Source organism: Cherax quadricarinatus, chromosome 17 (assembly GCF_038502225.1).
Source record: "Cherax quadricarinatus isolate ZL_2023a chromosome 17, ASM3850222v1, whole genome shotgun sequence".
Taxonomy (NCBI): Eukaryota; Metazoa; Arthropoda; class Malacostraca; order Decapoda; family Parastacidae; genus Cherax; species Cherax quadricarinatus.
In genome coordinates this window covers 30,209,810-30,273,866 of record NC_091308.1, presented here as the reverse complement: position 1 = coordinate 30,273,866, position 64,057 = coordinate 30,209,810, and the positions used below count along the sequence as shown (strand labels likewise).

At 39.2% G+C, this 64,057-nt stretch overlaps 1 protein-coding gene across 1 annotated transcript; it reads left to right on the top strand.

Annotated features, from left to right (window-relative positions):
* Positions 1–8,380: 8,380 nt before the first annotated feature.
* On the top strand, positions 8,381–36,951 carry LOC128686310 (pyruvate kinase; the record flags this gene model as incomplete). Its single annotated transcript, XM_053773143.2, is given in 7 exon segments — positions 8,381–8,507; positions 24,866–25,089; positions 26,676–26,862; positions 27,437–27,646; positions 29,114–29,295; positions 36,310–36,555; positions 36,696–36,951. Coding segments are annotated over 7 exon segments (1,407 nt in total), but the record flags the coding sequence as incomplete, so codon positions are not given.
* Between the last annotated feature and the right edge of the window lie 27,106 nt (positions 36,952–64,057).

Sequence of the window (64,057 nt, the reverse complement as noted above, 5' to 3'; positions counted from 1 at the left end):
CAACATCTGCCACATTGCCCCCCTATCCACCCTGTCATACGCCTTTTCCAAATCCATAAATGCCACAAAGACCTCTTTAGCCTTATCTAAATACTGTTCACTTATATGTTTCATTGTAAACACCTGGTCCACACACCCCCTACCTTTCCTAAAGCCTCCTTGTTCATCTGCTATCCTATTTTCCGTCTTACTCTTAATTCTTTCAATTATAACTCTACCATACACTTTACCAGGTATACTCAACAGACTTATCCCCCTATAATTTTTGCACTCTCTTTATCCCCTTTGCCTTTATACAAAGGAACTATGCATGCTCTCTGCCAATCCCTAGGTACCTTACCCTCTTCCATACATTTATTAAATAATTGCACCAACCACTCCAAAACTATATCCCCACCTGCTTTTAACATTTCTATCTTTATCCCATCAATCCCAGCTGCCTTACCCCCTTTCATTTTACCTACTACCTCACGAACTTCCCCCACACTCACAACTGGCTCTTCCTGACTCCTACAAGATGTTATTCCTCCTTGCCCTATACACGAAATCACAGCTTCCCTATCTTCATCAACATTTAACAATTCCTCAAAATATTCCCTCCATCTTCCCAATACCTCTAACTCTCCATTTAATAACTCTCCTCTCCTATTTTTAACTGACAAATACATTTGTTCTCTAGGCTTTCTTAACTTGTTAATCTCACTCCAAAACTTTATTTTCAACAAAATTTGTTGATAACATCTCACCCACTCTCTCATTTGCTCTCTTTTTACATTGCTTCACCACTCTCTTAACCTCTCTCTTTTTCTCCATATACTCTTCCCTCCTTGCATCACTTCTACTTTGTAAAAACTTCTCATATGCTAACTTTTTCTCCCTTACTACTCTCTTTACTTCATCATTCCACCAATCGCTCCTCTTCCCTCCTGCACCCACTTTCCTGTAACCACAAACTTCTGCTGAACACTCTAACGCTACATTTTTAAACCTACCCCATACCTCTTCGACCCCATTGCCTATGCTCTCATTAGCCCATCTATCCTCCAATAGCTGTTTATATCTTACCCTAACTGCCTCCTCTTTTAGTTTATAAACCTTCACCTCTCTCTTCCCTGATGCTTCTATTCTCCTTGTATCCCATCTACCTTTTACTCTCAGTGTAGCTACAACTAGAAAGTGATCTGATATATCTGTGGCCCCTCTATAAACATGTACATCCTGAAGTCTACTCAACAGTCTTTTATCTACCAATACATAATCCAACAAACTACTGTCATTTCGCCCTACATCATATCTTGTATACTTATTTATCCTCTTTTTCTTAAAATATGTGTTACCTATAACTAAACCCCTTTCTATACAAAGTTCAATCAAAGGGCTCCCATTATCATTTACACCTGGCACCCCAAACTTACCTACCACACCCTCTCTAAAAGTTTCTCCTACTTTAGCATTCAGGTCCCCTACCACAATTACTCTCACTTGGTTCAAAGGCTCCTATACATTCACTTAACATCTCCCAAAATCTCTCTCTCTCCTCTGCATTCCTCTCTTCTCCAGGTGCATACACGCTTATTATGACCCACTTCTCGCATCCAACCTTTACTTTAATCCACATAATTCTTGAATTTACACATTCATATTCTCTTTTCTCCTTCCATAACTGATCATTTAACATTACTGCTACCCCTTCCTTTGCTCTAACTCTCTCAGATACTCCAGATTTAATCCCATTTATTTCCCCCCACTGAAACTCTCCTACCCCCTTCAGCTTTGTTTCGCTTAGGGCCAGGACATCCAACTTCTTTTCATTCATAACATCAGCAATCATCTGTTTCTTGTCATCCGCACTACATCCACACACGTTTAAGCATCCCAGTTTTATAAAGTTTTTCTTCTTTTTTAGTAAATGTCTACAGGAGAAGGGGTTACTAGCCCATTGCTCCCGGCATTTTAGTCGCCTCATACGACACGCATGGCTTACGGAGGAAAGATTCTTTTCCACTTCCCCATGGACAATAGAAGAAATAAATTAGAACAAGAGCTATTTAGAAAAAGGAGAAAAACCTAGATGTATATATATATATATGCACGTGCGTGTCTGTGAAGTGTGACCAAAGTGTAAGTAGGAGTAGCAAGATATCCCTGTTATCTAGCGTGTTTGAGACAGAAAAAGAAACCAGCAATCCTACCATCATGCAAAACAGTTACAGGTTTTTGTTTCACAGTCATCTGGCAGGATGGTAGTACTTCCCTGGGTGGTTGCTGTCTACCAACCTACTACCTACAATACCTACTACCTAAAATAATTTGTGGTGAACAAATAAAGTGATGATCAAATAATGGAGCTTGGGAATATGATAGTAGGTAGTACTTTAAAGGTAATTCATTGAAGTTAGAATTATAATCTAAGATTATAATATAAAAGGGACTAATATAAGTTGTGGTGAACAATAAAGTGGTAATCAAATAAATGAGCTTTGGAGTATAATGGCAAAATAGTGAACTTACTAACTTTAGCACCTGAGAATAGCACGTTGATTATTTTAACAATTGTGAACATATGAGCTAAGGTAGTTATATAAAGCTAAAATAAAGGACAAAAAAATGTATAAGGGACTACAGTTAAGTAATGGTAAAGAAGTTAAATGGACAGATAGTCACTATAAAATAATATTGGTTTAGGAGTAAGATCTGATTTGTAATATTTATTAAATAAGTTGAGCAGTTTATTGCACAATAAAAAGTAAAAAAAAAAAAATGAGGTAGTTGGTACTAGCTAGCAAAAGATAGTTTTGGTACTTGCAAAAAAGTAATTGGAATATACACTAATTGCACACAATAAAAAGTGACTAAAAAAACAGGTAGTGGTAAATAAAATTAAATGGACAGGTAAGAACAATGAATAATATTAATTTGGAGTAAGATTTGACTTCTAACATAAAATTATGAGCAATTAATAGCAGTAAGAAAGAAGTAAAAAAGTATTGGAGGTAGTTAGCATTAGCTTGTGATGAAAAAAATAATAAAAATAATAATGCACAATATAATAGTTAGGTACACTATATGCACCACACTTATATATGTATTAAGGGCACTTATCTAATCTGTTACAGAAATGTACACTCCATTTTTCATTGTAATTGCTGATTTAATTAGGTCCTTTCTTTTATCGTATGAATGAAGTCTGATCATTATACTGTGTTTACTTCCTGGTTTTCCTAACGAACGTGTTTCTTTGATTTCATTGTTTTGCACGATGACTTGTACGTGGTCCTGTATTATCCTGACAGCAGTTTCTTTGCACTGTGCTTGTGTTATGTCACTTGGAATGTGTGGACTGTTTATTATAACTGCATCAGACAACTTATCTTGTTCAGTTTTGTCGTCTTGGAAATCAAGGTATTCATTTAGTCGAGTGTGCATGTTCTGATTCCAGTCCTTGATTGCTTCTTCAACCTTCATATTTATTGTAGTTATTTGTTCAGTGTGACTGGCTATAGCTGCTTTCAGAGTATTTTCTGTGTCAACACTTCCCGATGTAATCTTCTCTTCAAGGTTTTGGATCTTGTTCTCGAGGTTGGTTATCTTGGATTCTCGTCGCTCGAGTGTTGCTTTGATATCTTTGATTTCGTTTTCTAGAGCAACGATGTAGTCCTTGATATTGTCAGGAATAATCATACCTGAGTAATCATGGGTGAATCCTTTGAAGGGAGTGGAGGGGGAGTCAGCCATGTTTGTTGTTGTTGTTGTTGTTGTTGTTGTTGTTGTTATTGTTGTTGTTCCTTGGGTGGCGGCGGTGAGGGGGGTTGATGATACACCTGCGTCCTGCTGGGTAGACAAGTTGAGTTCTAGGGTCCTTGCTGTTATTCTTTTATTACTGATGTTGTTTCTTCTGCGATATCCTTTCATAGTATCACTGAAGTAGATACTGTGTAGCAATGGAGAAGGCTTGTTTTCTCGGAGCTTGGGTTAAGTGGTTGTCTGGCAGCGGAGGCAGTGTTTGGGTTAGCAGGGCTGTCTTCCTTAGATCTTCTATTTTTGTCAAGATTTGGGTTACATTCTTAGTATTCTTGGGTCATTTTGTGGTCTACATGGGTTCATGTAGTTGAACTTTCACTTAGGCCATCACAAGTTTTGATGAGCGATGTTTTTTGAGGAAGAAGAGCTGGTAGGATGCCGCTGCTGCCGCTGCCACTGAATGGGCAGTTTCTTGTACTCAGTTGACAGACTAGAAGTAAATAAGTTTATTCAGGTATACACAAATACAGTTACATAGATTATCATACATAGCAGTGTATGTATAGAGAACCTAGGATAACCCAGAAAAGTCAGACAGTGACTTATTTCCAGTACCTGGCTTGGGCTTGCCATATGATTTTTTTTTTTTTTTTTTGGTAAATATTTTTTTTTCTCGGTTGTTTGTTGGGCTCTCTCATTGAAACTTGGGCAATGTATGATGGAAAGATGCTTCTTAACGTACAACAAAAATAAAAAAGACGGACAATAAATAAGCCATTAGCCGCCTCTTCGCAGTATATTTTCGTATGGTTTTTATGGTTGTATTCTCATTTTTTGGATTCATTTGATAGAATGGAAGATATATTACAGAAATAGACACGATTTTGATTGCTTTCATGACGAAAAGTACCTTGAAATAGAGCTCAAAGCAGCGGAAATGTTTGATTTTTGCCGATGTTCAATGAACTGTGTAAGTCAAGTTGGTTAATTTTATTAAGTGTATTCTAACCTAACCACTCTGTAATTCAGCAAACTCAGTAATCCGGCACACTACAGGTCCCAATGATGCCGGATTTGTGATGGAGGACCTGTAGCTGGTATTAGCTAGTAGAAAAAAAAATAATGCACAATAATATATGCACCACACGTATGTGTGTGTGTGTGTGTGTTAAGGACACTTATCTAATCTGTTACAGAAATGTCAGCTTTCCTAAGGAAGGTAGGGAAATCATGTTCATTTCAGATGGTATATTGTTGTCCTGTTGATGTTTTCCTAACTAGTATTTTCCCATCCCGAGTGAAACACTGATGTATTTTGTTTAACTGTTTTTCTCAACCTGAACAGAAGGTTTTGACGTTTTCTCGTTAGACACTCGTTGATGAACACTCCATTTTTCATTGTAATTACTGATTTAATTAAGTCCTTTCTTTTATCATATGAATGAAGTCTGATCATAATGCTGTGTTTACTACCTTGTTTTCCTAGCAAACGTTTTTCTTTTATTTCATTGTTTTGCGAGATAACTTTTGCGTGGTCCTGTATTATCCTGATAGCAGTATCTTTGCACTGGACTTGGGTTATGTCACTAGGAATGTGAGGGCTGTTTATTATAACTGCATCTGACAGCTTATCTTCAGTTTCGTCGTCTTGTAAATCAAGGTATTCATTCAGTCAAGTGTGCAGGTTCTGATTCCAGTCCTTGATTGCTTCTTCAACCTTTATATTTAGGGTTGTTATTTGCTCAGTGTGACTGGCTATGGCTGTTTTCAGAGTATTTTCTGTATTAGCACTTCCCAATGTAATCTTCTCTTCAAGGTTTTGGATCTTGTTCTCGAGGTTGGTTATCTTGGATTCTTGTTGCGCTAGTGTTGCTTTAATAACTTTGATTTCGTTTTCTAGAGTGACGATGTAGTCCCTGATATTGTGAGGAATAATCATACCTGAGTTATGAGTGAATCCTTTGAGGGGAGTGGAGTTGGAGGGGGAGTCAGCCATGTTTGTTGTTGTTTTTCCCTGGGTGGTGGTGAGGGGGTTGATGATACACCAGCTTCCTGCTGGGTAGACAGGTTGAGTTGTAGGGTCCTTGGCGTTATTCTTTTCTTACTGCTGTTGATTCTTCTGCGATATCCTTTCATAGTATCACTAAAGTAGATACTGTGTAGCTATGGAGGAGAAGGCTTTATTTCCCTGAGCTTGGGTTAAGTGGTTGTCTGGCAGCAGAGGCAGTGTTTGGGTTAGCAGGGCTATCTTCCTTAGATCTATTTTGTCAAGATTTGGGTTACATTCTTAGTATTCTTGGGTCATTCTGTGGTCTGGGTTCATGTAGTTGTACCTTCAATTAGGCCATCACAAGCTTTGATGAGCGATGGTTTCTTGAAGAATAAAAGCTGGTAGGATGCCGCTGCTGCCATGTGTTATTACAGCGTGTAACTATTTGTGTATACCTGAATAAACTTTCTTATTTATAAATTACATATATTGTTTAAGTGTGAATAGTGTTGGTAGCTTCTGGTGCCACCTTCACCACCACTAATATGTACGGCTTCTCTCAATGGCCCTTATAACCCAGCACCACCACCAACACTGCTTTCTCCTCTCATACATTGACATATTTTATTAATTCTAGAGTATATATCATGGTTGTGTGTTATTAATATTTTTTGTCATATTAGATGAATTGTGATAGATAAATAAGTCAGAGATATTAGTGTCATATTGAAGCATCATAAACTCTCTTCCCTCTTGCCTCCTACCTTCTCCATACAGTCAATAAAGGTAAGTGTGATGTTAAATGTTCATTTATCCATTTTATTAGTGCTTTATATTTGTCATTGTTTTCTCTATGTAAATCTGTATTTAACCCCTTGACTGTCGCAACCCCCAATCCTGTGGTATCTCCTGGTATTGCAAAATTTAAAAAAAAAAAAAAATTTTTTTTTTCTTATGAAATGATAGAGAATCTTTTCCCGATTGTAATGACACCAAAAAAACGAAATTTGATAGAAAACTGACGGAATTACGGTCTCGCGAAGTTAGCGACCTCGTCGATATTTACAAATTGGCGATTTTGCCCACTTTGAGCCCTATTTTCGGCTAATTCCATTGTTCCAGTCGACCTAACTCATAGCTATTTCTTTAGAACTCCATTTTTTCTATCGATTGAGTACAAGAAACAGCCCATTTACCAATTTCAACTACCCAATAATGTGGTCAGAAATTTGCAATTTGGCCAATTTCACGAAAATTAAAAACTGACAATTTCAAAATAAGGTCCAGAATGAACAATGCAGACATTCCTGGTTCTAAAATAACATTTTCTTTGTTCATCAGTCATGTCTCCAGGCCCTTGTGATATTACTCTTGCTTTCTATTTTGAATTTTTATTCAAACAAAAAATAGAAGATTTACTATTATGCAGACTACTGCAATACTGTAATAATTGTATAAATAACATCAACCCATTCATGACTGCATATTAGAATGGCTAGTTGGACATTTATTGGACAATGACATCATTTGTTTACTTTTGAACATGGGCAAAAATCAAACATTTCCCATCCTTTGAGCTCCATTTCCAGGTTCTTTTTATAGTAAAATCAATCAAAATCACCTATTTCTATAATATGTTTTCCATTCTATCAAATGAGACCAAAAATACAACCATAAATACTATACGAAAATAGACCACGAAGTCTGCATTTTAATTAAAAAAAAAAAAAAAAAAAAAAAAAAAAAAAAACGGTCGGAGTTTTTTTCTTTTTTCTAATTATGCACTGCGTGCTCCAGGATTTTTTTTATATGGTGCACACTGACCACACAGACCCATTCTCTCACATGTGGGCCTATCAGCTTTCTACTTCTTGATTTGAAGCCGCTAGAATTTGAGTATATATATGTCAAACACGGTACCTCGTAAGCCGTATATATACGGCCGCGACAGTCAAAAGGTTAATCTTTAAAAAAATTACTTTTTGTTAATATTTTTCCATGTCTGAAACAGATGAATTGTATTTACATTATTTCTTATGGGGAAAATGTATTCACCAATCGCGAATTTTGCCATTAGGCAGACTCTCTGGAATGGATTAATCATGAAACTTGGGAGTCCACTGTATAACAAAGCCCCCCTCCCCCCAAAAAATGACAGTAGCCATATTGTTCATAATAAATCTTGGGTTGTACGTTTGCATATTGTCTAGAAAATAATGGTGATAAAAGATTGGTTAATTTTAGATGACTGCACAACAGTTAGTTCTACAGCCCTCGTGGAGATGACTGTATGGTATGCTTGCTGAACAGTGGACTTGTCAAGTACGAGCATGTTTGTTACAAACTTTCATCAAATACTGTGTTAAAATTTATAGAAATAGTTTGCTTGCTGGATAAGATAATACTACTTCCATTGTTATGTAAGTAGAAAAGAAAAACATTTCTCATTTGTAGTTAGGAATAAGAGAATCCTGAGTTTATGTAAATGGTATTTCTTTTCATTATGGGGAAGGCACAACAGGTAAACTGATAAATGAATGGAATGGATAAAGATGGTACATAGTATACTAACACTTCTAGGAAACTCCAAACTTAGCTCACTCAAAACCACAGACCTTGATATTAATGCTGTATTTTTTTTTATTGCAGATGTCAAAGGTACTACCAATGCAGCTGGATGCTGCCAATGCCCACACACAGGTGGACCACATGTGTGCCCTGGATATAGATTCTCGCCCCTTCTCAAAGCGACTTTCAGGCATCATTTGTACAATTGGTAAGTGCATTTTAGTGCTTCCAGTAAAAATTTATCAGAAGTATAGAAAATTTTAATTCTGCTTGGAGTTGCTGGAATAAATTTGTGAAATTAACCTCATTCATATATATGGTACATTGCTTTATATAAATTATGCTCTTGCTGTTTATCTGACATGCTGCTTGTTAAAAAAAAAAAAATTCCAATTGTTAATTAACTAGATTTGCAGGGATAGTATTTCATTACTAAAATGACCTTGTGCATTAGATCTCATTTAAAAAAAAAAAGGCTGGCAAGTACATTTTTCCATAAAGCATTCATTTAAAAAGTAAATTTCCGAAAAATTACCTGAAATGGAAATATGGAAATGGTAGTTTGCCATTTCTTAGTAAGGAGAAAAATGGAGTGGTAGGCATTTGTTAATATATCTATTTTAATGCACTTCATATTTCTTTGTAACTAAATTAGTAGATAATCACATTGAAAATTTTGGGTTACTTTTTTCAGGATAAAATTAGTTACAGGAGGTCATACCTTGTTTGACTTTTACTACCTGAACAGTAAGGTATCTGGGTGTTAGATTGTGGGTTGTTATGCTTTTTGGGTTATCCTTGTTAAACCAGAATTATGCTCTTTCTTACGCATGTTTCCTAGCACTCCTTTTTATTGTAAATTAATAATTGAGCAGTTAATTAGTTTTTGATGCAGTATATCCCCTTGAGGGAGGTATTTTGATGCCTGAGCTCTTCAACCAAGGAACTGAACTTATCTTATTCTTCCTTGGATTAAGCCTGAATGCTTCCCATTTCCCATGTACTATTTATTTACTTATTTAATTTGAACATGATATATAGATGTAGAAAGAAATACAGTGGTTAAGTGTAAAATGCCAAAAGCCCCTTGCATGCAGAGCATTATGGGCAGGCTTAAAATTAACTTAAGATTAACTAAGCAATGATATAATCAGTGGTAAAAATTATAGCGAACAAATAACCACAAATGAATATTTCAAAGACAGGTCATGTGGTCATTTGCTGAGTTGCTGTGCATTCAGTAGAATTGAGTATTCTATTAGGTTTGATAGAATTGAGTATTCTATTAAAGTTTGATAGGGTCACAGGTTATACATTTATGAGATACAGTTATTCAGTATTTTAGTTATGGGTGAGTAAGTGATTTTTGAGAAGACTTGAATTTATAAAGTGTTTTTTATATTCACAGGTAATGAATTCCAGATTTTTGGGCCTTTTTATGTACGAGTTTTTGCATAGTGTGAGATGGACACGAACATCCAAGAGTGATCTGTGCTTTGTGTTATGGTCATGTGTTCTGTTGAGGTTGGTAAGGAGAAGTTTGAGGGGAGGGTTAATATCTGAGTTAAGTGTTCTATGTAGATACAATAATAAGTATGGATGTTTTGTACGGTGAGTAGGTTTAGAGTTTGGAAATATTGGCGGAGTGTGCTGTCTGTAGTGGGAATTTATCATTCTGACTGCAGTCTTTTCTTGGGTAATTAGTGGTCTGAGATGGTTTATTGTTGTTGAGCCCCATGCACAAATTCCACAGGTGAGATAGGGGTAAATGAGTGAGTGATATAGGGCCAGGAGGGCTGACTGTGGAACATAGTACTGTATCTTCGATAGTATGCCTATAGTTTTGGAAATTTGTTGTACATGTGTATGAAATTTGAGTATATTATCAAGGTGGATTCCAAAGAATTTTTCCTCTGAGCTTTGTGATAGGTGATCCGTTTATCATTGTTACAAGGGACATCTGTAGCTCTGTTTCCAAACTGAATGAAGTAGGTAGATATTTTCTGTAATTCGGTATTTACAATATTGGCTAGCATGATTGGGCTTGGGTGAGAGAAGACGTATGTAGTGTCATCTGCAAATAGTGTGGATTTGAGTAGTTGCGATGCATTTGGTAGGTCATTTATGTAAACGAGAAAGAGAAGAGGGCCAAGGACACTTATCTGTGGGACACCAACTGTAATTGGCTGTGCGGAAGAGTTTGCTCCATTTGTGTACATATACTGGCTTCTGTTGCTGAGGTATGACTTTAGGTAGTTGAGGGAGTGCCCTCTTATACTGTAGAGTGACAATTTTGTGGAGCAAATCATGATCAACTGTATCAAAAGCTTTACGTAAATCAATGAAGATACCCAGTGGAATTTCTTTTTTTCTAGAGTGCAGTGTATATTTGTTCTAGCATGTGTATAATAGCATCATTCGTATTTTATTAGGCCTGAACCCAAACTGACAGGTTGAGTATGTTGTGGGAGATGAGGTAGCGAATAGATTCACTTATGAATTAATTTCTCAAAGATTTTAGAGAGGGTGTAAGTTGGATATTGGCCTATAGTTATTCAAGTCTGGTCTCCTTTATGTATCGGGGTGACCCTCGCTATTTTGAGAACTGGAGGGAAGGTAGAGGATTCAATGGATTTGTTAGTGTTGCATTGATTGGTGCCATACTTATGATGCTTTTTTGTATATATTGGGTGGTAAGATATTTAACCCTTTCAGGGTCCAAGGCCAAAATCTGAAGTGGTGCTCCAGTGTCCAAGAAATTTTGAAAAAAAAAAAAAAAAGAATTCTTACAGAATTAAGAGTATATTTTTGTGAAGGTAATGAGACAAAAAAATTCTGATCAGTACTTACCGAGATACACTGCCGAGAAGTTTACCCAAAATGACCGGGTGGTGGCAACATCGACGATTTCCATGTACACGCATTACTTTATTTAACTTTTTTTTTTTTTGTAGTTTTTTTTTCTAATTTTTTTCTTTTCCTACTTACATTTGGGGCCTGAGAGACCAATACTGTATATAATGTATATATATAAACTCGCTGTATTGAACACAATAACCTTCCCTCCTCAAACGCTTGGGTATTTTCTGAGGAATTCGAGGACCTTGTTGTATAGCAGGTATTGTTACCTGGTACTTCATTATGAGTTGTCTGACAACAGACAAACAAAATTCACCATACGGTGGTCTGTTGCCAGTCTTCATTTGGTACATATTATATGCATTGAGCATTGAAATGTCCATGAGATGGAAGAAAAGTTTCATGTACCACTTGTAACTCGTAATGCTATGCATAGTATAAGTGGCTTTGGCATGCTGCTCTTATCTGTATTTTTTTGTACCTCTGTATGTGTGCTCAAATTTTTAAATAAATAAATAAATAAATTACCATATTATTGTTTACCACTTTTGTTTATTACAATAAACATGTACAAATCTTGTATAATACAAATGTTCTATCATATATTTACATATTTACAATCACTGGACGTGGTTTTAGAACTGCTGGAGCTTGTGGAACTCCTTGAAACAAGGCACCATGCACAGAGGTACCTTACATTCGTCGCACATAAACAGTGTCTCTTTGCGTCTTTGTTGCCGTCGTTTGGTTGTGCACAGACAAAGCATCTCTTCTGAGCAAATTTCTTCTTAGTTGCAGGAAGCTGTATTATGAAATGATCACCTTCCCTCCTCAAACGCTTGGGTATTTTCTGAGGAATTCGAGGACCTTGTTGTATAGCAGGTATTGTTACCTGGTACTTCATTATGAGTTGTCTGACAACAGACAAACAAAATTCACCATACGGTGGTCTGTTGCCAGTCTTCATTTGGTACATATTATATGCATTGAGCATTGAAATGTCCATGAGATGGAAGAAAAGTTTCATGTACCACTTGTAACTCTTACGAACACAATCAACAAAGCCAATCTGCATGTCACATTTGTCAACCAAGCGCATGTTTAGTGTATAATCAATCACTGTCACTGGTTTTCAACTTTGCCACTGTCTTGCATTTCATTACGGTGAATGGTTGTCAACAATGTGACATCTCGTTTGTCATGCCACCATAATGCCATGATATAATTGGCAGTAAACACCTGCACGTCATCACCATGAGCACCTGCGTTGAACCTGGGCATATATTTACGATAAGAACGCACTGTGCCACACACACACACACACACCTGTCTTGTTCACTTGCAAGAAATCACTGAGTAAAGGGCTTGTGTACCAGTTATCGGTATATAATGTATGCCCCTTACCAAGATAAGGTGCCATCATGCTTCTCGCTACGTTGCCTGAGATACCCGATAACATCTTGGTATCTTTCAGTGTTTTACATCCAGTGTATACAACAGTATCCAATACCAGGCCACAGTCAGTCAGAGTACAAACAGTTTTATACCAAAGCGTTTTCTCTTGCTCGGTATATACTGCTTGAATGACAGCCTACCTTTGAACAAAATCAAAGACTCGTCAATTACAAGATTCTTGAATGGATAAAAGTACATGTTGAACTTTTGTTTGAGATACATAAAAGCATTTCTAATCTTGTATAGCCTGTCACTTCTGTCAGGCCTGGTTTTGTCAGAAAAGTGCAATATACGTAACAGTAAAATAAACCTGTTCACTGGGATGATTTCACTGAAGACCGGGGTATAAATTAGCAGATCTGTGGACCAGTATGCTTTTATATTATGCTTAGACATGAGGCATAAGCATTATTGTTGCAAAAAGCAAATACATTTCTGCAACAGTCGTCTCTTTCCACCGGTGTAGTCTTGACTGTGATATGATCGTATTTGCCATGGTGTACTCAAAATACAGTGGTCCCTCGCTTTTCGTAGTTCTCGGCAATCATAGATTTTGGAAATCGTAGGGGTATTTTTGTATAGACATGGGCTCGCTTTTCATAGGTTGACTCGCCAGTCGTAGTTCGTCCGGGACGCGTACCCACGGAGTGAGCCGGGGCGGCAGCCAGTCTGGCATTGTTTACCAGCGAGCGAAGGTCCCCTCACATGCTCCAGCGAAATATTTCATAATATTCCATTTATTTTAGTGCTTGCAAGTACTAAATAAGCTACCATGGTTCCAAAGAAAGCTCCTAGTGCCAAGCCTGTGGTAAAGGTGAGAAATAAGATTGAATTTAAGAAAAACATCATTGAACAATATGGAAGTGGTACAAGTGCGGCCGAACTGGCCAGGATGTATAAGAAACCCTACACAACCATATGTTCCATAGTGGCCAAGAAAAGGGAACTCAAGGACGCTGTTGTTGCAAAGGGAGTAACTATGCTGACAAAAATGAGACAACCAGTACTCGAAGAGGTTGAGAAGTTATTATTGGTGTGGATAAATGAGAAACAATTAGCAGGAGATACTCTTAAGCCTTTGATTATTTGTGAAAAGGCTAGGCAGTTGCACAACGATCTGGTAAAGAAATTGCCTGAAAATAGTGGTGATGCGAGTGAATTTAAGGCCAGCAAAGGTTGGTTTGAGAGATTTAAGAACCGTACTGGCATACACAGTGTGGTAAGGCATGGTGAGGCTGCCAGTTCGGACCACAAGGTGGCTGAAAAATATGTGCATGAATTCCAGGAGTACATAGAGGCTGAAGGACTGAAACCTGAACAAGTGTTCAATTGTGACGAAACAGGCCTCTTTTGGAAGAATATGCCAAAGAGGACCTTCATTACACAGGAGGAAAAGGCAATGCCAGGACACAAGCCTATGAAAGACAGGCTGACGCTAATGTTCTGTGCTAATGCTAGTGGGGATTTCAAAGTGAAGCCATTACTAGTGTACCATTCTGAAAATCCCAGAGTGTTTAGGAAAAACAATGTTATGAAAAGTAAATTGTGCGTGTTCTAGAAATCTAATAGTAAGGCATGGGTCACGAGGGAAATTTTTCGTAGAGTGGTTCAATGAAGTGTTTGGCCCTAGTGTGAAGAATTACCTTCTGGAAAAGAAATTGGATCTCAAGTGCCTGCTAGTAATGGACAATGCACCTGCTCATCCTCCTAACTTGGATGACCTAATTTTCGAGGAGTTTGGGTTCATCACAGTAAAGTTCTTGCCCCCGAATACCACTCCTCTCCTCCAGCCCATGGACCAGCAGGTAATTGCAAACTTTAAAAAAACTATACCAAAGCAATGTTTCACAGGTGCTTGACTGTGACCACAGACACTCACTTGACCCTAAGGGAATTTTGCAGAGAACACTTCAGCATCCTCCATTGCATAACCCTTATAGGTATGGCTTGAGAGGGAGTGACTACCAGGACTTAGTACTCTGCCTGGAGAAAATTGTGGCCAGATTCTGTCGACAAGAGGGATTTTAAAGGGTTTGGGACTGACCCTGATGAGCCTGTCTGTTGTAAAATCAATTGTGGCACTGGGGAGTTCCATGGGGTTGGATGTGAGTTTGGAGGATGTAGAAGAATTGCTGGAAGACCACAACGAAGAGCTCACCACTGAGGAGCTGCAAGAGCTTCAGCAGGAACAGCAACAGATCGCAGCTCAGAATCTTGCTGCAGAGGAGGAGGAAGAGAGATGGAAGATGGTGCCTTCTTCAGAAATTAGAGATTTTTGCTATGTGGGGTAAGATGGAAAGATTTATGGAGAAACATCACCCTGACAAGGCTGTTGCAAGCTATGTTGGCAACATGTACAGTGAGTGTCTTGGGCCATTTTAGGGAAGTGTTAAAGAGACGCCAGAAGCAGAGCTCTCTGGACAGTTATTTTGCGAGACAGGACTCCAGTGACACTCAAGGTGGTCCTAGTGGCATTAAGAAACAGAAAAGAGAAGCAACCCCAGAAAAGCAATTGGTACCTAAGGTATTGCTGGAAGGGGATTCCCCTTCCAAACTATAAACAATCCACTCTCTCCTCCAGTCTCCCATACACTAAGAAGAATCTCCAATAAAGGTAAGTGTTATGCTGTTAATGTTTCATTCATCATTTCCCATTGTATTGTTTATGTACTATATGTATATTTCATGTAAAAAATTTTTGTTTTAATACTTCTGGGTGTCAGGAACGGATTAATTGTATTTATATTATTTATAATGGGGAAAATTGATTCGCAAATCGTAGATTTCGTTAATAGTAGCAGCTCCAGGAACGAATTAACTACGAAAAACGAGGGACCACTGTACTTGTTACTTCCCCTGACAATAATTTCCATCAAGGGCTGATCAAAGAATATTTCAAAGAATTCCAGTTCATTGGCCGTGGTTCCAAGGGGACAAGTAGGTAGAATTCCACTTTGAGAGTCGTCAGAGTGGTGGGGCTTGGGAACAAAATTGGGATTTTGCTGCCAATCCCAGATATGGTTTGCTGGTGGATACTGGACATCATAGGCTGGTTGTGTGGGTAGTTGTGGTTGTGGTGGGCTGGTGGCTGACGCTCCGCTTTGTCCTTGAACTGAGGAGTCAGCAGCGTGGGTCCCAGCTTGGGCTGGTGAGTCACACATGGCTGTGGCACTACCATCACCACTACCACCATTTACTGATGCCTGTGGTCTATCCATGCCAAGTGTAGCCACATCATGCTCACTTTCACTGTCTATTCCTGGTGTAGGGCCACGGGATGTACTCAGTCCCCTGGGCACTGTATAGGGTACACTACCCGAGCGCATGCGGCGGCGTACATACCGACGCTTCACTGGTGAATGTTTCCTCACTATCACTACTCGAACGATCGTCAAGAGCAATAAAATCACAATTCACGTCACTATCATCATCATTACTGAAGTCAGAGGCCTGCCCACGCGAAAATAATAGTTTTCTCTTGCGCTGAGGTACAGCTGACTGTGACGGAGGAGTGCCCACACCAGAGGTAGAAGGTTGAAGATCGTCAGGGTTTTCTGCGCTATTGGTATAATGGTCATTCCTTTCGGTCGCTAACTGATCAAAGCCAAAGAATTCGTCTTAATTTCCACTTCCATCAGAGTCAGAACTATCAGATAGGAAGAGGAGTGTCCCAATTTTCCTTGGAGTGAGAGCTGCCTTGTGACGAGGCATGGTGAACAAAGGTAACTGAGTCGGCATTCCCACAATGCTATGCGGGCCCCTAGAATTTTTGTTTACGGCGCACACCCACCATGCAGACCCGTTCTCTCACATGTAGGCCTACGAGCATTTTTGCGCTAAATTTAACACCACTAGAATTTTGGCATAGATCTACGGTTTGGACCCTGAATGTGAAGCCATAGATCTACGGGACGGACCCTGAAAGGGTTAACCCCTTGACTGTCGCAACCCCCAATCCTGAGGTGTCTCCTGGTGTCGCAAAATTTCAAAAAAAAAAAAAAAAAATTGATGGAAAACTGATGGAATTACGCTCTCGCGAAGATTGCAATCTCGGCGATATTTACAAATCAGCGATTTTGCACACTTTGAGCCCTATTTTCGGCTAATTCCATTGTTCCAGTCAACCAAACTCATAGCTATTTCTTTAGAACTCCATTTTTTCTATTGATTGAGTACAAGAAACTGCCCATTTACTGATTTCAACTACCAAATACAGTAACGTGGTCAGAAATTTGCAATTTGGCCAGTTTCACAAAAATTAAAAAATGACAATTTGAAAATAAGGTCCAGAATGAACATTGCAGACATTCCTGGCTCTAAAATAACATTTTCTATGTTCATCAGTCACATCTCCAGGCCCCTCTGATATTATTCTTGCTTTCTATTTTGAATTTTTATTCAAACAAAAAATAGAAGATTTACTGTTATGAAGACTACTGCAATACTGTAATAATTGTACAAATAATGTCATCCCATTCACGACTGCATATTAGAATGCCTACTTGCACATTTATTGGACAATGACATCATTTGTTTACTTTTGAACATCAGCAAAAATCAAGCATTTCCCCTACTTTGAGTTCCATTTTGAGGTTCTTTTCACGGTAAAACCAATCAAAATCACCTCTATTTCTATAATATGTTTTCAATTCTATCAATGAGACCAAGAAAACGAGAATACTACCATAAATACTAAATGAAAATAGACCACAAAGTCAGCATTTTAATTAAAAAAAAACGGTAGTTTTTTTTTTTCTCTCATTATGCACTGTGTGCTCCAGGATATTTTTTTATATGGTGCACAGACCCATTCTCTCACATGTGGGCCTACCAGCTTTCTCCTGCTTGATTTGAAACCGCTAGAATTTGAGTACAGGTCCGCCATCACAAATCCGGCAATCAGTTATTTGGTTTCTTCAGTTATTCGGCACTAATTTTGGCTAGCATAATTTCAAATTTCCAGGGATGCCACACCAACCTGCTGGTACTGTTTGGAGGCACTACTTGCTGCATAAGTCATTCCAATTTCTTTTTCTCCATTTATTGTTTTAACCTGCTTGCTTTTAGCCCTAGCCATGGTTCCAATGAATAAAAGAAATGCTTCTCATTATGTAAAGCACCTACACTACATTATCCATTAAAGATAAGGTGGCTTTGAAGCCACTGTCGGTTGTCATGAACTCAGTTTCATGAAGCAGGAGAATATGCTTTATTACGCTAATATCAACACTACAGCTTATTTGCCTATCACAATTGATCTAATATGACATAATAAACAATATAAATAATATAAAACATGTTAAATACTCCAGAATGAATAATATTTGGCATAACACCGAGCAGTTTGACAGTTACAAAGAGGATATGGTAAACAAATACCATTCTCCTATCCTTGTCTTGGGGGCTAGTATTAGAGAAAACGGAGTATAGCACAGGGTTAACTATGATATACACTCGTACTGCACCATAAACCTGAAACAAAAAAGTTATTTTCTCTCTATAGATTATCACACATAGCAGCACGTGTGTAGAGAACCTAGGATAACCCCCAAAAAAGTCAACGTGGCTTATTTTTGGTACCTGGCTTGGGTTAGCCATATATGATTTTTGGTAAATATTCGATTCCTTAGACAAGGATGTGTGATGTCACCGTGGTTGTTTAATATATTTATAGATGGGGTTGTAAGAGAAGTAAATGCGAGGGTCTTGGCAAGAGGCGTGGAGTTAAAAGATAAAGAATCACACATAAAGTGGGAGTTGTCACAGTTGCTCTTCGCTGATGACACTGTGCTCTTGGGAGATTCTGAAGAGAAGTTGCAGAGATTGGTGGATGAATTTGGTAGGGTGTGCAAAAGAAGAAAATTGAAAATGAATTCAGGAAAGAGTAAGGTTATGAGGATAACAAGATTAGGTGATGAAAGATTGGATATCAGATTGGAGGGAGAGAGTATGGAGGAGGTGAACGTATTCAGATATTTGGAAGTGGACGTGTCAGCGGATGGGTCTATGAAAGATGAGGTGAATCATAGAATTGATGAGGGGAAAAGGGTAAGTGGTGCACTTAGGAGTCTGTGGAGACAAAGAACTTTGTCCTTGGAGGCAAAGAGGGGAATGTATGAGAGTATAGTTTTACCAACGCTCTTATATGGGTGTGAAGCATGGGTGATGAATGTTGCAGCGAGGAGAAGGCTGGAGGCAGTGGAGATGTCATGTCTGAGGGCAATGTGTGGTGTGAATATAATGCAGAGAATTCGTAGTTTGGAAGTTAGGAGGAGGTGGGGGATTACCAAAACTGTTGTCCAGAGGGCTGAGGAAGGGTTGTTGAGGTGGTTCGGACATGTAGAGAGAATGGAGCGAAACAGAATGACTTCAAGAGTGTATCAGTCTGTAGTGGAAGGAAGGCGGGGTAGGGGTCGGCCTAGGAAAGGTTGGAGGGAGGGGGTAAAGGAGGTTTTGTGTGCGAGGGGCTTGGACTTCCAGCAGGCATGCGTGAGCGTGTTTGATAGGAGTGAATGGAGACAAATGGTTTTTAATACTTGACATGCTGTTGGAGTGTGAGCAAAGTAACATTTATGAAGGGGTTCAGGGAAACCGGCAGGCCGGACTTGAACCCTGGAGATGGGAAGTACAGTGCCTGCACTCTGAAGGAGGGGTGTTAATGTTGCAGTTTAAAAACTGTAGTGTAAAGCACCCTTCTGGCAAGACAGTGATGGAGTGAATGATGGTGAAAGTTTTTCTTTTTCGGGCCACCCTGCCTTGGTGGGAATCGGCCAGTGTGATAATAAATAAATAAAAAAAATTCGATTCCCAGCCAGGGTAGAAACATTAGGCGTGTTTCTTTACAACTGTTGTCTGTTTACCCATCAGTAAATGGGTACCTGTGTGTTAGTCGACTAGTGTGGGTGTTATCCTGGGACACTGACCTAATTTTGTTGAAATACTCAGCATAACAAGTGCCATTCTATACAGTAGTATGTCACTGATGTCAGCTAGGCCTGTATACCTTGTACATGTATGTGTAGTAAATAAAGATATTATTATTATTATTTTCTCAGTTGTTTGTTGGGTTATCTTATTCAAACTTGGGCAATGTACGATGGAAAGATAGTTCTTCACGTACACCAAAAATGAAAGAAATCAGACCATAAATAGCATAGTTCACTTCTCAGCCATTAGTGGCTGCTTAGTGGTATATTTTTGTATGGTTATGGTTATATTCTCAGTTCGGTCTCATTTGATAGAATGAAAGATATATTACAGAAATAGATATGATTTTGATTGCTTTCATGACGAAAAGTACCTTGAAAATGCGCTCACAGTAGCGAAAATGTTCTATTCTTTAGCGAAGCTCAAGAGTAAACAAATGACGTCACCGTCCAATACCTGTCCGCCTGCCAGTCTAAATTCCAGTACGGAGTCAAGAATGGATTGACATTATTTATACAATTATTACAATAATGCAGTAGTCTGCATAACAGTAAATCATTTTTTTTTTTTTGTGAATAAAAATTCCAAATGGTAAGCAAGAGTAATATAAGAGGGGCCTGTAGCCATGACTAATGAACAGAGGAAGTTGTTTTAGTGCCAGGAATGTCTGCATTGTTTATTCTGGACCCTGTTTTGAAATTGAAATCTGTTGAAATTTGTTAAATTGGCCAAATTGCCAATTTCTGACCACTTTATTGGGTAGTTGAAATAAGTGAATGGACGGTTTCTTGTACTCAGTTGACAGACTAGAAGTAAATAAGTTCATTCAGGTATACACAAATAGTTACATAGATTATCATACATAGCAGTGTATGTATAGAGAACCTAGAATAACACAGAAAAGCCAGACAAAGTGACTTATTTCCAGTACCTGGCTTGGGCTTGCCATATATGATTTTTGGTAAATATTTTTTTTTCTCGGTTGTTTGTTGGGCTATCTCATTGAAACTTGGGCAATGTATGATGGAAAGATGCTTCTTAACGTACAACAAAAATAAAAAAGACGGACGATAAATAAGGGAGTTCACTTCTCAGCCATTAGCCGCCTCTTTGAAGTATATTTTCGTATGGTTTTCATGGTTGTATTCTCATTTTTTGGACTCGTTTGATAGAATGGAAGATGTATTACTGAAATAGACATGATTTTGATTGCTTTCATGACGAAAAGTACCTTGAAATTGAGCTCAAAGCAGCGGAAATGTTCGATTTTTGCCGATGTTCAATGAACTGTGCAAGTCAAGTTGGTTAATTTCATTAAGTGTATTCTAACCTTACCACTCTGTAATTCGGCAAACTCGGTAATCCGGCACACTACAGGTCCCAATGATGCCGGATTTGTGATGGAGGACCTGTATATATATGTCAAAGCTAGGTAGTAGGTTTGTAGACGGCAACCGCCCAGGGAGGTACTACCGTCCTGACAAGTGAATGTAAAATGAAAGTCTGTAATTGTTTTACATAATGGTAGGATTGGCTGTGTTTTTTCTTTCTCCTGAACATGCAAGGTTTCAGGTATGTCTTACTACTACTACTTACACTTAGGTCACACTACACATACATGTACAAGCATATGTATACACACCCCTCTGGGTTTTCTTCTATTTTCTTACTGGTGGCCTGGTGGCTTAACGCTCTCGCTTCACACGGCGAGGGTCTAGGTTCGATTCCCAGCCAGAGTAGAAACATTGGGCGTGTTTCTTTTCACCTGTTGCCCATGTTCCCCATCAGTAAAATGGGTACCTGGGTGTTAGTAGACTGGTGTGGGTCGCATCCTGGGACACTGGCCTAATTTGCCCAAAATGCGGAGCATAACAAGGGACTTTCTATATAGTAGTATGTCATTGTTGTCGGCTAGGACTGTATACCTTGTACATGTACTTGTAGTAAATAAAGATATTATTATATTATTATTGTTTATTTCCTCTTATCTGTTCAGTTTTTTTAGGGCCGTGCTTGTTATAGAGGTATTGAGCCTTTAGAAAATTATTAACCCTTTGACTGTCGCGGTCGTATATGTACGTCATAGGAGATACCGTGTTTGACGTATCTATACGCATAAATTCTAGCGGCTTCAAATCAAGCAGGAGAAAGCTGGTAGGCCCACATGTGAGAGAATGGGTCTCCATGGTCAGTGTGCACCATATAAAAAAAATCGGGGAGCCAGTGGTGCATTGTGGGAATACCATTTCAGTCGTCCTTTTTCAGCATGTCTAGCGGTAAGAAATATGTGACTTCCCTGCAAATCTGGGACTCTTCCCAAGTGATGCTCTAACACAGATGGAAGTGTCAATGAAGATCAATTTCATGATTTCGAGGAGTTTGAGACCAAAAGCAATGGAGGAGGAGGAGGAGGAGGAAGAAGAGGAGGAGGAGGAGGAGGAAGAAGAGGAGGAGGAGGAGGAGGAAGAAGAGGAGGAGGAGGAGGAAGAGGAGGAGGAGGAGGAAGAAGAGGAGGAGGAGGAGGAGGAGGAGGAAGAAGAGGAGGAGGAGGAGGAAGAAGAGGAGGAGGAAGAAGAGGAGGAGGAAGAAGAGGAGGAGGAAGAAGAGGAGGAGGAAGAAGAGGAGGAGGAAGAAGAGGAGGAAGAGGAGGAGGAAGAGGAGGAAGAGGAAGAGGAGGAGGAAGAGGAGGAGGAAGAGGAGGAAGAGGAGGAGGAGGAGGAGGAGGAAGAGGAGGAGGAAGAGGAGGAGGAAGAGGAGGAGGAAGAGGAGGAGGAAGAGGAAGAGGAGGAAGAGGAAGAGGAGGAAGAGGAAGAGGAGGAAGAGGAGGAGGAAGAGGAGGAGGAGGAGGAGGAAGAGGAGGAGGAAGAGGAGGAGGAGGAGGAGGAAGAGGAGGAGGAGGAGGAGGAAGAGGAGGAGGAAGGAAGGAGGGAGGAGGAAGAAGAAGAAGAATAAGAAGAATAATAATACCTAATACCTAATAATAATAATATGTAATAATATGTTCCCTTGAGGCATGAAAACAGTTCACCCCATGACAGTGACAAGATAAGGGGAGATAACATCTGATAAGAGCTGACCTTTGATGAGCGTAAAGGAGGGTGGAGGGAAGGGGGCAGCTGTCCATCTGTCAGGAGGAGGAGGAGGAGGAGGAGGAGATGGAGGAGATGGAGGAGGAGGAGATGGAGGAGGAGGAGATGGAGGAGGAGGAGATGGAGGAGGAGGAGATGGAGGAGGAGGAGATGGAGGAGGAGGAGATGGAGGAGGAGGAGGAGATGGAGGAGGAGGAGGAGATGGAGGAGGAGGAGGAGATGGAGGAGGAGGAGGAGATGGAGGAGGAGGAGGAGATGGAGGAGGAGGAGGAGATGGAGGAGGAGGAGGAGATGGAGGAGGAGGAGGAGATGGAGGAGGAGGAGGAGATGGAGATGGAGGAGATGGAGGAGATGGAGATGGAGGAGATGGAGATGGAGGAGATGGAGGAGATGGAGATGGAGGAGATGGAGGAGATGGAGGAGATGGAGATGGAGATGGAGGAGATGGAGGAGATGGAGGAGATGGAGGAGATGGAGGAGATGGAGGAGATGGAGGAGATGGAGATGGAGGAGATGGAGATGACAAGCTTCCTGAAGGGTGATAATAGGAGTTTTATGAAAGTATCTAGTGACTATATATGTGTATATATATTATAGAAACTAGAAGCAAGAAGGGAAGGCAGGAATGAAGGAAGGACTAGATAAAAGGAAGGAAAAAAGTAATGAAGGACAGATGAAGGAATGTAGGAAGAGAGGTGGAATGCCCTCCAGGTAGCCTCCAGGTAGGAAAGGAATGAAGGAAAGTAGGAAGGAATGATGACACACGACCATTTACCTAGGATAACTACATAACACAACTGCCTGCTAATACTTTGAAGAAAACTGCTCAGACGAGGTGTTTTGTCTTTGCACATAAAAAAATTCAACAAAAATGCACACACACTGATTTTATGTGTGAGAGTGTAAAACACCATTGTGTATGACACCATGTTTTATGTGTGAGTGTAAAACACCATTGTGTATGACACCATGTTTTATGTGTGAGTGTAAAACACCATTGTGTATGACACCATGTTTTATGTGTGAGTGTAAAACACCACTGTGTATGACACCATGTTTTATGTGTGAGTGTAAAACACCACTGTGTATGACACCATGTTTTGTGTGTGAGTGTAAAACACCACTGTGTATGACACCATGTTTTATGTGTGAGTGTAAAACACCACTGTGTATGACACCATGTTTTATGTGTGAGGAGTGTAAAACACCACTGTGTATGACACCATGTTTTATGTGTGAGTGTAAAACACCACTGTGTATGACACCATGTTTTATGTGTGAGTGTAAAACACCATTGTGTATGACACCATGTTTCAGAGAGTTCCACAAGCTGCAGAACTTCTAGGAATATGTTCAGTGACTGTATATTGGTATATATATTATAGAACAATAGTAATAAACAATTTTTTGTATTGTTTGTTTTTGTAAACAAGTTTTGTAAACAATATATTGATAATTATGTTTGTGTGCTTATTGTGTTGTATACAACGAGTGTATATATGTACATTGCACCTTACTTTGGTCTCACAGGCCACATCAGTTATGTGAAAAAATAAAATAGTGAAAAAAACAACAAACCTTCAAATACAAGTAAACTAAAGTTTACCGGGTGAGCGGCAGTCGCCGCTGTTGCCATACGGGGCTCATTTTCTGCAAACTTCATGCCTCTATATCTCGGTAAGTACTGATGGGAAATTTTTTTTTGGGGACTAAAACAATCAGAAAAATAATCTTAACATTTTCATAAGAAAAAATAATTTTTTTTTTTTTCGAATATTTTGCGACACCAGGAGACACTTCAGGATTGGGCCTTTCGACAGTCAAAGGGTTAATACATTCGTCAATATCTGTATAGATTTCTAGCTCAGTGTGTCAGTCAATGTTTGTCATTGCTGTTGTGAAGTTATTAATAGCTGCCTCATTATGAAGTCTGAAAGTGACTTTAGTAGTGTCTTGGGGTAGTTTGCCTAGATTAGTTATGAGGAAGGTAGGGTAGTGGTCTGTGGTATTATCTGTGATTATGCCTGATATTAAAGGGGATATGGCCCCTTTGGATTTAGTGCTTCCCCTTGATTAAAATAATTTTTTTGCATACAAGTAGGAAAATAGGGTTGCATACCTAGACTAGTAGGTGAACAATTGCCATACTGTCTGGTCAACTATTTGCAGTTTTTTACACGAGAACCAAATTTAGAGATCATATTAGAAGATGTATAAGTAAATAGGTGAATTTCAGGTCCTGTGTCCCGGTCAGTGGAAATGTTGGAGCAGATGATGGAAGCAGGCATGAACATTGCACGTATGAACTTCTCTCATGGGACACATGAGTACCACTCTGAGACAATGAATAATGTCCGTCAAGCTGCTGAAAATTACTCCAAGAAAATTGGACATTCCTATCCTGTAGCTATTGCTCTTGATACAAAGGGGCCTGAAATCCGTACTGGTCTCTTGGAAGGAGTAAGTAACAATTTGAACTGTTTTGTATGTATGTAGGTATATATGTATGTATAGAGGTATTTACCCCAACATGTTTGCACAAGCCTGTTGAATGCTGTCTTTTAACACTAAAAACCTCACTTGCCTCTTCCCTCTTACCATTCCTGGGATGACCCCTATCCTTCTTGCCTTCCATTCCAGCTTTATGCACCCTTTTCATCATCCTATCTCGTTTATCGTTTCTGCCCAAACCACCTTCTCAACCCCTCCTTAGCTTTCTGAATTATATCATTGGTGACTCTGGTCTTCAGTTTTCCTCCAGTTTTTTTTTTTAACACATCAGGGTGACAAAAAAAAAAACTTTCACCACCATTCACTTTATCACTGTCTTGCCATAGATATGCTAATGGTACAGCTCAGATGCCCCTTCAGACTGCAAATATCTCCACCCTTCCTTCAGAGTGTAGGTACTGTACTTCCCACCTCCAGGACTCGAGCCCAGCTAACTGGTTTTCCTGAATCCCTTTATAAAATGTTACCTTACTTGCAGGCAAAACCCACAGACAAAAAGACACCAAAAGAATAATTCTGTAGATCAAAAGGCTTTTCTTTGTCGAATATAAGCACAACGTGCTGTGTATGAATGATGATGAAAGTTTCTTTTTTGGGTCACCCTGCCTCGGTAGGAGATGGCCAACATGTTAAAAAAAAAAAAAAAAAAAAAAAAAAAAAAAGTGCTATTTATACTTAATGTATACATACAGTAGTCCCCCCAAATTCTCGGGGTTACGTTCCAAGACCAACCACAAATTCTGGATGTGGTTAAAAAAATACCTAAACCCTAAGCATGTCCCCAAAACACTAATTTAATTTCAAGCCAGGTTTCTTTGGAATGCTGTAATTCATGCAACCCCGTTTTCTTTGGTATACGTATGGTAAATATACGGTGCAGGTTGGCCATCACTAATCCGGCATCATTGGCAACTGTAGTGTGGTGGATTAGTGATTTCACTGGATTACAGAGTGGTTAGGTTAGCATGCACTTAATTAATCTGTCAATAGAGAGACTGCTACATTTTCCTCATTTTCATCACTGCTTTCTCCTCCACTGGCTTGCTGCTGTGGATGTACAACCATCTGCACTAATTCCGAGTCAGTATAATGATGAAATTTGAAATAATGCTAGCTGAAATTAGTGCCGGATTACTGATGGAACTGGATAACTGATTGCCGGATTAGTGATGGTCGACATGTAGTAATTTAATTTAGTAAGAGTATTGTAATTTATATGGAATTTTTGGTGAATTTAATTGTTAAAAAATTAAATTATATTTTTCTTAATATTAAGCGTTAAAATGCATAAATCTTGTATTGCCATGAAAAAAGCAATTTGTGGGGATTTCCACAAACAATTATTAGTTAGGTTCTAAGGAAAAATCAGTGAATTACTGAAGCCGCGAATTTGGAACCGCTAATTCGCAGGGGTTCACTGTATACGGAATTTTAATGTGTCCATTGAAGGTACATTGTGCATTAAGTGGTGTTCTTGGTAAATTTAAAATTGCATTCAAGATATTTTGTTTCTAAAGCATTAAATATTTTCCCAGGGTGCTAGTGCAGAAATAGAGCTGAAAACTGGAGAGAAAGTAAAGTTAACTACTGACAAGTCATGGTACGAGAAGTGCTCTGCAGAAGTAGTCTACCTTGACTATGTCAACATTACAAAGGTTGTCAAGACAAACAACCGCATTTTTGTTGATGATGGCTTAATTTCTCTCATTGCCAAAGAAATAGGTTTGTATTCCATTACAACTTTTTAAAATACAGTAAATGTGATTGAAAAATTATGACCAAAATTGAATAGAATGTGCTTTTTCAGTCAAATTTACAAAAATCCCACTATTTAGAGGAACTTTACAGGTCTACTGTACTGTAATTAAAAGTGAGGTTAATCACTCTCGAGTTGTCAGTCTTGCTTTACAGCTGCAGGCTGTAAATTTGTCACCCTATGTTAGTGGAGAAAATTTCCAGTGTTCAAAAAAAAAAAAAAAAAAAAAATGGGGGTTGTGTATTTGTATACTGGTCTTTTGTGCTCCCTTTTTATTAACTGAATTCATGTATAAATTGCAAAATAATTATCATTGGAAAGGGTTGAAGATACAAGGTCACACCACATAGGAAATGGGAGGTAATCACATTTGAGTTGAGAAGGGGAAGAGTAGTTCCAATTTCTTGGCTCAAGAGCTCTTTGCCACCATAAAAACACCCCTGAAGGAATATATTTCTGGATGTGAAGTAGTGTAAATAACAGTAATGCTTTATAGCATAGAAAGTCTGCTTTCTATTATTTCTAAATTTGTATTTACAGGAGATGACTACATAGTGTGTGAAGTTGAGAATGGGGGAATGTTGGGAAGCAAGAAAGGTGTTAACCTGCCAGGTGTTCCAGTTGATCTTCCTGCTGTGTCGGAGAAGGACAGGGGTGACCTCTTGCTAGGTGTTGAGATGGAGGTAGACATGGTGTTTGCTTCATTTATCCGTGATGCTGCTGGTGTGCGGGAGATCAGGAGTGTTCTTGGTATGTTGTGTTTTTACAATTTTTATTTGAGATTTAACCCTTTCAGGGTTTCCGACATATTAGTACGGCTTGTGCACCAGGGTTATTGATGTACATACTAGAATGCCTAAATTCTAGTGCCTTCAAATCTAGCGAGAGAAAGCTGGTATATGAAAGAATGGGTCTGTGGTCAATGTTCACAGTGTAAAAAAAAATCCTGCAGCACAGTGCGTAACGAAAAAAAAAAAACTGACTGTTTTTGGATTAAAACAGTGAATTTACACTATTTTTGTATGGTATTTATGGTTGTATTCTAGTTTTCCTGGTCTCATTTTATAGAATGGAAGACATATTACAGAAATTGAGATAATTTTGATTGGTTTCACAATGAGAAGTACCTTGAAATTGAGCTCAAAATAGCAGAAATCTTGGATTTTTACCAAAGTTCAAAAGTAAACAAATCATGCCATGCGTCCAATACACGTCAACTGGTGAGTCTAATATTCTTTGACAAGTGCGCCGATATTATTTATAGCATTTCTACACTAATGCAGTAGTCTGCATAACAGGAAATCTTTTATTTTTTGTGAGAATAAAAATTCAAAGTGGAAAGCAAAAGAAATATAAGAGGGGCCTGGGGACGTGACTAACAAACTGAGAACTTATTTTAGTGCCAGGAATATCTCTTGTTTATTCTGGATCCTGTTTGGAAATTGGCATCTTTTGAAATTTGTGTGAAATTGGCAAAATTGCCAATTTCTAACCACTTTATTGGATAGTTGAAATTGGTAAATGGGTGGTTTCTTGTACTCATTCGATAGAAAAAATGGAGTTCTAGCGAAATAAATATGATTTTTGTCAACTAGTACACAGGAACTGGCCGAAAATAGGGATAAGTGGGCGAAATCACCAATGCGTAAACATCGAGACTGCTAACTTCGTGAGAGCATAATTCCGTAAGTTTTCCATCAATTTTCATACTTTAGGTGTCATTATGATAGGGAAAAGATTCTCTATCATTTCATAAGATTTTTTTTTTTTTTCCGAAAAATTTTCGACCCTGAGGACGAGTTTAGGAGAGGGCCTGTCGTCCCTGAAAGGGTTAATGCAGAAGGAAAGGTGTTCACATATAATCTGCATCTGTATATCTTTATTACCATCTTAGAAGTTTAAAAAGACAATTACTTGTAGGGAGTGCTGTATTATATGAAGTTAAACTATGAAGGTTGAAAGCTTAGATCAACTTGTTTAAATCTCAATATTAGTCTAGTATTAAGGTACTGCAATACCAGTGATTAAGTAATGGAAATTAGAAAGTGAAATTTGAGATATTAAAATCTAATGATTTATAAATTCTGCTATAAAAAGGAAAGTTAGTGGATAAATTTTTTTATAGTAAAAGTAGTTGTGGTTTTAAAAATGTATTAGCTTCATTATATAATTCTTTCATTTGAAGTGTGTTTTTAATATGACTGCTTCCTGTTCCAGGCGACAAGGGAAAAGACATAAAAATTATTAGCAAGATTGAAAATCACCAAGGTTGTAAGAACATTGATTCCATTATTGAAGAAGGTGATGGCATAATGATTGCCCGTGGAGACTTGGGCATTGAAATACCTGCAGAAAAAGTTTTCATTGCACAAAAACAAATGCTTGCAAAGTGTAATAAGGTAATTATATTTCCAGAAGCACTATTAAGATTAAAAGTGGGAAGTAATTATATTTCATTTTGTGCTTTGGAAGACTGTCATTAGGTTGAGAACAAAGGTGTATGCAAATTGGAGCTTAATTTGCATGCAATAATGCTGAATTTAACAACTGCTTCACAAAATGTAAACAACATTAATTACATTACTTGCTGTATGTACAGTTTCAATGAAAGACATTGGTATCAGTAGTACTATTATGATTAATGCAGCAAACCCTCATACCATGTGGAAAATGTTCCTGAAAATTGATGCTTTCTGGGAATTAGCAATATTGGAAGTAACTGAGAAAGTATGGGAAAAATGGATTACATTCTTAAGATTTCCAAATTTGCCAAGTAACTTAATTTTAAATATCCTACTAACCACAAATTGCTATAATTTATCTTGCCTGCACTCTACATGTCATTTCTTATTGCTATTGAAGTGTGTGTGTGAAGGGTAATGTGGCCGTACTGGGTACAGGGTAGATGACTGTAGCTCTTGTGATGTGGAGTTGTCAGTAGTTGGTTCTGCTGTAGTACTAAAGTATTCTATGCCAATCTGGTTTGTTTTACTCTGTAGTACTGTCTAGATCAGACAATAAAGTATTATTTCTTAATCAAAATTCCACCTTAAATCAATGCTTCTAGACATGTCATGGTACTTGACAGTGAAATAGTCTGCAATTTTGCTAATATGAAAGTGCTTTCATAACTGTTATGATATTAACTTTTTACCTCTGTTCTTCTTTATTCTCTTTTTAATTAGCCTCTTTCCCAGGCACTATATAACCCTTTCTGCTTTACTGCTCTTTCACTATAATCTCCCTCCCCCCCGTCGGCTGTCTCCCACCGAGGCAGGGTGACCCAAGAAGAAAGAAAATCCCCAAAAAAAGAAGATACTTTTATCATTCAACACATTCACCTCACCCATAATCACTGTCTGCAGAAGTACCCAGATGCAACAGTTTAGAAGCATATATAAATATATATAACATACCCCTCCAAACTGCCAATATCCCAAACCCCTCCTTTAAAGTGCAGGCATCGTACTTCCCATTTCCAGTACTCAAGTCCGGCTATATAAAAATCACCGGTTTCCCTGAATCCCTTCACTAAATATTACCCTGCTCTCACTCCAACAGCTTGTCAGGTCCCAAAAACCGTTCACTTCCATTCACTCCTAACACTCGCACATGCTTGCTGGAAGTTCAAGCCCCTCTCCCACCAAACCTCCTTTACCCCCTCCCTCCAACCTTTTTTACGATGACCCCTACCCTGCCTTACCCTACAGATTTATACGCTCTCAGTCATTCTACTTTGATCCATTCTCTCTAAATGGCCAAACCACCCCAACAACCCCTCTTCAGACCTCTTGACTAATACTTGTAGTAACTCCACACCTAATTTCCACACTCCGAATTCTCTGCATAATATTTACACCACACATTGCCCTTAGACAGGACATCTCCACTGCCTCCAGCCGCCTCCTCGCTGCAGCATTTGCAACCCAAGCTTCACACCCATATAAGAGTGTTGGTACCACTATGCTTTCATACGTTCTCTTTGCCTCCATGGTTAATGTTTTTTGTCTCCGCATATACCTATAGGTTGGTAAACAGCAACCGCCCAGGGAGGAACTACCGTCCTGCCAAGTGAGTGTACAACGAAAACCTGTAATTGTTTTACATGATGGTAGGATTGCTGGTGTCTTTTGTCTCTCATAAACATGCAAGATTTCAGGCATGTCTTGCTACTTCTACCTGCACTTAGATCACACTACACATACATGTACAAGCATATATATACACACTCCTCTGGGTATTCTTCTATTTTCTTTCTAGCTCTTGTTTATTTCCTCTTGCCTCCATGGGGAAGTGGAACAGAATTCTTCCTCCGTAAGCTATGCGTGTTGTAAGAGGCGACTAAAATGCCGGGAGCAAGGGGCTAGTAACCCCTTCTCCCGTATAAATTACTAAATTTAAAAGAGAAATTTTCGTTTTTCTTTTTGGGCCACCCTGCCTTGGTAGGATATGGCCGGTGTGTTGAAAGAAAGAAATATACCTTAATGCACCACTCGCCTTTTTTCCTTCATCAGTTCTATGGTTAACCTCATCCTTCATAAACCCATCCGCTGACAAGTCAGCTCCCATATACAGTGGAACCTCAAATTTCGAACTTAATCCATTCCAGGAGCTAGTTCTAAATTCAAAAAATTTGAAATTCGAAGCAATATTTCCCATAAGAAATAATGGAAATACAATTAATCCATTCCAGAAACCCAAAAATATTCACAAAAAAAAAATACATTTTATAGAGATTAATTACAGTTTCATATACACACAACAAATGCTAGTCTTTAATTATGTATAGTAATATAAAATAACATTTTTACTTTCCTTTATTGAAGATTGGTGATGGCATCAGGAAGATAGGGAGGAGGAGAGAGGGAGTTGGGGTTACTGTTTGGAAGGAGAATCCCCCTTCATGAGGACTTCTGGTATCAAAGCCCTCTCTGGGGTTGCTTCCCTTCTCTGTATTTTAATGCCACTAGGAGGGGCAACTGAAATATCGGATCATTATTTAGTTGTAGCTACAGTTAGAGTAAGAGGTAGATGGGAAAAGAGGAAAATGGCAACAACAAGCAAGAGGGAGGTGAAAGTGTATAAACTAAGGGAAGAGGAAGTTTGGGTGAGATATAAGCAACTATTGGCAGAAAGGTGGGCTGGTGCAAGTATGAGTAGTGGGGGGGGTTGAAGAGGGTTGGAATAGTTTTAAAAATGCAGTATTAGAATTTGGGGCAAAAGTTCGTGGTTATAGGAGGGTGGGTGCAGGAGGAAAGAGGAGTGATTGGTGGAATCATGAAGGGTGTGATAAGAGAAAAAGTTAGCTTATGAGAGGTTTTTACAAAGCAGAAGTGTTATAAGAAGAGTAGAGTATATGGAGAGTAAAAGAAAGATGAAGAGTGGTGAGAGTGTGCAAAAGGAGAGCAGATGATAGTGGGAGAGGCACTGTCAAGAAATTTTAATGAAAATAAGACAAATTTTTAGTGAGTTAAACAAGAAAGCCTAGAGAACGAATGTAATCGTCAGTTAAAAACAGTAGGGGAGTTAGTAGATGGAGGTTTTGGGTAGATGGCAAGAATATTTTTAGGAACCTTTAAATGTCAACGAAGAAAGGGAAGCGGTAATTTCATGCACTGGCCAGGGAGGTATACCATCTTCTAGGAGTGAAGAACAGGATGCGAGTGTGGGGGAGGTGCGTGAGGCATTATGTAGAACGAAAGGGGGTAAAGCAGCTGGAACTGATGGGATCATAACAGAAATGTTAAAAGCATGGGGGGATAGTGTTGGAGTGGTTGGTATTTTTGTTTAATAAATGCATGATATTGGCAGTTTGGAGGGATATGTTGTGTATCTTTATATGTGTATGCTTCTAGACTGTTGTATTCTGAGCACCTCTGCAAAAACAGTGATAATGTGCGAGTGTGGTGAAAGTGTTGAATAATGATGAAAGTATTTTCTTTTTGGGGATTTTCTTTCTTTTTTGGGTCACCCTGCCTCGGTGGGAGACGGCCGACTTGTTGGAAAAAAAAAAAAAAAAAAAAACATGAAAGAGGGGAAGGTACCTAGGGATTGGCAAGTATGTACAGTCCCTTTATATAAAGGGAAGGTAAAAAGAGATGGTAAAAATTATAGAGGAATAAGTTTTCTGAGTATACCAGGACAAGTGTACGGTAGGGTTATAATTGAAAGAATTAGAGGTAAGACAGAATGTAGGATTGCGGATGAGCAAGGAGGTTTCAGAGTGGGTAGGGGGTTGTAGATCAAGCGTTCACATTGAAGCATATATCTGTGAACAGTATTTAGATAAAGGTAGGGAAGTTTTCACTGCATTTATGGATTTAGAAAAGGCATACGAGAGTGGATAGGGGAGCAATGTGGCAGATGTTGCAAGTATATGGAATAGGTAGTAAGTTACTAAATGCTGTAAAGAGTTTTTATGAGGAAAGTCAGGCTCAGGTTAGTGTGTGTAGAAAAGAGGGAGACTACTTCCCAGTAAAAGTAGGTCTTAGACAGGGATGTGTAATGTCGCCATGGTTGTTTAATATATTTATAGATGGGGTTGTAAAAGAAGTAAATGCTAGGGTGTTCGGGAGATGGGTGGGATTAAATTATGGGGAATCAAATACAAAATGGGAATTGACGCAGTTGCTTTTTGCTGATGATTGTGCTTATGGGAGATTCTAAAGAAAAATTGCAAAGGTTAGTGGATGAGTTTGGGAGTGTGTTAAGGTAGAAAGTTGAATGTGAACATAGAAAAGAGTAGGATGAGGGTATCAAATGATTTAGATAAAGAAAAATTGGACATCAAATTGGGGAGGAGGAGTATGGAAGAAGTGAATGTTTTCGGATGCTTGGGAGTTGACGTGTTGATGGATGGATTTATGAAGGATGAGGTTAATCATAGAATTGACGAGGGGAAAAAAGGTGAGTGGTGCGTTGAGGTTTGTGGAGACAAAAAACGTTATTTATGGAAGCAAAGAAGGGAATGTATGAAAGTATAGTAGTGCCAACACTCTTACATGGGTGTGAAGCTTGGGTTGTGAATGCAGCAGCGAAGAGGTGGTTGGAGGCAGTGATGTCCTGTCTAAGGGCAATGTGTGGTGTACATATTATGCAGAAAATTCGGAGTGTGGAAATTAGAAGGTGTGGAGTTAATGAAAGTATTAGTCAGAGGGCAGAAGAGGGGTTGTTGAGGTGGTTTGGTCATTTAGAGAGAATGGATCAAAGTAGAATGACTTGGAGAGCATTTAAATCTGTAGGGGAAGGAAGGGGGGGGTAGGGGTTGTCCTCGAAAAGGTTGGAAGGAAGGGGTAAGGTAGGTTTTGTGGGCGAGGGGCTTGGACTTCCAGCAGGCGTGCATGAGCGTTTTCGATAGGAGTGAATGGAGACGAATGGTATTTGGGACCTGATGACCTGTTTGAGGGTGAGCAGGGTAATATTTAGTGAAGGGATTCAGGGAAACGTTACTTTTATATAGCCGGACTTGAGTCCTGGAAATGGGAAGCACAATGCCTGCACTCTAAAGGAGGGGTTTCGGGATATTAGCAGTTTGGAGGGATATGTTGTGTATCTTTATACATATATGCTTCTAAACTGTTGTTTTCTGAGCACCTCTGCAAAAACAGTGATTGTGCGAGTGAGGTGAAAGTGTTGAATGATGATGAAAGCATTTTCTTTTTGGGGATTTTCTTTCTTTTTGGGTCACCCTGCCTCGGTGGGAGATGGCTGACTTGTTAAAAAAAAAAAAATAAATAAAAAATAAAATAAAAAAAAAACATATCCCTCCAAACTGCCAATATCCCAAACCCCTCCTTCAAAGTGTAGGCATTGTACTTCCCATTTCCAGTACTAGAGTCTGGCTATATAAAAATAACTTATTTCCCTATAATTTTTACAATCTCTCTTGTCTCCCTTCCCTGTGTATACAGGAACTATTCATGCTCTCTGCCAATCCCTAGGTACCTTCCCCTCTTTCATACATTTATTAAACAAAAATGACAACCACTTCAACACACTATCCTTCCCTGCTTTTAACATTTCTTGTCATGATCCCGTCAGTTTCAGCTGCTTTACCCCCTTTCATTCTTTGTAATGCCTCATGTGCCTGAGCCACACTCAAATCCTGCTCTTCTTCACTCCTAAAGATGTTACACCTCCCTGACCAGTGCATGAAATTACCGCCTCCCTTTCATCATCGACATTTAAAAGTTCCTAAAAATATTCCCGCCATCTACCCACTACCTCCAAATCCCCATCTACTAACTCCCCTACTGTTTTTAACTGACAAATCCATTCATTCCCTAGGCTTTCTTAACTTGTTTATCTCTCCAAATTTTTTCTTTTTTTCAGCAAAATTTCTTGCCAGTGCCTCTCCCACTTTCATCTGCTCTCCTTTTGCACTCTTCACCTTTCTTTTACTCTCCATATAATGTGCTCTTCTTACAACACTTCTGCTTCATAAAAACCTCTCATAAGCTACCTTTTTTTCTTTTATCACACCTTTACTTCATCATTCCACCAATTACTCCTCTTTCCTCCTGCACTCACCCTCCTGTGGCTGCAAACTTCTGCAAAAACATTCTAATACTGTATTTTTAAAACTATCCCAATTCTCTTAACCCCCTACTACTCATACTTCCATTAGCCCACCTTTGTCTTTAGTTGCTTATATCTCACCCTAAGTTCCTCCTCCCTTAGTTTATACACTTTCACCTCTCGTATTTGCTGTTACCATTTTCCTTTTGGCCCATCTACCTCTTACTCAAACTGTAGCTACAACTACATAATGATCTGATATATCCATTGTCTGTCTATAAACATGTACATCCTGAAGCCTACCCATCAACCTTTTATCCACCAATACATAATCTAACAAACTATTTTCATTGTGCTATATCATACCTTGTATACCTATTTATCCTCTTTCCTAAAATATGTATTACTTATTACCAAACCTCTTTCTACACATAGCTCAATTAAAGGCTCCCCATTTTCATATACCCCTGCCACCCCAAATTTACTTACTATTCCCTCCACAACATTTTTACCCACTTTAGCATTGAGATCCCCAACCACATGTACTCTCTCACTTGGTTCAAAACTCCCCACGCACTTCCTCAACATTTCCCATAATATCTCTCTCCTCTACACTTCTCTTCTCCAGGTGCATAAACACTTACTATAACCCACTTAATTACTGTTATAATAATCTCTCCCTCGTAATTTAATTGAGGTCCTCCAGTAATTTTGCAGTTGGCTCAGTCACTTTTAAATCTTTTGAATAAGCAATTTTGTGGGTGGTTTACATCTGTTCTAAACTTTCAAGTATTGTACCAGAAACAAAACCAGTACTGTAATAGATTTTATGATTGATAAAAGTAACATAATGGGAATGATTGCATAGCTTAGTTTTACTAAAAATCTCATTCTAGGTTGGAAAACCAGTGATATGTGCCACTCAGATGTTAGAGTCCATGGTTAAAAAGCCAAGGCCAACTCGGGCTGAAGTATCAGATGTGGGCAATGCTATTATGGATGGAGCAGACTGTGTCATGCTGTCAGGAGAGACTGCCAAAGGAGACTACCCTTTGGTGTGTGTGCGTACGATGGCTAACATTGCAAGAGAAGCTGAAGCCGCCTTGTGGCACAAGCAGTTATTCATTGAGCTTTCTCAGCAGGTAAATAGCAGTTCTTTTGTGAAAATGGTTGGAATAAGACATGTAACATGATTCATCCTAATGCTAGTACACTGTTAAAAAAGTGTCGTCTTTATTACTCTTGGGATTTTTATTAGTTTGGCAATTTTTTTTTCTTGTAGGTTAAACTTCCTACAGACTCAACACACACCACAGCTATTGCAGCTGTAGAGGCATCATTCAAAGCAATGGCATCTGCTATTATTGTTATCACCACTACTGGTCGCTCAGCCCATTTAGTTTCCAAGTATCGACCACGCTGCCCGATCATGGCTGTAACGCGCTTCCCACAAGTTGCTAGACAGTGCCATCTTTATCGTGGCATTATTCCTGTTCACTACACACGTAAGTAGAAGTGTGCAAATGTTTATAGACCTTAATAGCATTGTCCTTGAATGTTAATTTATTCAGAGGAATTGGGTATTAAGGTGTTAGTAACAGTGGAATTAATTTTCTATTACTGTGCTTAAATTTAAAATATGTAATTTCTTAACATTAATTCTTATTTTTTTTTTCCCTCCTTCACCTGTAATCCAGTGCCTCAGAAGGGTACGTTGGTTTGAGAGAATTTTGAGTGAACTGTGAGCATAGTTTATACTAATTTGTTTTACCTAATCATGGCATCATTACTTTAATGATTTTTTTTTTTGTTTTGCAAGTTTGTCATGTTAAGTTTTTGGCACTGTTTTAACAAAAACCATTGCTAGTCTGAACACCTATAAATTAATTCTATGATACCTGACAGGTTAAAAAAATTAAAGGAAGTAGATAAAGAAGAAAATATTCAGTAGATTCTCAAGATGCATAGTGCATTTTTGTTGTATCACTCAAAAGTGTAACTGTACATTTAAGACATGCTCAAAATTTGTTAAAATGCATGGCGAAGAGCAGTGGAGAATTCAAATTTTTTGATTGCCCACCATGGAGCAAGCAGGTGTACAGATTGCCTTCCACTTAGCTTTTACATCCACATGGCACCTTGGTTCCCATCCTCTCCCCAATCTTCCAGTCTCCACCACCCTCACAACCTATGGTAATCCATTGAATTCTGGGACCATCTTTTGCCAATGAGACAGTTACTGTATGTTGGAAGTGGATGTCCTATAAAACCTACATTGGTAAGCAGGAATGATTTGCACCTAGTTTAAAGGCATTCAGGGGGCCAGTTTAGGTTGCATCTAAGCTCCAGTACATCAAGAGATTTTATAGTGTAGGTCCTCTTTAAAAACTAGAACCAGTTACTTGGTGGTCTGACAAGGTGGCATGGATGATTTTAAGCCCATACTGCAGTGGCTGACAGGCAAGTTAAGCACTTGTACGTACTTTGATATACTACTGTGATGCCAATATTGTATATACAGTGGAACCTCAGTTTTCGTATGCCCCAGTTTTTATAGGATTCAATTTTCGACGACTTTTTTCGTTGAAATTTTATCAGTTTTTGTACATCCGCTTGGTTTTTGTAGAGTTGAAAATGGTCCATACCAAAAGCGTCAGCGTGACTCGCCCACACAAAACATCCCATGCATTTGTGACTGTCTGCATTTTTCTCGTTGAGCGAGCATCACCTCTCACGTTCATCCAAAACGTATCGCCAGGATGTACGGGAAGTCTGCATCAACAATCAGTTCCATCCTGGTGAAGAAAAAAGAAATTGAGGAAGCTGATATTGCGAGGGTGGGGGGGGGGGTAAATGTGCTAATGAAACAGATAGCAAACGGTTGAAAGTGTTGAGAAGTTGTTGTTGGTGTGGATCAACAAAAAAGTTAGTGGGAGATAGTGTTTTAGAGGCGATAATTTGCGAACAGGCAAGGCAGTTGCATGCGAATCTCGCAAAGAAAATGCCTGGAACAAATTATGCTGTTAGTGAATTTATGGCCAGCAGAGACTGGTTTGACAAATTAAAGAAGCAAACTGGCATACACGGTGTGATAAAGCATGGCGAGGCCGCAAGTTCAGACAAACATGGGACCGAAGAATTTGTTGACGAGTTCAAGGAGTACGTAGAGGCTGAAGGATTCCTTCAGCCTCTATGTACCTGACGAAACAGGCCTCTTTTGGAAGAAAATGCCAAAAGAGGACCTACATCATGCAGGAGGAAAAGACATTGCCAGGACACAAGCCTATGAAGGATAGGCTAACACTTTTCTGTGGTAATGCTAGTGGGGATTTCAAAATGAAGCGTTTACCTGTGTATCACTCTGAAAATCCCTGAGTGTTCAAGAAAAACAATAAGGCATGGGACACGAGGCAAATTTTCATTGAGTGGGTCAGTGAAGCGTTTTGCCCAAGTGTGAAGAAATGCCTCCTGGAAGATCATTTGCCACTCAAGTACCTCCTGGTAATAGACATTGCACCTGCTCATCTTCCAGACTTGGAAGACCAATTGTTGGTGGAGTTTAGTTTCATCAGAGTGAAGTTCTTGCCCCCTAATACCACTCCTCTCATCCAGCCCTTGGACCAGCAGGTTATTTCAGACTTCAAAAAACTGTACACCAAAGCATTGTTTCAAAAGTGATTTGTAGTGACCTCAGACACTGAATTAACCCTAAAAGTTCTGGAGGAATCACTTCATTATCCTCAATTACATAAGTCCTATAGGTAAGGGTTGACAAGGAGTGACTTCCAGGATGATCATCTCTGCTTGGAGAAAATTGTGGCCAGAATGTGTCCTTGAGAAGGATTTTGAAGGGTTTGAGGCTGACCCTCCTGACAACCCTGTGCCTATTGTGGAATCTATTGTCTTCAGGAAAATCCATGGGGTTGGATGTGAGTGGCCAGGATGTGGAAGAGTTGGTGGATGACCACAGGGAAGAGCTAACCACTGAAGAGCTGCAAGACCTTCAACTGGAATAGCAACAGACCACAGCTGAGGAAATTGCTTTAGAGGAGGAGGAAGAGAGAGGGGAGAATGTGCCTCGTCCAGTGGTTAAGGACGTGTGCAAAGTGGTGAGAGTTGCAGAGTTTTGTGGAGAAATATCACCCTAACAAATCTGTTGCAAGTCATGTCTACAACATGTTCAATGACAATGCCTTGTCCCATTTTAGGTAAATCTTAGAGATGCCAGAAACAGACCTCTGGACAGATTTTTTGTGCAACAGGGGTACAGTGACTCAAGCTGGTCCTAGTGCCAGTAAAAGACAAATAAGGGAAGTAACTCCGGATAGGGCCTTTATACCTGAAATCCTTATGGAAGGGGATTCCCCTTCCAAACAATAACCTCCCCTCCTCCCTCTCCCCTCCTTGCTGTCTTCCATACACCAAGTCTTTAATGAAGGTAAAAGTGATGTTAAATGTTCATTTATCCATTTCATTAGTCATTTATATTTTTCTCATTGTTTTCTGTATGTAAAACTATAGTTATTCTCTATAAAATATTGTTTGTTAATATTTTTGGATGTCTAGAACAGATTAATTGGATTTACATTATTTCTTATGGGAAATGTTTCTGCATTTTTCGTACGATTCAGTTTTTGTCAGGCTTTTTAGAACTAATTAATCACAAAAACCAAGGTTCCACTGTATTTAACCCGTAAACGGTCCAAACGTATATGTATATACGTTTTTACCGCTACTGCCCCAAACGTATATTTAAGTTTTATTTTTCATTCCTTCAAAATTGGTGCGATAGGCCTGAGTCGCCTAGACATGAGAGAATGGATGTGCGCACTCGGTGTGCGCAGTATCAAAAAAATCTGGGACGCCTGGGTACCGCATGGTAAGACCAGTTACATTCAGCTCCATCTTGGGTCAACATCATGGCACATCCTCGTGATTCACTCATGCCTCGTCATATTAACTCTATTATTTGAGGAAGGTGATATGGAAGGTCAGTTTAGTGGATTTGACACACATGTGGCTACTAATTATCAAGGAAATAGTGAAAATATAGACGATAACCCAGATGACCCTCAGCCCATCACCTCTGGGGTGGCCAGTGTGGCCATGCCAGACCCTGGGCCAAGCACTTCTGGGGTGGCCAGTGTGGCCACACAAGACCCTGGGCCCAGCACCTCTGGAGTGGCGAGTGTTACCCATAGGCAACTACGCAAGAAGAAACTATCATTTTCCCGGTGTTTTAGTAGTGATAGTGAAAGTGATATAAGTGATGATGAGATTGATTTTATGCCATTAGAGGATTCGTCTAGTGACAGTGACCATTATTTACCAGCGAAGCGTACTTTTAGGCGTCATTACCTACGTTCAGGCAGTGTGCCATGTGCAATCAGAGGCAAGGGTCGTGGCAGGTCATGATCCGAAACCCCTGCCACTGATAGTGAAAGTGATGATGAAGGTGAATATGCGGGGATGGAGGAAATAGTGGTGGGTAGCATGGTGCCTGGACCACATGGCGCAGTGGGTGGACAGACAAAGGACTGTCCGGCACCCCCTCAACCATGTGCTGCCTCCACTCTTGTCCCCCCCCCTCCTGCTCCCCCCTCCTGCTCCCCCCCTCCTGCTCCCCCCCTCCTGCTCCCCCCCTCCTGTTCCCCCCCTCCTGCTCCCCCCCCCTCCTGGTCCCCCCCTCCTGCTCCCCCCCCCTCCTGTTCCCCCCCTCCTGCTCCCCCCCTCCTGTTCCCCCCTCCTGCTCCCCCCCTCCTGCCCCCCCCCTCCTGCCCCCCCCCCCCCTCCTGCCCCCCCCCCTCCTGCTCCCCCTCGCCCCATGCCAGAGGTCCACCGTGCACCATGTGACCGAGAGTGGAACTGGACACAAAGTATATTCGTGCCAGAGCCTTTTGATTTTGATGCGAGTGGAAGTGGCATCCTGCCAGAATGTCCCATAACGAAGGAGTCTACAGAGTTAGACTTTTTCCAGTTATACTTTGACGAGCCTATAATGAACTTGATAGTGACCCAGACGAACAATTATTACCGTTATATCATGGACAATACATACACCAGATGTTGGGGAATCGTCACAGCTGTGCAGATGGAAAGATACAACAACGGATGAAATGTATTTATTCCTTGGCACTGTCATGCTTATGCCACATACCCATAAGAACAATATATGTAACTACTGGACCACAGACCACTTTATCAGTACTCCTGTCTTCTGTGACCTCCTTCCCTGCAACAGATTCATTCTGTTGCTACGAATGTTGCACTTCTCAGATAGGAATAGGCCCAACAGGAATGACCACCTATACAAAATCCGGGAAGTGGTTATCTATACGAAGCAGAAATTCAGTGCCTACTTTTATCCCTTCAAGAATATTGTTGTTGACGAGTCTTTGATTTTGTTCAAGGGACACTTGTCATTCAAACAATATATACCAAGCAGACGTCATTGCTTTGGTATAAAACTGTTTGTGTGACTGTGAGAGTGGTCTTGTATTAGATGTGATTGTATACACCGGGATTATTATTATTACATCAAAGGGGAAGCGCTAAACCCGGAGGATTATACAGCGCCTGGGGGGGGGGATGTGGAAGGCATTCAGGCTTAATTCGGGGAACTGGGGCACAGATCCAATTCCCTAAATGAAGAGCCCCTCACCAACATCAAGGAACCTTCCTTGATGTTGATACCAGACGCATGTTGGGCATTTCTGGTGATGTTCGAAAAATGATGGAAATATACCTTGGCATGGGCCATACATTGTACACAGACAACTGGTATACAAGCCCTATGCTCGCTGATTTCCTACGTGTGAACAATACTGATATATGTGGAACAGTGAGAAGGAATAGAAAACATGTGCCAAGGTTCAGTGGAGGCAGTATTGAAGGTGCAGTGCAAGCATTTCATGCCAATGACATCATGGCACTGACGTGGCATGACAAACGGGACGTGACATTGCTGTCAACCATCCACAGAAACGAGATGGTACAAACAAAGTGAACAGGGAGACTAATGAACGTATTGTCAAGCCAGCTGCTGTTGTCGACTATACAAGCAATATGCAACTCGTTGACAAGTGTGACATGATGATAGGGTTCGTTGACTGTGTGCGTAGGAGTCGCAAGTGGTATATAAAACTGTTTTTTCCACCTTGTAGACATTGCAGTGCTCAATGCATTCAATATGTACGAAATAGGCTGGAAAACGACAACGTTTTGCAGAATTCTCCTTGAATGTCGTAAAACAGATTGCAAAAAAGTATGGTACCACACCTGTACCTGCCCCTCAACAACGACCTGTCACACCACAACCTGTCCCCCAACCACAGCCAGTGGGGGAAGTGCCAGACCAAATCATCCCTAACTGTCACTACTTGGTACCAATACCACCTACCCCAAAGAAGAAGCATTCCCAGAAAGTGTTGTGTGCGCTACCACCACAAAACGACCCAACAGCGAAAGGACACACGATACATTTGTCACCAGTGTGGGTGGCACTCTGTATGAATCCATGCTTCATGGAGTATCATACAGTCGTGGAGTTCTAGAAACATAAGTGGGACATGTAAACACTTGTATATAGTTGTAGATAATAATGTGTGATTCAGCCAGGTGTGCAAAATCACCTGTCAGTGTGTACATATGTCTGTGACAATATGATGATAATTTTGTATATATTATTGGTGTATAAGCAACAATTGACATTGAAATCAGAAGAATTACTGTAAAACATAAGTATCATATCAAGAAAACCAAGAAAAGTAAAAAAAAAAAAAAAAAAAAAATGGGGAAAAAAAAAAAACTGTAAATATGTAGTTTCTGCAAGCGGCTGTGCTCCATGTTGCCGTCAGGTGATTGCCAAGTTCCAACTTCACAGCCTCATATCTCGGTAAGTACTGACCCTACAATTTTTTTTTTTATGCTATAACACTTAGAAAAATGTGCCCCTTTTTTCAATAAAAAAAAAACTTTATTTTTCAAAATATTCGGGGCACTGGGGTAGTGAACGTATATATACGTTTGGACCGTTTACGGGTTAAAAGCTTTTTCTGTGCTCTTGTCATTCCTCTAATGTAGTAGGCCCCACTTTATGGCATTTTGCCTTGCAGCATTCCGCTAATTTCGAATTATGACCAAAGCTTGCTATGTGGCTCCTGCCACCTGACTTTCTAATAGTCACCAAGTGCCACCCAGTTTTATATTCTGTGAGCACATTTCTCCATTATGTCTGCATATTTTATATATATATTTTTTTTTTTTTTCAACAAGTCGGCCGTCTCCCACCGAGGCAGGGTGACCCAAAAAAGAAAAAATCCCCAAAAAGAAAATGCTTTCATCATCATTCAACACTTTCACCACACTCACACATTATCACTGCTTTTGCAGAGGTGCTCAGAATACAACAGTTTAGAAGCATATACGTATAAAGATACACAACATATCCCTCCAAACTGCCAATATCCCAAACCCCTCCTTTAAAGTGCAGGCATTGTACTTCCCATTTCCAGGACTCAAGTCCGACTATATGAAAATAACCGGTTTCCCTGAATCCCTTCATTAAATATTACCCTGCTCACACTCCAACAGATCGTCAGGTCCCAAGTATCATTCGTCTCCATTCACTCCTATCTAACGCGCTCGTGCACGCTTGCTGGAAGTCCAAGCCCCTCGCCCACAAAACCTCCTTTACCCCCTCTTTCCAACCCTTTCGAGGACAACCCCTACCCCTCTTTCTTTCCTTCCCCTATAGATTTATATGCTTTCCATGTCATTTCTACTTTGATCCATTCTGTCTAAATGACCAAACCACCTCAACAACCCCTCTTCTGCCCTCTGACTAATGCTTTTATTAACTCCACACCTCCTAATTTCCACACTCCGAATTTTCTGCATAATATTTACACCACACATTGCCCTTAGACAGGACATCTCCACTGCCTCCAACCGTCTCCTCGCTGCTGCATTTACCACCCAAGCTTCACATCCATATAAGAGTGTTGGTACTACTATACTTTCATACATTCCCTTCTTTGCCTCCATAGATAACATTTTTTGACTCCACATATACCTCAATGCACCACTCACCTTTTTTCCCTCATCAATTCTATGGTTAACCTCATCCTTCATAAATCCATCCGCCGACACGTCAACTCCCAAGTATCTGAAAACATTCACTTCTTCCATACTCCTCCTCCCCAATTTGATATCCAATTTTTCTTTATCTAAATCATTTGATACCCTCATCACCTTACTCTTTTCTATGTTCACTTTCAACTTTCTACCTTTACACACATTCTCAAACTCATCCACTAACCTTGGCAATTTTTCTTTAGAATCTCCCATAAGCACAGTATCATCAGCAAAAAGTAACTGTGTCAATTCCCATTTTGAATTTGATTCCCCATAATTTAATCCCACCCCTCTCCCGAACACCCTAGCATTTACTTCTTTTACAACCCCATCTATAAATATATTAAACAACCATCGTGACATTACACATCCCTGTCTAAGACCTACTTTTACCGGGAAGTATTCTCCCTCTCTTCTACTCACCCTAACCTGAGCCTCACTATCCTCATAAAAGCTCTTTACAGCATTTAGTAACTTACCACCTATTCCATGTACTTGCAACATCTGCCACATTGCTCCTCGATCCACTCTATCATATGCCTTTTCTAAATCCATAAATGCAATAAAAACTTCCCTACCTTTATCTAAATACTGTTCACATACATGCTTCAATGTAAACACTTGATCTACACATCCCCTACCCACTCTGAAGCCTCCTTGCTCGTCCGCAATTCTACATTCTGTCTTACCTCTAATTCTTTCAATTATAACCCTACCGTATACTTTTCCTGGTATACTCAGTAAACTTATTCCTCTATAATTTCTACAATCTCTTTTGTTCCCTTTCCCTTTATATAAAGGGACTATACATGCTCTCCGCCAATCCCTAGGTACCTTCCCCTCTTTCATACATTTATTAAACAAAAGTACCAACCACTCCAACACTATATCCCCCCCCTGCTTTTAACATTTCTGTCATGATCCCATCAGTTCCAGCTGCTTTACCCCCTTTCATTCTACGTAATGCCTCACGTACCTCCACCACACTTACATTCTGCTCTTCTTCACTCCTAAAAGATGGTATACCTCCCTGGCCAGTGCATGAAATTACCGCCTCCCTTTCTTCCTCAACATTTAAAAGTTCCTCAAAATATTCTCGCCATCTACCTAATACCTCCCTCTCCCCATCTACTAACTCCCCTACTCTGTTTTTAACTGACAAATCCATACTTTCCCTAGGCTTTCTTAACTTGTTTAACCCTTTGACTGTCGCGGCCGTATATATACGTTTTACGAGGTACCGTGTTTGACGTATATATACTCATAAATTCTAGCGGCTTCAAATCAAGCAGGAGAAAGCTGGTAGGCCTACATGTGAGAGAATGGGTCTGTGTGGTCAGTGTGCACCATATAAAAAAAATCCTGGAGTACGCAGTGCATAATAAGAAAAAAAAAATCCGACCGTTTTTTTTAATTAAAATGCCGACTTTGTGGTCTATTTTCGTATAGTATTTATGGTTGTATTCTCGTTTTGTTGGTCTCATTTGATAGAATGGAAGACATATTATAGAAATAGAGATGATTTTGATTGATTTTACTATAAAAAGAACCTAGAAATGGAGCTCAAAGTAGGGGAAATGTTTGATTTTTGCCAATGTTCAAAAGTAAGCAAATGATGCCATTTTCCAGCAAATGTCCAACTAGCCATTCTAATATGCAGTCATAAATGGGTTGATGTTATTTATACAATTATTACAGTATTGCAGTAGTCTGCATAATAAGTCTTCAATTTTTTGTTTGAATAGAAATTCAAAATAGAAAGCAAGAGTAATATCAGAGGGGCCTGGAAACACGACTGATGAGCAAAGAAAATGTTATTTTAGAGCCAGGAATGTCTGCATTGTTCATTCTGGACCTTATTTTGAAATTGTCATATTTTTTAGTTTTCGTGAAATTGGCCAAATTGCAAATTTCTGACCACATTATTAGGTAGTTGAAATCGGTAAATGGGCAGTTTCTTGTACTCAATCGATAGAAAAAATGGAGTTCTAAAGAAATAGCTATGAGTTTGGGCGACTGGAACAATGGAATTAGCCAAAAATAGGGCTCAAAGTGGGCGAAATCGCCGATTTGTAAACGGCGCCGAGGTCGCTAACTTCGCGAGAGCATAATTCCGTCAGTTTTCCATCAAATTTCGTTTTTTTGGTGTCATTACAATCGGGAAAAGATTCTCTATCATTTCATAAGAAAAAATATATTTTTTTTTTTTTTTTTAAATTTTGCAACACCAGGACGTAAGACGTATATATACGGCCGCGACAGTCAAAGGGTTAACTCACTCCAAATTTTTTTCTTATTTTCATTAAAATTTCTTGACAGTGCCTCTCCCACTCTTTCATCTGCTCTCCTTTTGCACTCTCTCACCACTCTCTTCACCTTTCTTTTACTCTCCATATACTCTGCTCTTCTTATAACACTTCTGCTTTGTAAAAACCTCTCATAAGCTACCTTTTTCTCTTTTATCACACCCTTTACTTCATCATTCCACCAATCACTCCTCTTTCCTCCTGCCCCCACCCTCCTATAACCACAAACTTCTGCCCCACATTCTAATACAGCATTTTTAAAACTATTCCAACCCTCTTCACCCCCCCCCCCCCCCCACTACTCATATTTGCACTAGCCCACCTTTCTGCCAATAGTCGCTTATATCTCGCCCGAACTTCCTCCTCCCTTAGTTTATACACTTTCACCTCCCTCTTACTTGTTGTTGCCACCTTCCTCTTTTCCCATCTACCTCTTACTCTAACTGTAGCTACAACTAAATAATGATCCGATATATCAGTTGCCCCTCTATAAACATGTACATCCTGGAGCCTACCCATCAACCTTTTATCCACCAATACATAATCTAACAAACTACTTTCATTACGTGCTACATCATACCTTGTATATTTATTTATCCTCTTTTTCATAAAATGTATTACTTATTACCAAATTTCTTTCTACACATAGCTCAATTAAAGGCTCCCCATTTACATTTACCCCTGGCACCCCAAATTTACCTACTACTCCCTCCATAACATTTTTACCCACTTTAGCATTGAAATCCCCAACCACCATTATTCTCACACTTGATTCAATAATAATAATAATAATACAGCATTTACCTTGGAGAAGAGGTGCTGATGAAGGTTGATGAGGGAAAAGAGATGCTGGGCACAGCAGCGTATGCTGTCAGGAGTTCATTTCGTTTCATTCTTTTTCTATCACTTAACCCTTTGAGGGTCGACAGGCCCTCTCCGAAACTCGTTCTCAGGGTCGGCCAAATTTAAAAAAAAAAAAAATTATTTTCTCTTATGAAAAGATAGAGAATCTTTTCCCGATCATAACGACACCAAAAGTTTGAAATTTGATAGAAAACGTACGGAATTATGCTCTCGCAAAGTTAGCGGTCTCGGCGATGTTTACGCATCAGCGATTTTGCCCACTTTGAGCCCCATTTTCGGCCAATTTCACTGTACTAGTCGACAAAAAACATGAATAATTCGCTAGAACTCCATTTTTTCTATCGAATGGGTGCAAGAAACCACCCATTTATAAATTCAACTATCCAGTACAGTGGTCAGAATTTAGCAATTTTGCCAATTTCACACAAATTTCAAAAGATGCCAATTTCGGAATAGGGTCCAGAATAAACAAGAAAGACATTCCTGGCACTAAAATGACATTTCCTCTAGTCATTAGTCACGTCTCAAGGCCCCTCTTATATTCTTTTGCTTTCCACTTTGAATTTTTATTCTCACAAAAAATATAAGATTTACTGTTATGCAGACTACTGCATTAGTGTAAAAAATGGTATAAATATTATTGGTGCACTTGTGAAAGAATATTAGACTCACCAGTTGACGTGTATTGCACGCTTGGCACGATTTGTTTACTTTTGAAATTTGGTAAAAATCGAGCATTTCTGCTACTTTGAGCTCAATTTCAAGGCACCTTTCTTTGTAAAACCAGTCAAAATCATCTCAATTTCAGTAATATGTCTTCCATTCTATAAAATGAGACCAAGAAAACTAGAATACAACAATAAATACCATACGAAAATACACTGCAAAGTCGCTGATTCATTAAAAAAAAATGGTCAAAGTTTTTTTTTTCTCATTATGCACTGTGTGCTGCAGGATTTTTTTTAGACTGTGCACACTGACCACATAGACCCATTCTTTCATATAAAGGCCTACCAGCTTTCTCCCACTAGATTTGAGGCCGCTAGAATTTATGAGTACTAGTACGTCAAAAACCCCTACGCATAAGACGTACTAGTACGATGAAAACCCTCAAAGGGTTAATTACTACTCTTAATGGTACGCTCTTAATGGTTCATTCTTAATGGTTCACTCTTAATGGTACACTTAGTTTGTGTTTATCAATGATTTCCTGTTTTAATTCCATGGAAATCATCCTCTTTTTCTTATAACTGTCCTTTGCACTTGCTTTCTTAAGACCCATGGTTAGAAACAAGAAATTCTGCAAAATAACTGCACGAAACGTAAGGAAATTAAAAGAATTATTTCCACCGCCAGTTGAAGCACACGCGGGAGTGTTTTCATACACATAATGCCATCTTGTGGTGGTGTTCTCAAACTCGCTTATACATAGTATTATTATAGTAGTATTTATTATTAGTAGTACGTACGAATTATAATTTATATTAGAATAATTTATGAAGCGTGTTATTGTATAATTATTATATATGTATTATTATTATTATTATACTATTGCTTACCACTTGGAATTCTTATTCACACAATAGAAAATTTACTGTTATGCACACTACTGCATTATTGTAATAATTGTATAATGTCGACCCATTCATGACTGCGTATTTGGAATGGCCACTCGGACAAGTATTTTTACTCTTGAGCATCGGCAAAAATCAAACATTCCTGCTAATTTGAGCTCAATTTCTAGGTACTTTTTGTCATGAAATCAACCGAAATCATATCTATTTCTGTAATATATCTTCCATTCTATCAAATGAGACCACAAAAATGAGAATACAACCATAAAAACCATACAAAAATATACCGCTAAGGGGCGGCTAATGGCTAAGAAGTGAACTCCGTTATTTATGGTTCGATTTCTTTAAATTTTGGTGTACGTTAAGAAGCATCTTTCCATCTTACATTACCCAAGTTTCAATAAGATAATTCAACAAACAAATGAGATCCAGTTCCCTAGATCAAGAGCAAGAAACTGCTCGTGTCTGGAAAAACTCGAACTTGGGTGCACTCGTAAACAGAGGTTCCACTGTACAGTACTTGGTTCCATTCTCTCTATATGACCAAACCACCTCAACAACCCCTCTTCAGCCCTCTGGCTAATACTTTTAGTAACTCCACACCACCACCTAATTTCCACACTACGAATTCTCTGCATAATATTTACATCACACATTGCCTTAAGATACATCTCCACTGCCTCCAGCCACCTCCTCACTGCAGCATTTACAACCGATGCTTCATACCCATATAAGTGTTGCTACCACTATACTCTTGTACATTCCCTGCTTTTCCTCCATGGATAATGTTCTTTGTCTTCAGATACCTCAACGCACCACCCACCTTTTTTCCTTCATCAGTTCTATGATTTACCTCATCCTTCATAAACCCATCCGCTGACAAGTCAACTCCCAAATGTCCAAAAACATTCACTTCTTCCATGTGCCCTCCCTCCAATGTAATATCCAATTTTTCTTTATCTAGCAAATGAGAGAGTGGGCAAGATGTTATCAACAAATTTTGTTGAAAATAAGAAAGTTTTGGAGTGAGATTAATGAGTTGAGGAAGCCTAGGGAACAAGTGGATTTGACAGTTAAAAATAGGAGAGGAAAGTTATTAAATGGAGAGTTAGAGGTATCGGGAAGATGGAGAGAATATTTTGAGGAATTGTTAAATGTTGTTGAAGATAGGGAAGCTGTGATTTCATGTATAGGGCAAGGAGGAATAACATCTAGGAGAGAGGAAGAGCCAGTTGTGAGTGTGGGGGAAGTTCGTGAGGCAGTGGGTAGAATGAAAGGGAGTAAGGCAGCTGGTATTGATATGATAAATATAGAAATGTTAAAAGCAGGAGGGGATATAGTTTTGGAGTGGCTGGTGCTCTTATTTAATAAATGTATGGAAGAGGCTAAGGTACCTAGTGATTGGCAGAGAGCATGCATAGTTCCTTTGTATAAAGGCAAAGGGGATAAGAGTGCAAAAATTATAGGGGAATAAGTCTGTTGAGTATATCTGGTAAAGTGTATGGTAGAATTATTATTGAAAGAATTAAGAGTAAGACAGAGGAGCATAGCAGATGAACAAGGAGGCTTTAGGAAAGGTAGGGGGTGTGTAAACCAAGTGTTTACAGTGAAACATATAGGTGAACAGTATTTAGATAAGGGTAGAGATTTTTGTGGCATTTATGGATTTAGAAAAGGCATATGACAGGGTGGATAGGGGACGCAATGTGGCAGATGTTGCAGGTGTATGGTATAGGAGGTAGGTTACTGAAAACAGTGAAGAATTTTTACAAGGATAGTGAGGCTCAGGTTAGAGTATGTAGGAGAGTGGGAGATTATTTACCAGTAAAAGGAGGCCTTGCACAAGGATGTGTGATGTTGCCGTGATTGTTCAACATGTTTATAGATGGGGTTGTAAGAGAAGTGAATGCTAGGGTCTTGGCAAGAGGTGTGGAGTTAAGATAAAGAATCAAACACAGAGTGGGAGTTGTCAGTTGCTCTTTGCTGATGACATGGTGCTTTTGGGAGATTGTGAAGAGAAGTTGCAGAGGTTGGTGGATGAATTTAATAGGGGATGTAAAAGAAGAAAATTAAAAGTGAATATAGGGAAGAGTAAGGTTATGAGGATAACAAAAAGATTAGGTGATGAAAGATTGGATATCAGATTGGAGGGAGAGGGTATGGAGGAGGTGAATATGAATATTCAGATATTTAGGAGTGGACATGTCAGCAGATGGGTCTATGAAGGATGAGGTGAATCACAGAATTGATGAAGGGAAAAGGATGAGTGGTGCACTTAGTAGTCTGTGGAGACAAAGAACTTTGTCTGTGGAAGCAAAAAGGGGATTGTATGAGAGTATAGTTGTACCAACACACCTGTATGGGTGTGAAGCATGGGTGATGAATGTTGCAACGAGGAGAAGGCTGGAGGCAGTGGAGATGTCATGTCTGAGGGCAATGTGTGGTGTGAATGTAATGCAGAGAATTTGTAGTTCAGAAATTAGAAGGTGTGGGATTACCAAAACTATTATCCAGAGGGCTGAGGAAGGGTTGTTGAGGTGCTTCGGACATGTAGAGAGAATGGAGCAAAACAGAATGACTTCGAGAGTGTATAAATCTGTAATGGAGGGAAGGCGGGGTAGGGGTCGGCCTAGGAAGGGTTGGAGGGAGGGGGTAAAGGAGGTTTTGTGTGCGAGGGGCTTGGACTTCCAGCAAGCGTGCACGAGCATATTTGATAGGAGTGAATGGAGACAAATGGTTTTTAATACTTGACGTGCTGTTGGAGTGTGAGCAGAGTAACATTTATGAAGGGATTCAGGGAAACTGGCAGGCCAGACTTGAGTCCTGGCGATGGGAAGTACAGTGTCTACACTCTGAAGGAGGGGTGTTAATTTTGCAGTTTTATAACTGTCGTGTAAAGCACCCCTTTGGCAAGACAGTGATGGAGTGAAGGATGAAAGTTTTTCTTTTTCGGGCCACCCTGCCTTGGTGGGAATCGGCCGATGTGTTAATAAAAAAAAGAAAAAATCGCCTTACTCTTCTCTATATTCACTTTCAACTTTCTACCTTTACACACCCTCCCAAACTTGTTCACTAACATTTGCAACTCTTCTTTAGAATTCCCCCAAAAGCACAGTATCAGCAAAAAGTAACTGTCAACTACCATTTTGTATGTATTGGATTGCCCATAATTTAATCTCGCCCCTCTCCCCAACATCCTAGCATTTACTTTTTACAATACCATCTATAAATGTTAAACAACCATGGTGACATTACACATCCTTGTCCAAGACCTACTTTTACTGGGAAGTAATCTCTCTCTCCTACACACACTAACCTGAGCCTCACTGCCCTCATAATTCTCTTTAGAGAATTTAGTAACTTTCTATGTATTCCATACACTTGAAACATCTGCCACATTGCTACCCTATCCACTCTTATCATATGCCTTTTCTGAATCCATAAATGCAGTGAAAACTTCCCTACCTTTGTCTAAATACTATTCACATACATGCTTCAATGTAATCACCTAAAATCTACACATCCCCTACCCATTCTAAAGCCTCCTTGCTCATCTGCAATCCTGCTTTCTCTTACCTCTAATTCAGATTCAGGAAGATATTGGAAAGCACTGGTTTGGTAAGAGTTGTGGATGAGTGGAACAAACTCCCGCGTACAGTTAGAGGCTAAAACGTTATGTGGCTTTAAAAATAGGTTAGATAAATACACGAGTGGGTGTGAGTTGTACCTGACTAGCTTGTGCTATTAGGTCTGATGCTGTGCTTCTTCCTTAAGTAGAAGTGACCTGACGAGGTGGGTCATTCGGCTAATCTGGGGGGGGGGGGACATGGATCTGCTTCGCATGGGGTCAGTAGGCCTGCTGCAGTGTTCCTTCTTATGTCCTTATTCCCTTTCATTCTATGTAACTACTCGTGCACCTCCCGCACACTTACAGCCTGCTCTTCTTCACTCCTAAAAGATGTTATACCTCCCCAGCCAGTGCATGAAATTACCGCCTCCCTTTCCTCATTTAAAAGTTCTTCAAAAAATTCCTGCCATCTACCCAGTACCTCCAGCTCCCCATCTACTAACTCCCCTACTGTTTTTAACTGACAAATCCATTCGTTCCCTAGGCTTTCTTAACTTGTTTATCTCGCCCCAAATTTTTTCTTATTCCCAGCAAAATTTCTTGACAGTGCCTCTCCCACTCTGTCATTTGCTCTTTTTGCACTATTGCCCCTCTTCCCCTTTCTTTCACTCTCCATATACTCTGCCCTGCTTATCACATCTGCTTTGTAAAAAAAAAAAAAAAAAAAAAAAAAAAAAACTCAAGCTACCTTTTTTTCTTTTATTGCACCCTTTACCTCATTCCTCCAGTCACTCCTCTATCCTCCTGCACCCACCTTCCTATAGCCACAAACTCCTGCCCTCACATTCTAATATTGCATTTTTAAATCTATCTCGTCCCTCTTTACCCCCTCCTCCCTCTCCCATTACCCATAGTTGCACTAGTCCAACTTTCTGCCAGAAGTTGCTCATATCTCACCCTAACCCCCTCCTCCCTTAGTTTATAAACTCTCACGTCTCTTACTTTCTGATGCCATTTTCGGCATAACTTCTCATTGCTTCTCCCTTCATTTTTAATGGCATCTAAAGGTAGTTGTTAGAAATAACTAACTTGGTGAAAAAGGCATGTCAATGGTAATAATATCGCTCTGGGCCTGTGTGGGTAGCTGGTGTATGGGGGCTTCCTGGCTACCTATACCTACCCGCTACCTACACCTAACTTCCTACAAATAAATACTACTCTTGTCTCACCCTACATTAAGACTACAAATATTTTAAGGTAAGTCATGAATGTACTGTATATGTATTTTACTTTTTATTTTTTTTAATGCCTAGTTCTACTGTTAGCTTAATGTATGTTATTGTAAACTTATCTGGCATTTTTATGCAATTATAACTGGGAAAAATGTCACTGCTTTACAGCAGAATCATGGAACTTAACCTGCTGTATAAGTGGGGCCCTACTATATATTCATTGACAAAGGTTTATATACTTGTAATTCTTAAGTAAAGATAAAATAAAAATGCAGTATAGAAGGAACTATTGCACTGATGTGTAGTTTTGCATGTTTTGGTGGTTGAGGGCAACACCCTACTTTGATTGTTGACTGGCATATTTTCCCTTCCCTTGTCAAAAACTTACTTCAGGCAGTCGCCAAGAAGCTCATTGCTTGGTAAACATTGTGTAACTTAGCCTGGTTGCCAAAAGATAGTAAAGTTGTATATTATTTTTACTGTTTTGTTTAGAATAAAACCCTATTTTCCCTTTGTTACTTTGTATAGCGTCTTTTCACTTTTTGCGCAAATATTAAGAAATATAACTCGGATGTCTGTGAGAATCTTCTGTAAATAATGTTTCTTTCATATAAAATTGTTTAACAATTTAGTTGTAAGTAGTTTATTTTTTACCAATGTACAACCCTGGCAATTTATGATTACTTGGATAGCTTGCCAATTAAACTTTTAACTGAATTTTACATGGATAGTACTGCAGTAGTTTGATAATGTTCACATTTTTGTAGGAATAATTGCCAAAAGTGATAAGAACAGTTTTTCATGTTTGTGGGAATGAGTGTAATAACATTAAATTGACAAAGCATTAGTACAGAAATGTCATGAATAATTTGGAAATGTATAGTATGAGAGCATATTTTCAGTGTGATTTAACCCTTCAACTGTGGTATACCAGGAAAATATATTTCCTGTATGTGACATGATATAAAAAAAAAACTTTTCTTACAGATTGAAAGAGTGCATCTTTATGAATTGAGAATAAAAAGATTGGAATCTGATAAAGGCTTAAAATTTTTTGGTGTTGATGTTGGCAAAAAAAAAACTTAACAACGGTTCAAATGCAGTTATATTTACATTTTAATTTTTTTTTATTAACACATCAGCCATTTCCCACCAAGGGTGGGATGACCCAAAAAAGAAATGGAACACTTTCATCACCACTCACTCCATCACTCTTGCCAAAGACATGCCTTAAAATTTATTGATGCCAAATTATGATTGTTCACTTTTTAATGTTTGAAACAGTATCTTCTAATATTTCCAGGAAAATATTGTAATTCAGATATGGTTATAAATATTTGTCAATCGTACGTTTAAGTAAAAATGGACCTGGTAAAAAATTTAAATTTCTTTTTACTTAAAATCTCAGAAATTGTACAGTGGTAATGCAAGATGACAAAGCATTTTATTATTATTATTATTAGTAGTAGTAGTAGTAGTATCATTATTATTATTTATTCAAGTTTCCATAAGCAGGTAAAACACAACCTAAGATTTTTTTCACATCGGCTGTCTCCCACCAAGGTAGGGTGACCTTGGAGGAAAAAAGTTTCACTGTCATTAATTCAATCATTGTCTTGCCAGAAGTGCACTGACATCACAGCTCGGTTACTCTTCTGAACAGCAACATCCCTACCCCTTGTTCAAATGTTTAATAAAACAGGAGGGCTCCATTTGTATGACTTCGGTTCCTGACCCCGGCAGTAAGCTAAAATTGCCAGAGGCTGGAATTTTTTTTTCATTATCAAATGTCAAAAATGTCTGATAACATGTTTATGCTGTCATGTATTAAATGCTCAGTACAGCTAGGCATAAAGGAAAAAAGTTAAATAAATGCACAGTACATACAATACTTACCTTAAAATATGGTGCCGGTCACCCTTCGCTTATGCAACTATTGTGCAAATGGCAGGAAGTTAAAACACTGAACATAATGAACGATGGCTTTGTTGAAAGCCATATGTGGAACACCTAAAAGAAGGTCCTGAATACCTGGGGCCCTTGTGTGATGGATTAAAAGGAAAAAGTTATCTTTCTGTACTAAATAGATCTTAGACTGAATTTGGTACTAATATTTGTAGAGTAATTTTCATTTTCTCAGTACTCTGGCATTGAGGTTTGGACTATGACAGTTGGTAATTTACTTTTAAAATAGTAATTTTAGAATCTTCTTTTAATGTCTACCAGAAAGTTAATTTCCTAATAATGTACTATACTGTAATGTTTGTAGAAAAAACCATACCCGGCCGGGGTATGGTTTGTTTGCAATCGTGTCATTACGATTTCGTGAGTCAATGTTTGTAGAGTTAATGCTCATAAAAGATTGCAGCTCCATTTCAAGTTTTATTAAAAACTCAAAATGGTTCATTTTATGAGTGTTAACTTGTTATACAGTAAAACATGAATGAATGATTTAGACTAATGTGATTTTTCTATAATTTGTTTGCTTCTGTGCTTGCAGCGGATGAGGATGGTACGTGGGGAAAATTTATATTTATTTTTACTTGTAGCATCATAGTTTGACAATTTCAGAGTTTGAAGTGAAGCTCTCGAAATTCATGCAACCTTTTTGTACGGCTTAAATTGCAGAATCTTGCCTAGTTTAATAAAAATTGTATATGAATATTGTAAGCTGCATGAGGCCAATGTTTATAATTATGCAAGTAGCATTTTAATAAATCAGTTTTTATAACCTTTCACTAAATACAGTAGACAGTCATTTAACCATTTAACACTGTAGTTACGTTCCTGAAAACGCCATGTTAGACAAAACAGTGTTAGACAAACTGAAGAACTTGTGGAAAAAATAGGGTTACATTCCTGGGAGCCCCCAAAAAGCCAAACTTTTTTTTAGACCTCCAGATGTTACAGAAATAAAAGGAATATGTAATTGTAGTTCATTATTGTGATGCATTGTTTTTTACTGCTTAAGACTAGAAATGCAACAGAAATAATAGGACTGTATTTCTTAGCTTAAATTGTGGGTGATGGTGTTGTCAATGATTGTGAAGAGAATGGAGTTATACTGTGGCCCTACTGGGCTGAGGTGGATGGTAGAGGTTCTGGTACTGAAGTTGATGGTTGTACTGGAGTGTGCATAAATTCTGTAATGGATTTCTGTTCTACTTTACCCTGAAGTACATTGTACAACTGATGGTAAGGCATCAGCTACTCTCTTCAGTGAAAAGTCTAACTTTAAATCATTAAGTCAGTCAAGTCAGTAAATCAGATTTAACAAATGACAATGAAAATAAGAAAATACGTATGTAAATGAACACCGTGAGCTTCCCGAGTATTGTCGTCCTATGAACCAAACTGGAGGGTGGTAGGGGATGATGGTAGGTCTCCCTCAGCCACCCACACCACCTTCCCAGCCTTCACTTCAGTTCATACTCATGTAGGACGACGATACTCAGGACTCGCTGCGTTTATTTACATACATATTTTCTTATTTTCATTGCCATTTGTTAAATCTGCCAAGCAATCATGGCACCCAGTAAGTATACAGGTATTCCTGTAAGTGACAAGAAAAGGAAAGGTTTAAGCATTCAAGTCTAGGAATTACTAAGAAAATAGAGATACAGTGGACCCCCGCATAGCGACTTTAATCCATGCAAGAGGGCTCGTTGTTATGCGAAATGATCGGTATGCGAATGAATTTTCCCCATAAGAAATAATGGAAATCAAATTAATCCGTGCAAGACACCCAAAAGTATGAAAAAAAAAAATTTTACCACATGAAATGTTAATTTTAATACACACACTGAAAAAGGCATGCACAATTACATGACACTTACTTTTATTGAAGATCTGGTGATGATTGATGGGATGGGAGGAGGGGAGAGTGTGTGTTAGTGTTTAGAAGGGGAATCCCCTTCCATTAAGACTTGGTGTCTAGTCCTTTTCTGGGGTTACTTCCCTTCTTCTTTTAATGCCACTAGGACCAGCTTCAGAGTCGCTGGACTTCTTTCGCACAACATCTGTGTCCATAGTGGCCTGTACCTCTCGTTCCTTTATGACTTCCCTAAAGTGTTTCACAACATTGTCAGTGTAATAATCACCAGCACGGCTTGCAATAGCTGTGTGAGGGTGATTTTCATCCATGAAGGTTTGCACTTCAAGCCACTTTGCACAGATTTCCTTAATCTTTGTAGTAGGCAATTTCTTCAATTTCTCTCTCCCCTCCTTCGAACCAGTTTCCTCAGGTCTGGCCTCTTGCTGTTGAAGTTGATCTATCAGCTCATCAGTGGTTAGTTCTTCATTGTCCTCCTCCACCAACTCTTCCACATCATCCCCACTAACCTCCAACCCCAAGGACTTTCCCAATGCCACAATGGATTCCTCAACTGGCATAATCCTCTCAGGGTTAGCCTCAAACCCTTCAAAATCCCTTTTGTCTACACATTCTGGCCAGTTTCTTCCAAGCAGAGTTCAAGGTCTTCTTAGTCACTCCCTCCCAAGCCTTACCTATAAGGTTTACACAATTGAGGATATTAAAGTGCTCTCTCCAAAACTCTTAGTCAGTTGAGTTTCTGAGGTCACTACAAAGCACCTTTCAAACAGAGCTTTTGTGTAAAGTTTTTTGAAGTTTGCAATAACCTGCTGGTCCATGGGCTGCAGGAGAGGAGTGGTATTAGGAGGCAAAAACTTCACCTTAATGAATTTCATGTCCCCATAAAGTCGCTCTGTCACGTCTGTAGGATGACCAGGGGCATTGTCTAACACCAGGAGGCACTTAAGTTCTAATTTCTTTTCAGTTAGGTAATCTTTCACATTGGGGGCAAATGCATGGTGTAACCAGTCATAGAAAAAGTCCCTAGTGACCCATGCCTTACTGTTTGCCCTCCACAGCACACACATTCTCCTTGAGGACATTCTTTTGCCTGAACGGTCTGGGAGTTTCAGAGTGATACACTAATAAAGGCTTCACTTTGCAATCACCAGTAGCATTGGAACACATCAACAAAGTAATCCTGTCTTTCATAGGCTTATGTCCTGGGAGTGCCTTTTCCTCCTGAGTAATGTAGGTCCTGCTTGGCATTTTCTTCCAAAACAGGCCTGTTTCATCACAATTAAACACTTGTTCAGGTTTCAGTCCTTCAATGTCTATGTACTCCTTGAATTCCTGCACATATTTTTCAGCTGCTTTGTGGTCCAAACTGGCAGCCTCACCATGCCTTATCACACTATGTATGCCACTACGCTTCTTAAATCTCTCAAACCAACCTTTGCTGGCCTTAAATTCACTCACATCATCACTAGTTGCAGGCATTTTTTTAATTAAATCCTCATGCAACTTCCTAGCCTTTTCGCTTATGATCGCTTGAGAGACGCTATCTCCTGCTAGCTGTTTTTCATTTATCCACACCAATAAGAGTCTCTCAACATCTTCTATCACTTGCGATCTCTGTTTCGAAAACAGTTAAACCTTTGGCAAGAACAGCTTCCTTGATTGCCTTTCTGTTGCCCACAATAGTAGCGATGGTTGATTTGGGTTTCTTGTACAACCTGGCCAGGTCGGCGACATGCACTCCACTTTCATACTTATCAATGATCTCTTTCTTCATCTCTGTAGTAATTCTCACCCTTATTGCTGTAGGGTTGGCACTAGAAGCTTTCTTGGGGCCCATGGTCACTTATTTTGCAGATAAAATCACCAAAAACACTAATAATACGAAATGTTCCGATTGTACGCTTGAATGTTACCGCGGAGGCTGGCTGGTAAACAATGCCACCGGCGGCACATGTGAGGCTGGCTAAGGGCGCACATTGGACGCGTCTCGGACGAACAGCGGTGAGTGGGTTTTTGAGCGGTATGCGAGGCAAAATTTTTGCGATAAAAGCAAGCGGTATGCGGATTGAACGTTATGTGATGCCGACAGTATGCGGGGGTCCACTGTTTTAGATAAGCTTACGAGTGGCCTTAATGAAGCGTCGGTTAAAAAGAACATACAATTAAAAACTAGCTAACTGGCTTTACTGGCTGACTTGACTCAATGGTGTAACCCATAGACCATCCCACCCGGCGGGTGACTGTGCTCAAAATTTTTTCCCCACCCGCAGCCGTGTTAAACTAATTTTATAAGTGTTAAATAAAAATATGCCACTATTCTTCAATCGTGCTATAACCAAAATTTGCAAGACAAAACAGTGTTAAACGACGGTCTACTGTACCATGCCATATGCATACTATTAAGCTGCAGTTTACTAGCAGTTGGTTGTTGCAATTGCAGTCCTAGGTACTATACTTGTACATGCTTTTGCTTTTGTTTTGCTCCTCTCTGCTTTCAGCTTGGTGAAAATTAACTTTTTTTCTTTTTTTCGTTGAACCGGCCATATCCCACCAAGGCAGAGTGACCCCCAGTAAGAAAAACTAAAGTTTCTCTTTCTAAACTTAGTAATATATACAGGAGAAGGGGTTACTAGTCCTTTGCTCCCGGCATTTTGGTCATCTCTTACAACGTGCATCCTAAACTTATACATACTGTATTTACATTTTTTCATGTTTATTTTCTCGGCCTGTGATTGTCCATGATAATGGAACATATTTGAGCTAGCTGCAGTTAAAATTAATGTAATTGTTACATTATCTTGCATGGTTTGGCACTGATTGTGGGAATATTAACTAATTTTGAACAAAACTTCTTACTTTTTTTTTTGATGTTTGAAACCTTACTTAACCCTTTCACTGTTGAGACCTCTGTCAAAAAATATTTGGAAAAAAAATTTTTTATATTGAATATTTTTCTGAGTGTTTTAAAAGAAAAAATTTTGTGATCAGTACTTACCAAGATAGAGGCGTGAAAGTGACAAAGTGAACTGCTTACGGCAAAATCGGTGACCGCCGCTCACTTGGTAAAAATATATTTACTTTTATTCTTTTTTCTTTGTTTTTAATATTTTATTTTTTCATGTAACTTTTATTGCCTGTGAGACAGCAACCACCCAGGGGGGTACTACCGTCCTCCCAAGTGAGTGTGAAACAGAAGCATGTAATTGTTTTACATGATGGTAGGATTTATTTATTTATTTGTCTTCGCAAACAGTACATAGAGATTTTGCATTTACAATAGTGGGTTGCAATGCAAAGAGAGCCTCTATTATGCTTAGGCATTATGGGCCAACTTAACATTATTGGCTAAGTCTACTTAACACTAAGGATTATATCATAGTTGTACAGTAGGATAATAATTATTTCATAGTTGTACAGTAGATTATTAATTATAAATGAATCAAAATTTGTATAAGACAAAAGATATATTCATATATTTGAAAATGCTTTTTGTGAAAACAATGATTCAATTATATTCCTGTCAACAATGGATAAAAGGTTCAAAGTGATTGTTAAAGTTATGATGTGGGGGTACATAAGCGAGTGTGTGTACTGAGTATTTAGCATTTAGTCTAGGGTGATTAAGTGGCTTTTGAGAAGTCTTAATTTGATTTTCAGACTGGGTTACTTTAACATCTTCTGGTAATGAATTCCATATTTTGGGGCCCTTTATGTGCATAGTTTTTACACTGTGTGATATGGACACTAGGTAAATCAAAGAGATCTGCGTCTTGTGTTGTGGTCATGTCCTGTTTAGGTTGGTGCGGAGAAGTTTCAGCGGAGGGTTTATATTTGCGTGTATTCTGTGTATGTAGTAGGCACATGAATAAGTATGGATGTTCTTAATGGTGAGCAGATTCAGACTTTGGAAAATTGGTGGAGTATACTGGCGGGAGTGGAAATTTATCATTCTTACTGCTGCCTTTTGATGGGTTATTAGGGGTTTTAGGTGATTGGATGTTGTTGATCCCCATGCACAAATTCCGTATGTAAGATAAGGGTATAAGAGTGAATGGTACAGTGCCAGGAGAGCTGATTGTGGAACGTAGTTCCTTATCTTTGATAGTATGCCTACAGTCTTGGAGATTTTCTTGGTGGTTTGTGTGTGTGTGTCCAGAACTTAAGGCTACTGTCAAGGTGGATACCTAGGAATTTTCCCTCTGCGAGTCTTGTGACTAATGATCCGTTTAGCGTTATGTTAATTGGATCATTTGCAGCCTTGTTTCCAAACTGAATGAAATAGGTTTTATCAGTGTTCAGGGTAAGTTTGTTGGTCATCATCCAGGCAGATATTTTCTGTAATTTGGCATTGACTGTGTTTGCTAGTATGACTGTGTTTGGGTGGGAAAAGACATGTAGTGTCATCTGCAAATAGGGGTTTGAGTAGCTGTGATGCATTTGGTAGATCATTGATGTAGATGAGAAAGAGGAGTGGTCCAGTGACACTTCCTTGTGGGACTCCTACTGTGATTGGCTGGGTGGAAGAGTTTGCATCATTTCCATACACACATTGAGTTCTGTTACTAAGGTATGATTTTAGGTAGTTGAGGGAGTGGCCTCTGATACCATAGTGCGTTAATTTGAAGTACAGCAGTTCATGGTCAACTGTATCAAAAGCTTTACGTAAATCAATGAAAATGCCCAGCAGGACTTTCCTTTTCAAGTGCAGTATATATTAGTTCTAGCATGTGTATGATAGCATCATTTGTGCTTTTATTATTCCTGAATCCAAACTGACAAGGGTTTAATATGTTGTGTGAGACAAGGTAGGAATAGATCCGCCTATGAATTAATTTTTCAAAGATTTTAGAAAGCAGTGGTAAGTTAGATATTGGTCTATAGTTATTCAAGTCAGCTTGGTCACCTCTTTTGTGGATCGGAGTGACCCTCGCTATTTTGAGGATTGTTGGGATGGTAGATGATTCAGTGGATTTGTTAAAGAGCATTGCAATAATTGGTGACAATACTTGAGAAGCTTTTTTGTACATAAAAGTGGGCAAGTTGTTTGTCTCCTGCCTTGTTTTTAAGGGTGTTTATGATAGTAACTTCTATGGGGTTGGTTGGAGCTAGGAATAACGTATTTGGGTAGGTACCTATGAGGTAGCCTGATGGACGGGTGTTTGCGCTTGGTATTTTGTGTTTCAGTTGGAGTGAGTAGGAGTTCTAGTTATTTTTTTCCCAAGAATATAGGTTTTTTCATATTGGAGAAATCTATTTTCATAATACAATTTTTTAGAACACCTTATCAACGTCTGAGTCTGTTTGCTGTTTCAGTTGGAGTGAGTAGGGGTTCATCTGATTTTGTTAGTTTGTTTTGTTTTTGGATAACTTTTTAGTTCCAAGAATTTCGGATAGTTTTCCAGGTTTTTTCATATTGCGTTTGATGTTATGTAATCTATTTTCATAATACAATTTTTTAGAACACCTTATCGGGCTGGTAAGTGCTGACCAGTAACGTTTAGACTGTTCTCTAGTTATTTGACCCATTCTATACTGTTTTTCATATTTGTGCATTGTGTTAATGGATTTGAGGATGCTTGGTGTTAGCCAGGGATTATTCAGTCTCTTTGCTGTGATCTGTTTAGTTTTTTGGGGGCAATGTTCATTATAGAGGCTTTGGGCTTTTTTTAGAAAATTATTTATACATTCATTCATATCTGTATATGTTTTGAGCTCATTTTGCCAATCTTATTCATAGCTGCTATAAAGTTAACTGCTGTCTCGTTATGTAGTCTGAAGGTTACTTTAGTTATGTCTTGTGGCAGTTTGCACAGATTAGTTATGATAAAGGTTGGGTAGTGGTCTGTAGTGTTGTGTGTGATTATGCTTTATTTTAAAGGGGATATGGTGTTTGTCCAGATGTGGTCTATTAAGGAGATGCTTGTCTCAGTGATTCTTGTAGGTTTAGACATTGCTGGTAGCAACAGGCAGTTACTCACTGTGTTTGTGAATTCGGTTACTTGTGGGTCCTGGTCATGTAGTATGTTTGTTGAAATCTCCTGTCAGTAGTGGGTGATCTTTATTCACGTGTGCATCAGTAGTCATGTTTCCTAGTTTTTCACTAAAGTGGTAAATGTTTGTGGTACTCTGTAGA